The sequence below is a fragment of the Corvus cornix genome, chromosome 13, assembly GCF_000738735.6.
Source record: "Corvus cornix cornix isolate S_Up_H32 chromosome 13, ASM73873v5, whole genome shotgun sequence".
NCBI classification, from domain to species: domain Eukaryota; kingdom Metazoa; phylum Chordata; class Aves; order Passeriformes; family Corvidae; genus Corvus; species Corvus cornix.
The window spans coordinates 824,685-895,323 of NC_046343.1; the positions used below are offsets into that span (position 1 = coordinate 824,685).

General features: G+C 49.3%; 1 long non-coding RNA gene across 9 annotated transcripts; it reads left to right on the forward strand.

The window, feature by feature from the left end:
• Positions 1–8,332: 8,332 nt before the first annotated feature.
• On the forward strand, positions 8,333–36,768 carry LOC109950901. 9 transcript variants are annotated; one of them, XR_002273121.2, is made up of 9 exons: positions 8,333–8,715; positions 16,637–16,866; positions 17,394–17,451; positions 19,707–19,816; positions 21,684–21,912; positions 22,750–22,879; positions 24,076–24,254; positions 29,520–29,711; positions 32,195–36,768. It is a non-coding gene; the product is annotated as an uncharacterized LOC109950901 (long non-coding RNA). The 9 variants fall into 9 exon arrangements; XR_005603082.1 differs by lacking the exon at positions 8,333–8,715 and adding an exon at positions 26,499–26,706 and having other exon boundaries at positions 15,819–16,866; XR_002273124.2 differs by lacking the exon at positions 8,333–8,715 and having other exon boundaries at positions 15,820–16,866; positions 32,195–32,857; positions 32,944–36,768.
• The last annotated feature ends 33,871 nt before the right edge of the window (positions 36,769–70,639 follow it).

The window sequence follows — 70,639 nt, forward strand, 5'->3', positions numbered from 1 at the left end:
GCCCCACATAAAATCTGATGGCTTCAGGCAGGTGATTAGTGTAAGCACAGTGCATAATTAGTGAAGATGTTTATCGTGCAAATTAATGAAAATGAAAGCTTTACTTGTGCACATTAAATTGAAGTGTTTGTGTGGGTATAGATGTGCAATGAATTCTTTCTTATGTATGTGTGCAGTGAATTCCAGTTTTCTTATGTATAGATGTACAATGAATTCAATTTATATATACACACGTGTAATGAATTCCAGTGTTTTTTCCTGCCTGCCCTGGGGTGTGGATATGAATCCTCCCCACAGCACTGTGGGGTGGGATCTGCTTCTTGTTGTGAGGAAGTAGCAGCAGAGCTTGCAGTGTGTGTTTTCTGGTGCCAGTGTAATTGCAGCCCTGCTTTGCACCCCGCCAGGCTCGTGCCCTGTCCTGCCCTGCTCCATCCTCCCCTCGGGACGGTGGATCTCGTGCAGCAGGCAAAGTGCTGTGATAAGGCATCCCAGCAGCACTCCCAGCTCCTCCGCTCCAAGATTAAACTTTTAAGCATGCTCAAAGCTATTTTTGTATTTTATCCTATTTTGTATTAAAAACTGGGTGGAGGAAGGGAATTTGGAGACACTTGTGTGTTTATAATCCATTCAGGGTTGACCCTTCTTATCTTGCACATGCTTTGCCTTGGGAGTCAAGAATATTTTATTAGTTCTTAGGGTTTTGTACACTTCCAAATAAAGTCCCTGTACTGGAAAGCTGCTGTCCAAGCACCCTGCTTATATCATCTCCATGAATGTTGCTCCAGAAAAGGAATGTACTGAAAAAATGAAATTCAGAATGAAATATGAGACGTGGCAATAAACTCTTTGACCAGAAAAGAAGTTATTTTTTTAATTCCTTCATTCCCTGGTGATAAAGTCATACCCAAAATAACTGCTTCAGACAGAATTTTGGCTGTGACTCAGAGAACTGCAGGGAACTCTCTGAAAAGTTGTGAGGATGTAGTTATTTCTGTTGCTTTTAGGGGGGATGGACTTGGAAGATGTCATGGTAGAGTTGGATAAATAACTGAAAAAGCTTTGGGTAGAGTTAGGTACAGAATTCTGGAACTGTGAGTCCAGTCTGTGTCTAACTGATCTTTTCTCTTTCTTCCTCCTCCCAAGAATCCTTAGTGCTCCTCTGTGTGCATCCTTATTTCCTTTAGTTCACCCTTGTTACCCCTCCTGCTCCCCTCTCTAGTAGGGCTGGAGCACTGCAGGTTCAAGCCTGGGTGTTTGGAAGTGGGAAGGTTTTTAGCATGATGCTTTTTAAAGGCGTGTATTACTGAAAACCTGGGGCTGGGCCAGTGCTGCCGGCTCTCAAACCCTTCAGAAAGGCCATCAGAGCTCTGAGATTTCATAGCTCCTCTTGTCCTTTGGTCTGCAGTGTGTCCCTGGCTCTGGACATCAGAAAGAGCCCCAGCTCTGGTTTTGCTCTAAAGACAGTTTTCCATTCCTATACAGAAATAGAAAATGCTTTCTGTACTTTCTGTTTCTGATAATGACCATGATTAAGTATTATCACCAGAGTTCATAAATGTGTGGGTAGACCACAGGAAGTATATGGAAAATCAGTCGTATTTTCTTGTAATTTCCTCCTTTCAGAGGAATAGTTTTTAATTGCTTCTTAATTTTTGGATTTGGGTTGTTTGTCTTCTTTTCTAATTTTTTTTTTTTGCTAGTCTACCTCGAAGCACAGCAGAAAGATGCTTTGGGGTGAAAGAGCATAAAGGTGTCTTGTTGCAGACTTCAAACAAACTCCGCCATGAGTAAATCCATATCAAATTCACATAAAATCGGTTGGCTGGAATGCTTTTGATGTTCTTGAGTTAGGGCACACAAAATGCTCAGTAGAGATTATCTATGAAGATTTAGAGGTCAGTCGGGTGTTCCTTTAAGCAAACCACCACTGTTTCATCTCGGTGTGCCCTGGCTAAGAGCAGCTCCCTCTCCCTTCTGATCTGCCAGGCATCGATTGGTGCCGTTCTTGTGGATAACGCTGAGATCCCTTGCAGCTTTCCAGGAATGCAGCTGTCCTCAGGCATTCCCAGTCCTGTGGGGAACCTGGGGATTTACCAGGGGCACCGCCTCTCGTGGAGCCCAGGACACACAGCTTCAGCAGATGAGGCTGTAAAAGTCACTGAGGTATTTCTTGCTCCCCAGCAGAGCAGCTGGGTGTGCTGTGGGAGAGGAGCCCCTTATGGGGTGAGATGGAGGAGCTACGCAGGTATTTGTGTTCTGAACCCTTTGCTTTATCATTCTGTTGAGGTAAAGAGGAATATGAAAGTGCAATGGTTTTTCTCTTTCTGTATTTTGGAAGGAGAATGAAGGCAATGTTGTTTTTTCATGATTTTTCCTGCATTCTATGGAACTGTGAGGTTCCTGTCCCACTGCCTGCTCCTGGCCCTGCTGATTTTGCTGCTGGTAGCACTGGGGAAGAGCCCAGTGAATCTAACATGGGACTGAGAATCCCTTCATTTTGTGAGCCTTTACGCCCGTATTTCATCCATAATGGCCACCACTGGGCACAGTGTTCCCCCAGGGCACACCAGCACAGAGCTGTGCCGAGCCCTGGGAGTGTCTGACCCTCAGAGAGTGTCAGTAGTGCCCCAGTGATGCTCTGGCACACAAATCACAGATGCAGCCGGCAGGAATTTGGACTCCTGGGTCCTCAGTGTGGTCGGGCAGCCCACCGTGGGTACCCCCATGAGAACAGGAGCTGTGCGTGACCCTGCTGGCTGGCGGCCTCTGTGCTGCGGCTCTGCAGCGCCAGTGACAGCAAACAGTCCCCAGCACCAAAGCTCAGCTGCCGTGTGTGGGAGGTGTCCCCGAGGAGCTGGTGCTGGCCCCACCAGAGTCTCCGGCCCCGTGGGCACTGGGGTGGGTTGTTTTCCACCTGGCTGCACTGCTCTTGCTCTATTACATGGTCCCTTGCCTCTGAGCTTGAGTTATTGCCTACATGCATGGGTAGAGCGTTTGGAAAAAAACTAAGCATGTAATTAAGAGAGTCAGTGTATTTTACGGGGATAGTGACTAAAGGAAACAGCTTTTCACTTTAGGATTTGTGAGCGCCTGTCAAAAGCGATTTGTGGCGGAGGGAGGTCAGTTGGGAGGAGAGCTGCTGCCTGGGGAACGCCAGCTTCCCTCTCAAGTGGTGTAATTGTGTTCATCGCAATGATGACTTTTTCCAGCTGCTGTGCGTGTGGATGAGCCGGGTGTGCCCGGGGCTGCCTGCGCAGCAACCCGGGACCGAGCCCCGACAGCAGCCCCGGACCTGCCCGCGGAGAGGCAGAGAGCGCAGGGCAGCAGAGCCGCAGCTTCGGTACCAGCTCTGACACCCGGTGTGACAGCAGCCGTCCCCGCCTGGGGCAGCGGGGTGTGCCCGTGGGGCAGAGGGATGGGGCGGCGGGGTGTGCCCGTGGGGCAGAGGGATGGGGCGGCGGGGTGTGCCCGTGGGGCAGAGGGATGGGCCCGTGGGGCGGCGGGGTGTGCCCGTGGGGCAGAGGGGTGCCCGTGGGGCAGAGGGATGGGGCGGCGGGGTGTGCCCGTGGGGCAGAGGGGTGCCCGTGGGGCAGCGGGGTGCCCGTGGGGCAGAGGGATGGGGCGGCGGGGTGTGCCCGTGGGGCAGAGGGGTGCCCGTGGGGCAGCGGCGCTGGGGACACGGCGGCGGGGCCCCCCCACCACGGGCAGCAGCGGGAAAGGCAGGAGGGCGTCGCTGGTGCTGTCTGCTCAGTTCGTGGCTGGGAGTAAGCAGCAACACGTGCACGAACTCCGGCACCATTCTCTCGTCTCCTTGGGCAGAGATATCCATCACCGGTCCTGCTCCAGCACCGGCTCTGCCCGCTCCGCTGGTATTTTTCTCTAAAATGCCCCGAGGTGTTTCCATAGGGGAATGTCACACCAGGGGACGGCTGAGAGCAGAGCCTGGTATCGGCCAGCTGCTCCTGGTAGCCTGCTGTGGTTTAAGATGTGGAACAGCTCCTGGGTCTAGAGTTAGTTTTTCAGAGTCTTGCTCTGGTTTTTCTCTCCTTCAGTACATTAACAAGTGCTGTGAGGCGGTCAGGCCTTTGTATTTGCCGTTAAACAAACAAACAAATTGGCCAATTTAGCAGTGAAGGAGGAGAAGGGACTTTCAGGCCCTCTTGTGAAAGCCACGTGGAAAGAAGCAGCAGTGACTGGATTAAATTTTTTAAAAGTGGTTTATTTTTGAGTGGATTTGCTGACAACTATATGCAATGGCAGACACACAGATAAAGATACATAAATAAAGACAAGGTAAAATAAGGAGCTCACTGAATATTTAGGTGGTTGGGCTCTGCAAATACCTAAAGAAGCGGCATATTAATGTATCTTACTTGTTTTCCAGTAAGTCATTAGTCGCTTAAGTGAAGTTGCTCATGCCGTTTTTCCCTTTCATTAAATATTCATGTTTACTAATGGAAATTGTCTTGACAAATTGGTCAAACTGAGCAGCTTATGAATTTATGCCATAGACTAAAAAAAGTTGTTTTGAAAGTCCCAGCGAGCTGAAGTAATTCTTAAAATCATTAACACTTCATTGATTTTATAATTAAAAAAAATCCCTAGAATAAATAGAGCATCTTTTAAATGTAGCATGGCTGTTTATCTCAGTGTTTAGGATTAATATTACATTTTTCCCCAGAAAATATCCATGAACTTCTAAAGATGCTTTTTATTGCCAAGCCTGAGGATTCACCCCCTCCCCAGCAGCTCTGACTGGGGCTGTTACTGTCACTGTCTTCAAGGGGCTCTTCATTTTTGGAGTGTGGCCCACCCCCGTGCCAGGGAGGTGCAGATAATTTGGGTGCAGCCAGGACCTGTCCTGCAGCCGTGATCCCGGGCTGTGGGACGGGGCCCTCGGGTCCCCGGGGGTGAGGGGCGATGCCGCAGCCACGGGGAGAACCTGCCCGGGGACCTGGGTGACAGGGTGGGGTCATCGAGGGGGGGCATGTGACCCCACAAGTTCCTGAGCCTCATCACTGTGTGAGGGGAGGGGGGACAGGGAGGGAAAAGGGCAGAACAAGCCAAACTGGGGATGTGTGACTGGCACGGAGCCCATCTGCAATGGGCAGGGGGGAAATGAAGGATCCTGCCCTAAAATGGCCCAAAGTGACCCTTAGTGACCCTTGGATAACAGCAGAAAATCTACCTGGGGCTTGGGTGTCTCTGGGAGCCCCTGGGTGTGGGGGTGGGAATATTCCATGGGGAATAATTCGCTGTGAATCCAAGTGCCAGAGCTCAGGCGAAAGGAACGCCGCCTGAGGCAGCAATAACGAGCACTAATTAATGGATCTCTATCTCCTCGGAACGTGTGTGGCCAAAGACTTATGATAAAGTCAAATGGGGTAATTTTTCACGGAGGCTAATTTAGCCCATTAACCAATAGCCCGTAACCAGTTTCACAGAGACTAATATTTCAATTCTCTGCCCCAGGCATGGCTCCTGGGGTGTCTCGAGGAGAGGTAAGATCTTTTCAACAGACACCACTGTTCTTTCTCTATTTTTATTTTCAGCTTGCACCCATTTGGTGATAACTGCTGCTTAAACAAAGCACACGAGATGTTCAGACCCAAGCACTGTGGTGCCCTGGTGTCGGTGCACACGCAGCTCTGCCCCTGTGCATGTGGCCAGCGAGGACATCCTGCCCCCGCAGAGGTGCCCCAGGAGAACGGGAAGGAGATGCCGGTGGCTCCTGCTGGGGCTGAGGGAGGATGGAGTTGCCAGCTCAGCTTTGGCAGCAGCAGCTGCTGGTGCTCTTCTTGTATCGAGCCTGGAGTGACAAATAATTTATTTTCCAGTCATCCAGAGCAAAGAGCACTCGTTGGCCTTGCCCTGTGCCTGCCCCAGCTGACTTTTCAAAGCAGGTGGAGAGGCACAAGCGGTGGGAGGGCAGAATGTGTTTAACTCGCCAGCTTCAGGTTTCCTGGGATAACCAGTGCCTTTTGTCACCTTGAGATCAATCCATTTTCTCTTCTAATTAGTTTTCATCTGCCTGCAAGCTGTATTCTAGGGGCAAACTTGGAGCAGCAGTGAAACCCCCTTGCTGCAGGCTGGAACAAACCATCACAGAACGTCCAAGCAGCCCCTTTGCTTTTAGGAACCCAGCAGTTGTTGGCCAATCTGACCCATGTGAAAGCTGCTGTTGTGAGAGGATGTGTAGCTCCAGCTGCCCAAACAGCCGTGAGATTAATATCTCATGGTCAGGAAACTGTTTTTGAAAAACAATTTACTTACATTCTCTGTAACATGTGATTAGGACAAAGCATTCTGCAGTAGACATGGGCAAATCTTGTTTAAAATGTATTCCTGGGTATTTGATGAAACGGAAAACGTGACCTTGTTTTACTGGCATTTGATATTTTCTGGAGTGCTTGGTTTGTTTGTTTTTCCATGTGAATTACTTTTTCCTTCAGACACTTCCATCTAGATTGGTTGATGAAGATCTTATGGAGGTTCACAGCTTTTCCAAGGTTGCTGTCTCTGGTTATTCAGCCTACCTTGGAAAGTTTCCAAGACAAAAGTGTCAAAATTAAGCCCAGAATTAAGCTTTCATTTCCGTTACTTTATATTTGGGTTCATCAGGATTTAGCCAGGAGTCTCGGGATCCCATAAGGCTCGATGTGATCTTACTGACCGAATACCCACCAGTGTTCTATTCCTACACATCATTCATAATCCCATGATTTGTCTTTGCTGCTGTCTTTCTACAGCTTTTGTCGATCTTTAGAGAAAGCACTTTGCTGAGCTTAGTTTAACAATGACAAATATTAAATAAAGCTTGTTCTGGATAGAAATGTGCCTCAATTCAAAATCCAAGATGATTTTATTTGGTTTTTCTCTTTTTCACTTACTTTTTCCTTTCAAAAGAAGGAAATTGTTCCTGGGAAGAGTCTGGATAATCAAACCAGAGATTCCACACCTTGGAGGAGTTTGTGGTGGGAACCTGATGAGGTTGAAGTAGACGGCTCCTTAAAGCTGGATGATGTGACCAAGTCAGTGTGCTCATTGTCTGGGCTCTCCTGGTGAGGTTCTGCAATTTAGGGTGACTTAGGTTACCTAAGTTAGGCATTTGCTCCCTCTCTAGTGACCCTATAGAGGCTCTAATGATGTCAGCCTCCTAAAAGGAGGCCATTTCAGAGGTGGCTGATGGCTTGGTTGGTATTTTTTGGCTAAAATATCTGTCCTTGCCGGTCCCCAGCAGCTCCAGCCTCGTCCTTGGCTCCTGTGACACCCAGCAGCCAGTGCCACTCGCTGTCTCCAGCCCTCCTGGAGCTGCTCCCCTGCCTCAGGCTGAGTCTGGACTGACACGTGGTGATCAGACAGCTCATGTCCTGTTCCCTGGACTGCTTTCCCCTCATCGCTACAAGAGTTAATCTATTTCAACAGTGACATGGTCAACATTTAAATCTTAAAAAAGATGAAAAAAGCGTGAGAGTACAGGACAAAGAAGGGAGAATTTCTCCCTGGATTGAGACACTAAATGTCAGAGTTATATAAGAACTTTATCTGGAGTGAATCAGGACAAAAGTGATATGAAATGCCTCAAATGCCATCTGCTTTCAATTCAGTCAGTGCCTGCTGAGCCTTGAGACGGAGAGTGAGGAGCTGGGGAACAAGGTTGGGCCAGGCACAGGGTGCCCTTGGGGGAGCTCAGCCCTGTGTCCTCGAGCCCAGGGACAGTGGGACTGGCTCTGTGACAGTGGATGTGATTCTCCATGGGTTTTATTCTGTATTGTTTTGTCTGATTTTATTTGGTGTTTTGTCTTTTAAGATGATAAAATGATCTTTTGTTTCCTAAGAGCAACCTGGTCTGGTGAAGGTGTCCCTGCTATGGCACAGGTGAGATTCAAGGTCCCTTCCAACCCAAACCATTCTGGGGTTTTGTGACAGTTAACAGTAGTTATAATTTGGGTGATAGAGTTGCCGGAACCCCCCTGGTCGTTGCCTGACCCTGAATTCTGCGCGTGGCATGAGTGGTTTGCAGTAACACGGAGGTGCCTCTGGGCTGTGGCTGGCAGGGTGGTGATGGTGGCTCCCACACTCGCAGCCCTGGCTAACGCAGCGCTGCTGTCCCATCGCCCCAGCCTGTGGCACAGACACTCCTGGCTGCAGAGAGTGGATTTACGGCCGGGGAGGGGGCACGAGCTCCAGCGCCCCGAGCAGCGGCTGCCTCTCCCTGTGTTTAGGGATCATTATGCGCTGCTCTTTCATCCAGCAGAACTTTCATGTCTCGCAAATTAAATTCCTGGGCAAAATAATTACATGGAAACGCTGCTGGGCTGTTATTCACGAGGGGCCAATTTTGTAGCCATTTGTTGGCATTTGAAAAGTCAAATTTCTTGCACTGTAACATATGCAACATATAATTCAAAAACAGAACATGAAAGGCTCCAATCCAGTCAGCAGATGTAAATTTTGAAGAGAGCTGGACATCAGAGAAAAAATAAATTACCCAAGTTAAGCTGAATGAGCACTCGATTTCAGCTGTGCTTTGTGCCCCCCAGTGTTGCTGGGTTCCTGTTGCTCCACCCTGACAAGTGCTTTTCTGGATGTCTTTTCCAGCTGGAATCCTGCCTGTGCAGCTGGTTTAAGAGCTGGGGCTCTCTTCCCTGCCCTCCCCAGGGGCGCAGCAGGAATGCTCCTTGCCAGCTTCGCGGCCCACTGGTGCTGTGGATGGTAAGCAGCGATTTCATACAGGGGTTTGCATCTGTAAGGATCACAATTAGAAATAATGCTGTGTTAACAGCAGCAGTGCTGCTGTTTGGAGAATTTAAGCCATGTCTCCCTTGCTGTTGGAAGTTTCATGGGCGTAGACTCAATTTTCCAGGTATCTGGACTGGTATTTTGAACAAACACCTCAGGAAAAACAATACCTGTCAGTGAAAACAGTTTGGCCTCTGCTGTTGTTATTGTGGGAATTCCCAGGAAAGGCCAATTGCTGCTCAGTCTGGATGTTGTTTAAACTATTCCACTCTGCTCTATGCAAAGGAAAGCTTCAGAGATACACAGGGAGCTGCCAAAACGTGCTTGTCACTCTTAATGTGATACGATTTTATTAGCACATGTATTGTGTGCGGTATTTCTGCATGGTATTTTTCTCTTTGTTAGTACAGAATGATTCCCCTATGTGTGACCTGCAGAGCCAGCCAGCAGTGGGACCCTGGAGCAATGTTCTGTTCCTGAGGGTGGCCAACTTGGCCTTCACTGTCCCCCTGAGGCTTTTGTGGTGTTTTTCTGAGGAAACTCAGGGGCTTTTTCGCTCCCACGAAACACAGTACAAGCTGGGGTGCTCCCTGATAGTGTAGTGACAGTCACCCCTCTGGTTTTAGCAGCTGTTCCTGCCACTGGGACATGCAGGAGGAGCTTTGGTGTCAGCTGATGTGTGGGATGCACAAGGATCAATGGCTGTGGGATGTCCCTGGTGAGGGGGCACCTGCCTGTGCTCCTGGTCTGGAGGAGTCTCCCATCCTGGTGCCCCAGGGGATCACAGAAACGTCCCCAGGCTGCACCCTGCTCCTCCTTTTTCTGTGTGTAAATGAAGATTAAAGAGCTGTGCCCATCTTTGCACGCCAGCCTCTCACCTGATGCCATCTCCCCATAAAGTTTCCGTTTACAGGGACCCCACACTCTCTTGTTTTCTCTTATGGTGCTCCTGCAAAAACAATCGATCCAAATCCCGTTGTGTCTGTGCATGGCAGAGGATTAATGAGTAGTAATTGCTCCCCAGCCCTACAGGAAGCTAACTTCAGGAGGGGCTGAGGATTATCCAGCTGTATGTCCCTGGGAGGTTGTTATTGTGGGAAATTAATTAGCTTAGAACTATCAGAAATACAGAGGGAGAACTGAGGATTGGTAGTGCAGAGACAGAGCAATGTGTTTGCTAAAAAATGGTAATGACTGAGTGAATGACATAATTTTAAGTTAAAATTGCTTCTCTCTCCTTTGAGACTTTATTATTCAGAATATAAAACTCTATGCTGAATTTTTGAAGGCAAACAGCTTTATTCTCTTCTCCTCCTGAACAGGATGTGTGTAGCTAGAGATGCAGGTGACCCAGGTGCTGTCCTGCTGGCTCCCTCTGGGATGAGCACAGTCCTCTCCCAGGCCCTCCCCAGCAGTGGCTGTGACACAGAGAGAAGCCAGGCAGACCCCTCCATGTCCGCCCAAACAAACACATGTCCACCTCCAGCTGCTTTCAGCACTTTAAACTTGCAGAGCATTTAGGGTCCCAGTGGATTTTCCCTCCATTGTATTTGTCCAATTTCCTTTACTCTTGTTTGATGTAAAATTTGACCATGCTTTTGGGTTAGAAGGGTTAGAATACAGCATTTTGTTGTGGTGTTTGATAACTGAGTGGGGTCCTCAAGGTGTAGCTGAGTGGGATCCAGCCCTGCTGCCTCAGGAGCCTCATTTCACCCTGCATGTTGGAAATTATTTACCTTCAAAGGGGAGGCAAAAGAAGGAGATGGAAGTGAAATCCCTCCATGGTGCCCTGCTGGGAGCAGCATCAGTGAATCCAGCTTGGTTTTGTGCTTTGTGGGGTCAATTTCCATTTTCTTGCTTTAAACTTTGAGGAGAAGAACTTGGGCAAATGTAAAACATGGCTAGAGGGGGTGCTCAGGTCGCTGCTCTGAGAGCAGTTGTGCCAAGAAAATAACAGGCTTTGGGGTTGTTTTTTTTCTGTAGGAGATTTAAGCAGCACGCTCAGGAGGGGTTTATCTCGGCAAGGGGGGAGATAGGACCTGAAATGGATTTTCACGCTCAGAGCTTCCAAACACAAGCACTGTGCAGCTTTCTGTTTGTTTTGCAAATCCTTATCATCCTACAGTTATTGCTTGTGAAGTGGAGCAAAAAATGAAACCCAGTGAGGGCTGGATAGCAGGACTCTTGTTTTTCTCCTGGCTTAGCTGTTGTGTTCTGGAAGAACACACATGTGCCTCCAAAAGCCTCCCAAACAGGTATCTCCACAGAGTAATTAGTTTGCAAGTTGAACTTTCTGGGAGCTTGGTGTGCTGCATTTCTGCTCGGCATGGGTTGTTTATAGGCAGCTTCCTTCTTGGGGTCTTCAAAATGATTTCAAGTCTCGATATTTTATTTATGCAGTAACTGAATTATCATAGAGTCCCAGAATGGGTTGGGTTGGAAGGGACCTTAAAGCCCATCCAGTGCCACCCCCTGCCATGGGCAGGGACACCTCCCACTGTCCCAGGCTGCTCCCAGCCCCAGTGTCCAGCCTGGCCTTGGGCACTGCCAGGGATCCAGGGGCAGCCCCAGCTGCTCTGGGCACCCTGTGCCAGGGCCTGCCCACCCTCTCAGGGAACCAATTCTTCCCAATATCCCATCTAACCCTGCCTTTTTCTGCCTCAGCTGTTGATTTGCTTTGACTTTAAGGCAGAAGAGGAAGAAGCAGAATTCTACTACTTATTAAATGTTACAACAAAGCTCGTCTGGTAAAGCTGAACTGACGGGTGGAAGGAGGTGGGGTTGGTGTGTGAATGACGTGAACTTGCTGTCCAACACCCCTTCTCTAATTGCTGCCAAGCAGCTGCAGTGCTGCAGGCCGGTTTTCAGGTGTAGGCACAAAAGGAGGCTCCAAATCTGCCTTGGCCCAGTGGGTGCTGAGCTGTGGGGTGCAGGGGGTCCTGCCTGGATGGCCACTGCTGCCCTGGCTGAGCTCCTGTGTCCCACCCTGCTGGTGGCTGCTCTGTGCCTCTGCTGCTGCCCTTGGGCACCCGAGTAGGAGAGGTTTGAGTGGTGCCCCTTTCTCTCCCTTCGCACCTGTACAGGCACCAGGAGAGGGCAGGGAAAAGCCTTTGCAGAGCCTGGCCATGGTGCACCAGCTCCCATCCCAAAACTGGGCATCCTACAATTGTAAAGATAAAATAAAAGTGGAAATAGGAATACACGTGTTGAAGGTGAACATTTGATCAGTAAGGTTTTTGGGTTTTGTGTATCCCAGAACCTGTATTTTGCTGTTTCTTAGATGTGTTGAGTAGAACTTTTTTTTTGGGTATTTGAATCATAATACCTAATAATAATACAATTTCACCAGCAGTTTAAGTTTCATCATTACTGTCTGGAAATGTGCCTGAGTGTTTTCTTCCCAGCGCTGTTTATTGCATTCCACCCTGTTAGGTGGTTTCTGCCTGTTACAGTGGCCATGGCCTTCCTTCAGCCTCAGCTGATGCTCTTCTTCATGGCCACGAGGAGACACAGCACCACCAGAGCAGATTCTTCTGATATGGCTTATCAGACAAATTAGGACATTCGAATACCTACACTGCATGGGAGTTTGGGAAAGGATGCATTTAACAAGGGAGAGCAGAGAGATTCTTCTCTCTCAGCTGACAAGGCTGCAGCCCTCATTAGAGAAAGAAGGAAGCCGAAGTTCAGGTGCAATTCCAAAGCTTTGGTGTTTGGGAATGAAAACACCAAACTCCACCAGAAAAGCTCTCCCAGCTCTGCTGATATGGAGTTGAAGGCTGGTTAGGTGCGTGTTTGTAGGAGGCTGTGGGTGGCACAGAGGAGCCTTTGGGCTGTGCCCGTGGGGCTGTGAGGGCATGGGGCACTATTTCCCAGTGGAACAACTCCTTTGCAGGACAAGAGGGATTTCTGGTTTTTCCAATAAAGGTTACATTTGTCTACCAAAGGCAAAATGATATTCTGTTTATAGAGTGACTCAAGGCACCCATGGAGTACATGTAAATTGGCTGGAAAGTAGGTCATTGTGGCTTTGCAGAGCGCAGTTGTAATGTGTTTTTGTGCGAATTCAGCCCCAGAACCGTGAGTGCTTGCAGGGACAGCTGCACGGGCTCCTCGGTGTGATCGCTCTGCTTTAATCTCGCCAAGCCGGTGAGTCTGGGGAGAGCTTAATTAGAGACAGTGGAAGTAATTCTGGAAAACACCAGCCTGGACTGCTGCTCGTGCTCTGGCCTGCCAGCTCACCTCTCCTTGCCATATGCTTGCTGCTGTTTCCTTGCCTGATTGACAACAGAAAGTTACGGAGCTGGGGGACGCTCTGTGTGCACGGTCAGCTGGGCCGGGGCTCTGGCCACACGCTGTGGATGGAGCACAGCCTGGGGCAGGTGGTGAGGGGCTCTCTGGGTCCCCAGGACCCCCCTTGCAGGGCCCCTGGCTGCAGGGGCTGCTGTGCTGGAGCTGGGCACCTCGTCAGCTCCAGTGCCCCACCGGCAGTCCCCAGGACCTGTGTCCGCAGCCCTCTGGCCCTGCTGCTTGCAGGCTCTGCCCACTGTGGTCCTGCAACAGCCGGCTGCAGATGGTCCCGTTCCATGCTCCAGTCCTTTCCCGGTGCCAGGGCCATTGCTATTCCCTGTGTGTTGCACTTGTGGGCAGCAAGGCTGAATGAGGAGCAACCACAGCCCAGAGCTCTCTGGCCTTGGTGGCTGTGGGGCCCCAGGGGACCCTGCTCGGCCCCAGGGGACAGGCTTGGGGTCTCTGCCTGTCCTGGCCTTGGGGTGCCTTTGTGCCCCCAAAACTAGGCTGAGGCTCGTGCTCCCGGCGGGTAGGGCCGGTGCTGGTGCTCTCCGAGGGGAGAACATCCTGCTCCAACGCTTTGCCAGGGCCACCCTCTGATGCAGGATGCTCTTGGTGTCTGGATGGTTGGCGGAGGTCCTTGAGCAAGGCACAAGCTGGACAATGGGTCTGAGTGCAGGAGTGAGACTGAGTGAGGGGATGGGAATGGGGAGGGAACAGCAGCGTGGTAACAAGCAGGAGCTCGTGCACAGAAGGGTTTCTTTCTCTCAGACATGGAAAAGATGAAAAGTGCACAGGGATGAAAGACTGAGAAGAAGTGAGACTTCTCCAGCAGCAGCACTGTTCACACAAAGTGCCTCAGACAGAAAAGCATCTCCACCCGCCCCTTCTCCCCCCTCCTCTGCCAGCACCAGGCAGTAAATTACCCTGCTCTTCCTATCACTGGTTATTGAGTGGTTCGGTAAGATGGAGTCAAATTATTTGCATGTTCAAAGAGAGAAGATAAAACTAGACTGCAGCATATTTATGGCTTTTATAAAATGTTGATGTATGTTGTTGGAGTAGATGGAAAGGCACCACCAGTGCTTGAGGGCAGAGCTCCTCTCTGGGAACCTGCTGCTGAATTAATGCGAGCAGAGTCAGTAGAAAGCAGGAATATGCAGTAAAGTTGGAAAAAATAAATGCTTTATATTTATATTTGGACTGCAGAGTAAGAAAGGTACCTGATAAAAAAACCTGATTCCAGTGCAGCCTTAAGGTTGTATATTTAGCATTTATAACTCAAATTTGGGCAGTTGCTCATTAGAAACCAGGAGGACAGAGTCTCAGGAAAATGGAAAGAGCAGGAAAGGGAAGGAAAACAAACAGTTCAAACAGTGTGGGGGTTTGAGTGTGCGTGTGGATTTTTAAGCTAAAATTTTAAATGTGTTCTTCAAAGGACAGGGTTCTGCTGTGGGACTGACACCTTCTTAGTGTTGTCAGCTGTCAGCTGTAATTATTTCATGTGTCCATCTGCTCCAGGGCTGGTTTGTGTGTGGACTGGGATGGCTGCTCCTGCAGGAGCACGTCAGCACTTCCAGCACAGCTACTTTGGACTCGGGTTTGTTCAAGTGAGGAAAGCCAGGCATTGAGAAAACAAACATCCCAATTTCCTCTGTGTTAAGCGTCCCAAATGAGCTCCAGGCGAGGGTTGAGTGTTTTGCTGTCCTCTCTGCAGCAGGAGTGGGGACTCCTGTCCCTGCAGGCCAGGTCTGTGTTTGTGGGGTTGTGTGTCCTGCTGCTGGTGGGGTCCTCCTGACCCCACTCGGCTCTGAGTGGGCAGCAAGGACCTGCTGACCTATGGGCAGGAGGGCAGCGAGGGCAGGGTGTCCTGGTGGCTCCGTGTCGTCCAGCTGTGCTCTGGCCTGGCCCGAGGGCAGTGGACAGAGAGCTCCCCCTGGGCTGCACACCGAGAGCTCCCGCAGGAGTGAGCTTGGCTCAGTTTAGACCTGGCACTGATCTGTGGGTGTTACCTACACATCTGTGAGATGTGCCATGGCACGGCTCCTTCCACTGAAAACCTACAATCACCTCAAGATAACCTTGGGGTTTTTCCCTTGTTGTTTTATTCATGACTGATGTTTCTGGTTGGTGTGCCTCAAGCTTTACTTGGGTTTTGGGGAAGCAAATTCCCATCTCCATAGTGATTGCCTCATGTTGGATGCTTCCAGGGATCCAGGGGCAGCCACACCTGGATTCAACACCCCTGCCCTGGATTGCAGCTGGGTGTTTGTGATGATGTCAGCTGAGAGCTGCTGGACACCAGCCCGGCAGGAGCTTGTGCTTAGGGCTGGTCTCTGTCTCAAAACCTTCACTCCAAGGCTGCAGTCTGTAATACTGCTCTGTTCTTGGGGGGCAGGGGCCAGCCAGGGCCACAGAGGCCTTCAGAGGGATGGAGCACCTCTCCTAGAGGAAATTGGGATTGTTCAGCCTGAAGAAGAGAAGGCTTTGGAGTGATCTGACTGTGGCTTTCCAATACCTGAAGTGTACAGGGAAGAGAGAGACTCTTTACAAGCGTCTGGAGGGACAGGACCCAGGGAAAGGCTTCCCACTGCCAGAGGGCAGGGATAGGTGGGAGCTTGGGAAGGAATTGTTCCCTGGGAGGGTGGGCAGGCCCTGGCACAGGGTGCCCAGAGCAGCTGGGGCTGCTCCATCCCTGGCAGTGCCCAAGGCCAGGCTGGACATTGGGGCTTGGAGCAGCCTGGGACAGTGGGAGGTGTCCCTGCCATGGCAGGGGGTGGAATGAGATGATCTTCCAGCATAAACCATTCCATGTTTCTGTGACTCCTGGGTCTTGGGGAGCTCATGGAGTCCCAAGTTCTCTGGTTCTATAAACTGCAGCCTGAATGAGTCCCTAATGACTCTCTCATGTGCCTCCTTCTCCAGTGCATCCCAGAGCAAATGTTTTGTACTTAATAAGATACCTACATTCAGTATTTGATATATCTGAATTTCATCATACTTCATCCACTGTAGACATCATGAAAAATAAAACAACATTATTTTGCAGTTTTACTGTAAATGGTTTGAAATATTATACCTAGAAATAAACAGGCTTTATAATTAATATAGCTGTACATTAATATATCAATACAATGTTAATTATAATATAATTTTCATTATACAGGCACTTATACACATGCAGCTGCTTGGCTGCATACACAAATCGTTTGTATGATTATGTGTGCCTACAAATTTGTGACAGCTGCAATGCTGGTTGCAGGATAGAAGAACTGGAATTTAAATGCTGGAGAAAATATGCAAATGCCTGAGAAACAGGAAGAGCTCAAAGTGCTTTGCAGGCTGAAAACAGTTGAAGAGCCCATGGTGCTTCTCTTACCCAGGCTCACACAGGAGCCACCCAACCAGCTCCGCAGGAATTGTTAAGAGAAATCTCTCTCGTTTTGTTTTCAGTTCTAAACTAACAATCTGCCCATTTGCATATCTAAATTCTCCGGTGCTGTAGCAGGAATGTGGCTGCTGCCATGGGAGGCTGGTGTGAATTGCTGAGGATCTGCCACATTGCATTATGCATTTTGTTGTTGTCTTAATGAATAAATTCCAGAGAAGGCAATCAGTAATTAGCTGCAATATGGCACGGTCGGGAGCAGTGAGGAGACACTAACTCGATCTGAAGGACTCATCTGTAGAACTTCCAGAACCGCAGCCCAGTCGTCACCACACACTGGAGGGAATCGTTGGCAGCGTTTCCCTGTGTTATTTGCCAAAAAGGTTCCTTTGGAAGATAGAAATGAATTGGAAACGTGGGGATTCACTGTGATACACCTGTCACAGGTAGGTAGCGTGGGGATGGTCTTGGGTTTGAATAGATGAAAAAAACTCCAAGCATATGTTAAACGGTTCTCCACATGAGGATGTTTCTAATTTGCTCGCCACATCTCTAATAAACCTGGCAGCTTCTCCTTCGTAACTGACATCTTCATTTTGTTGCTTGCTAGAGGTGGAATGTCTGTCCTGGCTTGGAGGACTCAGCCTCTTGGTTTCCGGGGTGGGAAGTGGAGCCCAGCTCAGGGGTGGGAGGATGCTGCAGGGGACCAGGAGAGCATCCTGTGGTGGGAGGAGGCTGCAGGGGACCAGGAGAGCATCCTGTGGTGGGAGGAGGCTGCAGGGGACCAGGAGAGCAGTTGTATGCACAGGCTATCTGCACATGGTCAGCTCTGAGGCATGTGCACACCTACAGGTGTAGGAATGCAAACATGGATTTTGTAAAGCATTTCTTACGTGTATCATGATTATCCCATCCCTGTGAACTAAAATACATGTATTGTTCCTGGGTAATGTGTTTTAAATCTAATTTTCAGAAAGCGAAATATCCTGAGGGGTCTGTTCCTTGTCCCTGGCAGCTTCACCAGTGGGGAGGTGAGCCTGGATCCTGGTGCTGGCCACGTGTGGGTGGTGAGCAGACGCTGCTGGGCTGGACCTGCAGCGCTGCCCTGGGACACCAACCTGCCCCTGATGGCCGGCACCTTCCCAGCCTGGAGGGCGCGCCCGTGCAATTTCCCTCATGACCTAGAGGCCGTTTAATAGATAGGCCAGCACTTAGGAAAGCAACGCCTCGGGTCTGAGGTTTGGGCTGCGGAGCGTTTCTGCCTCCCGGCCGCTCCCTGCCCGCCCGGCCCGGGGCTGCGGGCAGTGATGCTCCGGCCGGAGCCCCAGCAGCGGCTGCTTCTGGCCGGCACAGCCCTGGCCCCCCGTGCCAGAGGCCGCAGCCCCCCGGGGCACAGCTGGAGAGCTCCTGCGTGTGGGGTGCGGCACGGGGGGAATTTCGGGGTGGGAACCCCCATCCCTGGTGCCCATCAGCCTCGGAGGAACCTCCCCGCTCCTGGTCCCAGCCCTGCTGTGCCCCGCAGCAGAGGAACTGGCTGCATGAATTATCCCCAGGATACAGAAGTTATTTTCCTCCCCCGGCTCCTCCTGCCTCCATGACCTAGTTACCGGCTCAGCACATGCAGGAAGCCACGGGAGAGAAAAACACATTTCTATTTGAATGAGAAAAGTTGATTACTATTTTAAGCCCCTTATCGCGTAAAAGCATTTCAAGCTCAAACACCCCACTCATCTCTAACTGTGAGGTAACCATAAAGGCTTCTCCCTCCTCATCCTGCAGTTTGACAGTCCCGGAGTTGCAGGCAATTAAAATCCCTTTGCGTGTCCCTGCTGTACCTGTTGTAGTCGCTGTGTTCTCAGTCTCTGCTCAGACTTGAAGCAGCAACTTACCGTGTTTGGAGCAGGCTCTGTAGGTTGTTATACCCAGCTGGTGCAAGGTGAATATTTCAGATGGATTAATTTAATTAAATGGCACCTGAGTTACTGCCTTGCTTTGGGACAGAGGCAAGGAAAGCCCCAGTGCCAGTAAGCAGTGCAGATAAAATGCTGGTTCTTTTTCCGTCCTTTAGAAGGAAGCTGCAGCCTTTCCCCCCAGTGCTCGCTGGGCAGGTTGCAAATATGCTGGAGATGCCAAGCCTTGGCTTCAGAGGGTTGGGACCTGCATCTCTGGAGTGCTCAGATGTGGGGCAGGTGTGGCACTGCAGTGAGGGTGTGGGGGCTCTGCTGCCGCTCTCTGAGGATGGGCAGCAGCTTTCAGACTGCCCTGAGGAGTGCAGGGAAGGAGCTGAGATGAGGGATGGGGTGCTTTGGGACAGAGGGACTAAACTTTTACAGCTCTTGCCTAGGGAGACCTCTTATACCTGCCCCAGTTCCAGCCATTCCCTGAAGGCTGCTCAGATTGAGGTCAGGTTTCAGTTAAAGGTGAGCATAAAGTTCTTTCTCCCCTGGGACTTCAGCACGTGTAAAATGTGAGCAATGCTTCAATTCTTGATTAAAGGAGATATATTTTATATTCAAGTACTCCCAGATAGCAGGGCCTTTACTGAGTTATGCAGGGGCTCAGGCTGCAGAAAAAAACTTCAGACCCAGGCTAAGCCTAAGCTCTGTGGTCAGCTGCGTGGTGCTCACCAGGGCCACCAGCTCTGGGGACCCCTGAGAACAGCTCTGACACTGTGGCATCAGTCTTGCCTCGGAGCGGCAGGTCACACCTAGAAGGCAGGAACATGCACTTTAAGTTAGATTGTATTGCCTGAGTGCTTAATGAAAGCCCCTCAGCCATGGCTGTGATGCCACGGCACAGCTGCAGCCCGTGGTCACCTGGCTGGAGGCCGGTCCCTCCGAGGGCAGTGAGGGTCAGCACCCCCAGGCTCCAGCCCAGCTCGGCCCCTCTCGGGGTGCAGCCCCGGGCGGGCAGTGCTGACACCCCAGCACAGCGGCACAGCCCCAGCCCCGAGGGGCCCTCGCTCCTCTCCGGAGGACGTCGCTGCCCGCAGGGTCCAGCGGCAGCCGGGTGCCCCGGGGATGCTGTCTCAGGGACAGGCAGCAGCCGTGCTTGGGCACAGGATGCCCCAATGGCAGCTGTGGGGCACTTTGAACAGAGAACCTGTGCAAAGAAAATGGGAAAGGCCCCTCAATCCCACAGCACTGCTCCCATTGCCTTCTGTTGTTCCCAGAGAAGCAAAGCAGTTTCCAGTTGCTGCTGCTTTCTCCAGGGTGCTGCTGGGGATATTTCCAACTGAGTAAACAGGTTCTGCCCTGCAACCTCTGTTTGTGTTTGTTCTCCCCAGCAGCTGCACATCTGTTCCATGGGCAGTGGCTGCCTGTGGAGCCCAGAGCAGCAGCGGTGTCGCTGTGCCCCACCGCAGAGACGGAGAGCAGGACCCTGCGCCAGGACGAGGTACACTGCATTTTTGGCACAGTGTCACTGACAGGGATGGCCTGGGAGCTAGAACACAATCTACAAAACGTGCCAGGGAACGAAATGTTTTTGTTCCTTTTCCAGTGCTCCCACCCATTAGTTGGGGTAAAATCTCTCCAACCCCACTCGGTAGAACCATGTGGGGGGACCCCCTCGCCCCAGCAGCTCTCCCTGCAGGGGCTCTCCTTTGGGAACAGGGTAAGGCAGGAAGCTCTGCCTGGAAAAGAGGGAAGCTCTGTGCACGTGCCAGTGTGTGACACACTCAGCATGTGAGAGCAGGAGCATCCAGGATGCATTTGGTGTTTCTGATGTGCTTTGAAAGCTGTGTACAGATTCAAATCAGCCAAAGCAATAGGCACAGGTGCATGGTACTAATTTTATATTGCAATTTCATTCAGATAAATTACTTCTGTGAGTTCCTAATAAAAGCAGATGTTGGCTCATGTCAGCATTAGTGAACAATTCTGATAACAGGAGCAGCTATTTTTAGTTTGGTGTTATCCTAGTTCAGCCTCCCATCAAGTTGTATTAAATGTGGAAGATACAAATTGGATCCATGCTGGGTATTCATTTGCTTCGAAGCACTCTGAAGGCATCTCTTCTGCTTGGCAGGGTGGGTGGGGTGAGGGGGTGGCTGGGAGCAGGTTATTTGTCAGGTCTCAAGCAGCACTTGTCACTGTGCTCGTAGCTAGTGTGGAACATTAATTAGGGGAGCGAGCTCAAGCCAAGTAAGGAGCGCAGCAAAGGCCACCAGAGACACGGATGGAGGAGCATTCCCTGCAGGAGGCGCTGGGAGTGCAGCGGGGTGGGAGCTGCCCCGGGGCTGTGCGGGGAGAGAGGGGAGTCATTCCCTGTGGGCAGATCCCGCTGGGACACGGCAGGGGCTGGAGGAGGATGGGGGATGGATGGCCAGGGCCACAGCAACGTCTGTCCCCTGTCCTTCCCAGGTGTCACAGAATCCCAGAACGGTTTGGGCTGGAAGGGACCCCAAAGCCCATCTCGTTCCACCCCTTCTGCTGTCCCAGGGTGCTCCAAGCCCCGTCCAGCCTGGCCTGGGACACTTCCAGGAAAGGGGGAAGGCATCGCCCCTTGTCCTTCCAGTATGTTCAGCATATATTTGGATTCATTCCCATGCAATCCAAAGCCTTTCCAAGGGGACTTCTCTGTGGGTGGCAGGATCTGGGGGGCTGTGTGGGAAGCACAGCTTATCTAATGAAGTCCTGAGCTGTTCCAGACTACAGAACCTTTTTGGAAAATTCATTTAATCATCTCAATGGTTACTGTTTGGAATTATATAATATAAAGTTTTGTTTTCTCCCAAAGCAACTTAAGTGAGGGGAAATGCAATGTAAACACAGAAAAACCAATTTTTTCCCTTAGTTTAGAGCACAGAGAATGAGCTTTATAATGATTCTTGAGTTCAGTTTCAGAGTCCCTTTTCAAAAATTTTAGATTTTATTGACTAATAGTTGCTTTGATATTAAGGGTACTGCTACAAACAATTCAATCTATTTCTACCAATTTTTCTTTGTGGAAAATTTTTATTTCAGCTCCTCATTATTTGAAAGCGATTTGCAGAAAAAGTGCTATTAGGAAAATGAGGCTGATGGCACTCGAGGTGAGCTGAACACGCTGTTAAGCAAATCAGAAATTAGTGTAAGTTTCTTTCATTTGGCTTCATTTGCTCTAGATCAAGTTTGATACTAATGGTGAAAAACAGATCAAGCTTTTAAAAATATTGAGGAGTTTCTGTGCAATGAAACTGAAGTGGAGGGAGAAAACTTCGGATATTTTATTTTTCTGGTCTAAACTGGAATAATTTTAATAATTCTATTGTCTATTCAAGCCAAAGCGTGGTCTTGTCTGAGAAGAAATATCAGAAGCTGCTGCTGACCGGCACAATAGCAATAAATATATAATACAGAAGGAGGAGAGGAAAAAATTTAGGAAGATGCTGGACTGCCCGAGAACATTCCCAAAACGCCGCTACTTGGATGCTCCTCAAAGGGGTTTGGCTGCAGCAGGAACATCCATTGGCAGCCTTTTGCCTCAGAAACCAATGCAGTGCTTACAGGGTAAAGAATCATTTTGTATTTTCTCAAAAGCCTTTCAGTTCTGCTGTGCTAAGGCAGGAGTGAGCCCTGAATGGATGTTCGGAGGCTGTGCTGCCCCAGCTCCTCTCTCTTCATGCAAAACCAGCCCAAGGGCAGCAGGTTCACACCGGATCTCATTCCTCTGAGGAGGCCCTGGCTGTCTCGGATGCCCTGGGAGCTGCTGAGGAGCCTGCTGGTCTCAGCAGGAGTGTGAGTACTCAGGACATACCCAGGGGATGGGACTACTGCCCCAACTCCTCCCTGGCATTGGACCGAGACAAAGGGAGCCCCTGAAGGAGCCAGGGCAGGAGTTTGGCTCAGAAAGGGCTGAAAGTGAAGCAGAAGATGAGGTTCATGCTCACTGTCTCCTCGCCCAAGACAGCCATGTGCTGAGGGATTGCTCTGCCTTAGTTTCCTTCCCACCCTTCTGTTGGATGTGATGGAACAGGAATTCTTCCATCTCCTCCCTCAGTGAATAACAAAATGCACTTTGATTTGAGAATGGGATGCAATTTTAACTAGAATAGTGGAAAGCATGTCACTAGTGTAACAGCTGTAAAATTAGAAGGAAAGAAAACCCCTAAGAGACAGGAAAATAGCTGCTATTAAACTGATAGAATAATCTTACCCTGCAATGGTGTTCTGCAGCTTGAAGCAGCTCTCTTCAGCCAGTGTCTGTCAATCCCTAACAGGATGGAAGGTGACATTATGAAGTCTCCAGATATATTTTCATGTCATTCAGCTGATTTGTGTCATTTGATAAATTTCATGTTTGGAAAATCAATGTTCCTCACTGTGTGTACTCTTGTGCTTTGCCAGTACTGAAGTTCTGTGCTGGAGACAACAGCAGAGGCTTGTGAGAGCAGTCGCTTCATGACACCTTCCCCTCCTGGTGAGAAGCCCAGCAGACTTGGTATGAAAATTGATGAGATCCATGAAGGTACACAAGGTTAGTTTTGTTTAATAACATCTCTGTTGTTTCTTAAGACATGGGGTGAGAAGGAGAATGCAATGCCAGTGAGAGGCGAGGGCACAGGTCCCGTTCTCCTGCTCGTGGCAGGGGAGGGCTGTTCGTTCCTGGTGTGACGGGCAGAGCTCAGCCCACAGTGCTTGGGCTGAGCAGGTCCTAGGGCAGGGGGCCCAGCCCCTGCCCTCCAGCCCAGCCCTCACCCCCAGGGCTCCCCATCTCCTCCTGAGGCCGAGCACAGGCGGTGGAGTTGAACCCCTGGGCCCGGGGAATATTCAGCAGCCGTGAGCTGGACCCGCAGCTGTTGGGTGCTGGGGTGAGGTCTGGGCTCTGTCTGTGCCAGGCACTCCAGTGCAGAGGTAGGGGGATATTTAGATGTTGGCAGATGAACGCCATAATTAGTCATGTGAAGGTTTAAATAGGTTTGTACGATAAGCTTGGAGAGGAATTTTTAAGGGTTCTATTTTAGCTCCAGATGCAAAGTTCAGTGGCTTTCCCTTCAATTCTGATGACCCAGCTTAATGCGTGACTTGTTTAGTAAAAAAATCCCCATAAAATACAGCTTAAAAGCGAATTCCTAAATACTTGTATCAGGAATGGTGTTTGATCACAGATAACATGTATTAAGTAATAATAGTGTGCAGCTCTGGGCTGGCTAATTTTCAACGCACCAGTGGTGGGTGGAGGATTTTAACAGCATCACTTGAGCTGCGCTGCACAGTCAAGACCACATCTACTGAAGAAAAAACCCTCCATTTAAATAGTCCAAATGAATAGATTTGGTCCCGTATTGTAATTTAACTCAGGTTTTGAAATGCATCTTTGTTATTCCAAAAAGGGAGAACAGTATCAATAACTCAGAAATGTGACATTGCATAATTAAGCATATTTCTGGCTGTATCCATCTATCTAGCTGTCTATCAAACCCCGCAGCTTTCCTTCCCTGGAACAGCAGAAGGCTGGCAGTGCTTTCCACGCCAACGTGTTGGAAACCTTGGCTGGGCCCCTGCCATCGTAAGCTGGTGGGTGGGAGGGAAGGCACAACAAATTTGGTACCATGGCTTTACTGCCAGAGAACTGAAGATGATGAAGTTTGTCAGGCCATTTGGGGGGAAAATAACCTGGAGATATTTAGAAGAAGTGAATTAAAATTTGTCATCCTGACCTAACTCTTGCAGGGAGGCGTTTCCCATCCCTACAGCCAAGCTCTCCCATCAGCTGTGGGTCCTGGAAGGGGCGGAGAGGGGGAGAGTGCCTCACTGCCATTTCTGGAGCCGGACTACCAAGGATATAAATCAAATCCTTATGATGAGGGAGCATCACGTGGGAAACACAGACTTTGAGAGAGATTTTAGCGGTAGGTTAAATTCTGGTTCTGAGACTGCATGGGATGGAAGTACAGCCTGATTCTGGGTTTAGGTGCTGGGTGCAGAGCAAATGCAGCTGTGTCTCCATGAGCATCCATGTCAGCCTCCACTGGGGCCCTGCTCACCTGCCAGGGCTGCGGAGGTGGAGATGATTCCAAGAGCTGCTAAAACAGTTAAAGCTGGGATGCGATTTGTGAAGAAATAGGAAAGAATTAAGTATGGATTGCCTGGGTGAAGGGTGACTTAAGGGGAAGAAAAACTCTTTCTGAGCATTTCAAGGCCACAGACACCAAGGACTAGAAGATCCATCCAGGACATCTCAGGCAGAATTGCTGAGTAACATGATGATACTCAGGAAAAGGAAAATTCAAATGCTGGTGAGACCACTTGATCAGGGTTAGATATACAGGAAAACCAAACTCCAGGGGCCTGGAGATGACAGGGATGTCTGAGAACTGCGGAGACCCTTTTTTGGTCTTCAGATTTTTGATTCCCCAAGTCCTTGCATGGAAACCCTCCACCCCTCTCAGAAAGGCGGCCAGCTCTCCCTTCTGGGTTAGATGCACCTGCACAAGGACTGAAGCAAATGGAGACCAGGCTGAAAGGTTGTAATGGATTTTGGCTGATTTTTTTTCTGAAGCCAATGGGATTTTTCCGTTGCATTCTAAGGCTCTGGCATTAAACCTGCAGTGGGGCTCTCTCTTAAGCAGTTTGTATTTTTCCCTCTCTCTCTCCTGCCTTGCTGGACTTTTCCCATGGCCCCTTCTCAGTCTCCAGGCCCTCAGTGGTGCAGTGATGCTCCTGGGGGTGCTGGGGTGTGGGCAGTGCCCAGCACCTCCCTGTCCTGGGCAGGAGCAGCATCCTGGCTGCCAGCCTGGGCCAGCGAAAGGGCTGGGCAAGAAAAGCATCTGTGTTCTGACCTATTACCACAGTCCTAGGCCCTAGGGTATATCACTGTGTCCCACAGCCGTAGGGAAGAGGAGGAGAGAAGCTCCAGCAGGCAGGAATTGTGCAGCAAGATTCATTTATTTAATTATTTTACAAACTCTTTTATAGACTTTTTTCCTCATAGCCTAATTGGACAAAGGATCAGCCACCCCTTGGGGTGATTGGCTAAAATCCTAAAACATCCATTGTCAAAATATTTTTCTACTGTACCGTAAACAAGGCTTTTCAAGGCTGCAGGTGTTTGGTTGTTTCCATACTCTGCTGCCTCTTCTGTGAGAGAGAAAAGTCTCTCACAGGCTTAGAAAATAGCAAGAAAATCCTCGCTAGCAGCATTTTTGTATCCACACTGATGGAGGGGGGCAGAAGGAGGTTTCTGCTGGAAACAGCTCTGCACAGCTGATTTTGGATATATTTCTGTTGTCTTTAGAAAAATGAAGCTCCCTGCACCTGAACAGAATTGTCAGCAAATGACTTTGGTTCCGGGGGTTTGGTGCCATTTTTCCTGAGCTGTCCATAAAATGAACAGCGAATCTTTCCGTGCCCAGTCGAGGTGCTGAGATCCAAATCTGTCCTGGAAATAGTGTCTCTGACAGCCCTGTGATTGTGATGGAGCTGTTTAAATGAGAGCCCGTGCAGGAGACGGAGCGGCCGCCCCGCGCCGGGAGCTGATGGATTCTGCACGGCCACCCAGGCGACCCCGCTGCCATCCACCCTCATTACGCTCCTGTCAGATGTTCAATTAGAGTGACAGGGTCCCAAATTCCCCAAGATCTCTGTTTAGTCTTAGAAGATTAAAGGGTGGCAACTATTTTCAATATGATTATCATCATTATCTCTGGGAGATTTTATACTTCAAAAGTCAAAGTCATAATAGCCCAACTCACTGCAATTATTTGCAAATTGCCTTAATGTATTTTCCAGAAGCTCTTTTGGCACTTTGTAATTTATTTATTTGCTAAGCCAATAACACATTAAAATGCTAAAATGTCTCAGAACCTCTGTGAAGCACCAGTCTGCTGGGAGCTTGCCCTGACTTTGCCAGCAGCCCCTCTACCCACCAGTAACCCTGCTCTGTTTTTGTTAAAATACCTCTTCCTGGGGCTCCCTCTGATAACACCTTGAAGGATTCCTCCTTTTTTGGTTGAAACGAAAGGGAATTTGTTAATGTTACAGTAACTCTCCATGCTGATGGAAATGCTTATGAAAACATAGACTTAAACCAACATAAAAAAATATTCAGGCACAAAAAAATGCGCCGTTTCTCAAAAAATGCAATTTTTTTCTAGAGGCGTGTTTTAAAGAGGAACTCTTGATGTGCCAAGGGCTGGAAATACCACGGTGTCAGAAGCAGTGGAGGGGTGACTCTCCAGTGGCTCCAGGGTCTCTCCTGCAGAAGCCGGGAGTCTCAGGAGAGCGACCGCGCTGGCTTTGGGCACAGCTGGTGAACGCGGCTCTTTGGATCCCCATCTGTTCCCTTTCTTCTTGTCCTTAATGGTGAGCAGAGAGCAGCAGCCACCGTGCCCTGTGCATGACATTGAAACCAACCCAAAGAGCTTCTAAAACACGCTCAGCCCATTGTTCCAGAGTAATTTACAGACTGAGAGTTACGGTGCAATAATTGTGAATAATGAGGAAACCACGACAAAAATGGTAAATAGCTTGCAGACATTTTGGGAACAGAAAATGAGGCTAAATTCATTGAATAAATTAATTGCTATGGATTATTCTGCTAGCTTTAATCTGCTGCCTGCTGAAGGAAGTCTGCAAATGGCAAAGCTGGTCCATAGCTTTTATGTAGAAATGGGGCTGCTTCCCACAAGAGAGGCTGGAAGGGAATTTGCTGGGTTATAAAAGTGTGTCTCGCTTGTATTGCAATGTTCACCTTCACAGTTTTACTTGCCCTTTGAGATGGGGCAGTTTTACAATCCCATTTTATTAGTGAGCAGCTGATGGAGGTCCTGCAGGGAGGAGAGGTGGTTTTTCCCAAGGCCACGTTGTCTCTGGCAGAATCCAGGTTGGAGCTTGGGATTTTGCAGTCCCTGGATGATGCTTGTGATATTTTTCTGTTTCCCCTTTCTGCAGAAACATCTGTACTGGAGGCTGAACAAAACAACCCTGAGCAGATTTGAGACTTTACAAGTGAAAATGTAGAGAAAAAGAAGGAATGAGGAGCCACATTCCCCAGCCTGTTTTAGAAGATCAGTTCTAGTAAAGAGGAATTATATTTTAAGAACCAGACAGATTGCCTCAGATTTACTGTCTTAGAGGCCAGCAGTGAAGGTGAAGCGTTTTTCTGTCAGGATTACGATTACCTGACAGGGTCTTACCATTACCAGGAGAAATTACCCTGATTTAGAAAAGATCTGTTCATTTGTAAGCAGCTGTTACTTTTTAATAGCACAGCTCTTTTTTACAGCTATTAGTAGTAATAAAAATAAAACTAAGGCCTGTGTCTTTACTTGCATGAAATTTGTGATTTAAAATGGAACTTGGCAAGCCTTGTAGATCAGTCCTGGGATTTTATAAGCTGCTAGTGGTGATTTATGTGGATGGAGACCACAGGACCCACCCAGGTTCTGTGCACAAGCTGTTTGTCAGGCTTTAGCTTCTGGCAGCCTTTTTGTCCCTCCTCAATCTCGTGCCTGCAGCAGCATCCTGGAGCTGGGAGTGTCTGGCGACAGCTCAGGACAAGCTCTGTGCAATTAGCGGGGCTCAGTGTCCCTGGGCTCAGATTTATGCAGTGAACACATCCCTCCGGGGAAGCTTCAGCTTTGGCTGGGCTGGCTCTGACATCCCCCGGCTCTGTCATTTAGAGCCGGGCGCTCCCGGCACAGTGGCACTAAACAGTTCCAGGAGTTCTTCCCCATTTAGCCCCAGCCCAAAGCGGGCTGCAGTGCAGCTGTGAGGAGCTGTGAGGCCAGGCTGCTGCTGCCCGGGAGTTTTGCTGAGTGGAACACTGTTACCCCATCTGGCTTTATCATATCTGCTCAGTTCATCAAAATAGATCTTTCCCCTCCATTTGATAAAGTTTAACAGAGCAGAACCAACCTCCGAATGTTAACACTGACCGTGGGGTGAGGCGCAGGGAGGTGCAGCTCCTCGGGCACGGGGAGCAGCCCGAGCTCTGGCTGCGCCGTGGTTTCCCCAGACACCCCGAACCCCGGTGTGGGAAGCCTGCTGTGCCAGGGGCACGTCCCATGCTCAGGGCACGTGCAAGGGTTGCGGTTGGTTTGCTCTTACAGGGGGCTCTTCTTTCTCCTTTTCTGTTTCAAACATTGACTGAGAATCAAACTTTCTGCCTTCCCTTGAAACGACACCGACATAAAGAAATCAAAATATGTGTCTCTTCAGGACGTGCCCGAAGCCATAAAACGGGTTGTATACAAAATCAAACTAAATAAATCAGAATCCCTTTCTCCACGTTTGAGAAGGTTAAAGCTCCAGCAGCAATGGCAGCGACACATTGCGCTCCATTTTGCAGACACAATGTCACTATTTTATTTTAGTATACAATGCAGTTCACCCTAAATTACATTTTCTTCTTTTAATTTATTTTCATGAAAACGATAGCATGGCATAAATCATCTTGGGGAGGTTGCTGGGTTATTTGCATTTCAGAGGTTGGTTTTAACTTTGTATTATAAAGGAATTTGCAACCAGGAAGCTCTGGGAGGCATTAACTTGCAGTGATGGTGGTTCTCCAAAGGTGATGAATGACGTTCATTTGGCTTAGGACAAACAGCCTCAAGTTTGTGTCTTTCTAAAAAAACTTGTCAGCAGCAAAGACTGAAAGCCAGTGAGTGATGCTTTCATCTCAGGAATGAATTCCTCCTGGAAAAGCAGGGTGTTTGGGAAAAGCCAGCTGCTCGGCACTGTTCCTGCAGTGAACCTCTGCCCAGTGGAGGGGGGGGGGTCACTCACTCTGTGCCACTCCAGAAAGGGGGAGGTTGGAGAATTCATGGCCTGGGGTGGGGGGGTTGAGGGGCTGCCCCTGCTCCAGACAGGGGGATCCTCATGGGGGTCCTGCCAGTGCTCTGCCAGTGCTTGGTGCTGTCCTTTGTTACAGCACTTGTTTAATGCCACCTGACAGAGGGCAACTGGAAGCCTGGAAGACTTTAATGAGTCTTCAGATGTCTATTTTCTGCTAAGAAATGTGGCAAGAAGCTCTATCTTAAATTCAGTACAGCATGGAATGCTCAGGGAATGAAACAGCGGAGTAAAACGTATTTTATTAGCGATGAACTGAGGCTGCACATGAAAGAACCCTTTAAATATCTGACATGTTAAATGCATTATTTTCCCTTCAGGAGAGAAGGAGTCAAAGGGACGGGGCTGATGAACTGTGCTCATTAACCTGACTGATGGGAATGGTATTGACGCCGGGGCTGTGCAGACTTCAAACGCGGTTGCTGTGGCTGGGCTCGGAGCCCTGCTCTGGAAAAAAGGTGGAATTACTTCAGCCATTGATGCAAGGTCTGCAGCGAGAGGCTCATCTGCAGGTGAGGCAGGAGCTGAAACAGGTCAGGCTGAAAACAGAGCAGTGAAGCACACCCACAACAGTGGGTGAGTATCAAAGCCAGCTCTGCTGCAGGGTACCTGCTGGAGGAATGAGTCCCTCGGCTACTGCACAGGGACACATCCACAGCTCTCTAAAACATGGGGAATTCACTTATTGCCCCATTATCATAAAATCATGGAATGGTTTGGATTGGGAGTGACCTTAAACTCATCTCATCCCACCCCCTGCCATGGCAGGGACACCTTCCACTATCCCAGGGTGCTTCGAGTCCCGTCCAGCCTGGCCTTGGGCACTGCCAGGGCTGGGGCAGCCACAGCTGCTCTGGGCACCCTGTGCCAGGGCTCACCAGGGTTTATTTTGTATCAGAGATTTTCGTGTAGGGGAAGTTTGCTAGAGGGAGTGCTGTTGCCTGCTCTAAGCAAGAGCAGACACATCACCCTCAGGAGAGTATCAAAGCTCAGGAACTCAGCAGTATCTGAATGCACTGCCCATATTTTAGACAAAACCTTAATGTTCTACATGTCTTAACATTCTACATGTCATTGGCTGCCTCTAAAAGTGATTCACAAGGTTGTCACAAAGGAAAGGATTCTGAAATTTGTAGGAAACCAGCCTGTGTATGTCACTGCGGGAAACACAGGCAGTGAGTGCCACTGTCAAACCCAGCTGTCCCTATGGCCAGGGAGGTGCAGGGCAGTTTAGCTCACCCTATAAACCAGTTCTGGCATAGCCATATAGTTCACAGGTTACTTTAGAGCATTCACAGAGATGTAGGTGTTATTTTCCTATTTTTCTAATTTATTTTTAAGGTAGAATTAGTATTCACTGAAGTGATGTAGATGCATTTTTGTACTTTCTACTGCCTGGGGCTACAGCACTTCAGTCTTTGATCTGATCAGCTCTTGCCAACTCAGCTGGTTGGAGGTTGGTCAGTGCTTGGATGAGAGGTTTCACAGGAAATTCATGTTGCTGTGAGGAATTGTTTGTGATGAAGATGGCACTTTCTGCAGTGAGTCAGTGCTGAACAAACCCCCCAGCTCGGAGCCAGGGAAGGGCCCTGCTCCCCCCCAGGGGCTGCACAAAGCACTGCTGGGTTTCCATCAGCCACAGAATGGATTCCTGGCCAACATCAAATGTGGGACCTGCAGTCAGATCTCTCAGAGAATCTGTTATTACTCCTCCCTGACCCTGACCTGTCACTGGGCTTTGCTGTGTGTGGAGGAGGGTGGAGGGGCAGATCACAGGGGCTGTGAGAGCCCCACAGTTACTGCTGTGGATGTCCAGTGTGTGCCCAGAGGAGCTGGTACAAACCAGGGAACCCTGTAAACCTCTGTTAACTCCCACTGAAAAAGCAGCGCAGGGGATCTCAGCTTGCTGGAAAGAGGAATTTTACAATGATTATTTGAAGTATGAATATGAATGTATTTTAATCTAATGGCATTACAAAGGGGTTGTCATCCACCTCGTTTCACCTTTTCTAGTTGAACTAAACCATGAAGATGCTTGAAAGTCACCTGCCTCTGGATTGCACTTAGAAGTGGATTGGAGGATGGAGTTACAGCTTACGAGAGCCAGTATTTCCTAGAGAAGAAATTCTTCCCTGTGAGGGTGGGCAGGCCCTGGCACAGGGTGCCCAGAGCAGCTGGGGCTGCCCCTGGATCCCTGGCAGTGCCCAAGGCCAGGCTGGACATTGGGGCTGGAGCAGCCTGGGACAGTGGGAGGTGTCCCTGTCCATGGCAGGGGGTGGAACAAGAGATGAGCTTTAAGATCACTTCCAACCCAACCCATTCTACAGTTCTAGGATTTCAGTCTCATTCCAGTCAACCTGATGTCCTGAATGGGCTGTGGGACTTGGCCATCACTGTTCAAGTGCAGTGGGACTCCCCCAGCAGCAGTGCCATTGAGTGACCCCACAATCACATCCCCTGGTGATCACTCACGTGGACTGATCCATTGGCGTCAGGAGGACTAAAGCTGCATCACTGTAATTTAACATCCAGTTGTTTAGTGTATAAATGCTTCTAATTGATGTGGAGATGGGAGGCTGTTCTTGGTTCCTCATTTCCCCCAAGGTGATGGAGAGTCCCCAGGAAGGGCAAGTCCTGGTGTGACACCACCTGAGTTACGAAGTGTTGAGCGGATTGGGGGAGCAACAAATGTCTTCTGAGCTGCAAAGAAAAGAAAGTGGTGGAACAATAGCAAAAACCAGCCTGAAATGTTCATCAATACACATGGCACAGCTTCTCTGAAGCCCCTGTTTGTTTTGGTAGCAGTGCTGGAATGTTGCTTTTGTCTGTTTCCCCCTTTATTCCTGTTGTTAAATCCACAGTAAGGGCTTCCTTAATTAGGGAAATAGAAGTTTCAAAGAGAAGAGTGTTTCCTTGCCAAGGCATTCTTTCACACCTGCAGGATGGATCCCTTTTTAGTAGAGTCCTAATTTTTTTTTGAAAAATTGTGTTCCAGCTGCAATTCCTGCATAATCTCCAGAGCAGCGAGGGTAGAGAGTTTAAGAAGAAATCTCTGCAGTAACACGGAGAAACACAACCTGATAACTCCTGACAGATTGATGGCTTCTTCCTTCATCTAAATCTTTATAGATTAGCACGTCTGTTTCCTTTTCATGGATATGTTTGTTAGCACTGTATCATGTAACCTAATCTGTGTGGGAAGTTATTTATCCAGGGGCTGGGGGGCATTTATACCATTCACTTGTCACCAAGAATAATGGAGAGGACAGGTAAGATAATTCCAGCTGTTTTAAGGGCTGAGAGATGACTGTTTATGTTTTGATAATGGGATACTCAGGGTGAAGGATCTGAAATGGTTTTGTAACATATTTGCTGAAAACACACATTTAAAATGTCTTTTGTTCCTTTTATTCCTCTGTTTCATGAGGGCGCCTGGGGTTGCTCTGGGAGAAGGAGACATCAATTGTCACTTTGGGGTGGCCCAAGAGACTTGGGAGGAAAGATGTGAGAGTGCCTGAGAGTCTCCTGTTCCCTGTGGTTTGCTCCAACCCGTGGGTTCCCAGTGCCCTCTGCTGTGATGGGGACACAGCCTTGGGCAGGGGGGATGTCCTTGGGCACGGCTGGCACCGGCACTGTCACAGCGTTCCCAGGAGCAAAGGTGGGTGCCAGCTGAGCAGGGGCTCATTCCAGCCCTTCGAAGTGGCTGATCTCCAGAGCCCTGTCCTGGTCCTTGTCCTCTGGCAGCTTCTTTGCAGGTCAGACTCTGTTTCAGAGCTGCTGTTTCCTATTCAGGCACCGATGGAGCCTTTCCTGCCATCCTGCTGCTTCGCCAGATGTTCTCCATTTTCTGCCTGTGCAGTGATTTCTCCTCTCTAGGCATCCTGTAACTGCCTTCATCTCACTGATTTCACAGCACTCCCACGGCATCAAGAGCACTTTGAATTCTGGTCCTGTCCTCCAGAACTCTCACAATCACTCCCAGCCTCCCATCACCCACAAATGATATCAGCGTCTCCTCTGCTCCAGCCCAGAAGGCAGCAGGAGCTCCCCGAGGGTGTCCATCAGCATCTCATCTTCACAGGGGACACCGGTGACTGTCCTGGGGCTGCTGATGTTCAACGGGCTTCCTTCTGACCTTATGACACTTTATTTAGACTGTGCTTTTTGGGTTTCCCTTGTGAGTGTGTTTGAGGGCCACTTGCTCGCCCTGACACACCGTGTGTCACACGCCCTTGGTGGTGGCCTCTGGGGCCTTCTCTCCCTCCATGCCCTCCACTTCCCTGACCAAGCCCTCCTTAAGTTGCATTTTGTGTTTTGTGATTTATTCTCGAGAAATTTACAAACTTCTGCTGGCTCTGTCTCCTGGGCCGCCATCTAATCTTCCAGGCGATGACAACTTGATTGGTGAATAATAGATTCCAGTCTCTTCCCAGCTGCTGAATGGAGCTATAATTTCAAAACGCATCCTTGAAGATGGAACAGAGCTTGTCCTTCTCCAGGGGTTGGTCTTTAATCAGCCCAGTTGTCTTTTCAGTATTGAAAACTTCTTTTCATTGTAATATGCAAAAGAAATTACCTGGAAATGAGCCATTTACCTTGTATTAGTGTGTAGATTAGGGGCCCAGTGTTTTGGGTGCTGCAGAAAGCCTGTAAGTGATATTACCTGCTCTGGAAAACTTTAATATTAAGCAGGCAAGGTAAGCAACTGAGAGGACTGAAAACAGACACAAGGGGATTAACTGAATTGCTGAGGCATGGATCAGTGTCACAACAGAGATTAAAAGTCAGTCTCTCTGAAATCCAGAACAAAACTTTGCTGTTGCTCTGATGGCATTTTTTGATGGGCTGTGGAAAATACAGAAAAATGAAACTGGTCCCCTGAAAACATTCCAAGTTGAAGAATAACATGAAATGTGATTTTATCATTTAAAAAATGGTGATCTAAAAAATTCACTAAAATCCCAATAAGGACTCTCAGAATGGATTTTTTTTTTTTTTTTGTTATTCTGTATTTGTACTTTCAATGCAGGAAGAACCTACTGATATACTTGTCTCATAATGTTAGCAAAAAAAATACTTGGAGAAAGCTGAATCTTCCTCCATTATTGTGGATACAAACAAAAAGTCGTTATGAATCACTTTTCCTTGATAGAATGAATTTATTTGTCCATTTATTTTACTGGAATGTCTGCTGGAATTGAAGCTGTTGATTAATGACCTGCAGGAGGTAACGCTGGAGAAATTGGCTTTTGCAGCTGTGGGGAACTCTGCAGGGCCGTGGGGGAAGGTGTAACAGGGACCCCGAGCAGGGCTGGGGCACAAACACTCCTGGCCAGGACGTCCTGTGGGGACAAGGATCACTCACTGCCCAGCAAAAGCATTGCCTCTGCCATGGGTGGATATGGAAATGTGTTGGGTAAAGTTATTCCACAACCTGCTTGTCAGAAATAATCATTACAGTGATTCTGCTAAAAATATAAACAGATCCAGTTTAATTGTAGGTTGTCACTACCATCACTTCCCAGAATCTCCTCTCTCTAACAAAATAATGGAGCTGGTACAGTCCAGACTTTCAAATACAGATGGACTAGAAGCCAGGAGGATGGTGGCAGGTGGCACTGAGGTGGCTTTTGAGTGGGCTCACCCCAGGCTGCCATGCCCATCCCCTGGCACTCTGCTGCACTTGGATGCTACCATTTTATTTTATTTCCTTCCTCATTCTTCTTTTTTCCTTGCACAGCTTGTCCTTTGCCACTCAGGGTATAAATTCTCTCTTCTGCTGTTTCCTGACCTGCCCCTTACACCCATAATCGCAAAATACGGCTGCCAGACAGCCGCTTCCCTCCCCTCCACGCGCCTCTCCGCCTGTGGAGCCGGGATACTCCTTAAATAGCACCGTTTTCCTGCCTGAGTGGGTCTTGTGACATTCGCAGCCTTTTCGGGAGTGCTGCTACACTTCATGAAGCACACATCATCGCCGTGTTTGCCGCACACCGCTCCCGACGCCCTCGTTTGTCACCGCGCCGGGGCAGCTCCGGGGCCCAGGGCAGGGGGGATTCGTTCTCGCTTCCTGCCTCACTCCTTCTCTCCCCTCTTTATCAGCTTCAGTGTTACCAGCGTTACAAGGCAGTAACAAATTCTTATCGGTGTGGCTGTTTGACTGACATTGGGGAAGGTGTGTTTCTGTGCGGAAAAGATGTGCAAATAAGGGAAATGTTTGTGCTGCTCTTGCAGAAGCAAGCGGCTGATGAACAGCATCCTTTGAGGTACATGGCTTTGTCTGAAGGCAGATTGCTGCTCACACAGGTGCTTCCCAAACGTGCCCAGACCCAGAGCAGTGTGACCCACCAGCTGGGAGCTGAGGCTCGCTCGGCACGGCCGCGCTCCTCAGCCCTGGGCCGGAGGCGAGCGCTGACCCAGAAAGCGGGGACGGATGGTGGGAAATCTGCATAATGTGCGAAGGATTGGAGGCTGGAATGTCTCCTCTGCAGCCCGAGCTCGTTACCCACGGCGGCTCGGTGGGCAGCGCTCCCTCCTGGGCTCGGGGGCCGGGCCGGGCTGTCCGGGAGGAGCGGCCCCAGCGGCGTTTCTGCCTCTGAGCATCCCTCTCTTCTCAGGCTGCCATCCTCCGGCAGGGAACGAAGTGTTTCCCTGCAGAAGCCCTTTCTGTGGAGAAATGGTATTCACTTGACAAGCCAATTTGCTGTTGAAAAAAAGTCTTGACCTTAAAAAATTAATTAGTTCTGCAGATTTGCTGAAAGTTCTTGCCTAAGTCCTGCACTGGCTGAGTCCACTGGGATCCTTCCTTTGACTTGAGCAGGAGTTCAAGCAAATTTTCTGTCACAAAAATAACTGGAATCAATACTCAGACTTCATCCTAGAGAATGGGAAGTGTGATCATGTGGTAACTGCAATTTTCACTCTTGATCTACTTTTTACATTGTCAGAACTGATGAAGCATTTTATGGGAGAAAAGAGAAAAACCAACAAATCAGGGAGTATTCCCCTAGGCTGATGAGTGCATGTGGTGTGATAAACTGCTGTTATTAATCTCAGTTGGGGGCAAATAATGGCTTCAGAGTAGAAAAAAAAAAAGCCACGAAAACAACCCCCAACCTCTTGGAAAAATTTCTTGAACATAAAAGCAAAATAATGGCAGTTGTTCCATGAGGCTTTGTGTGTAATGGTCCAAAATACTCCCAGGCACTGAATGAGGGTTTGGGTGCAATTACTCCTGTATATTAAAATTAGCACTCCATAGCAAAGCATGACATGACAATATTTATAGTAACAAGTTGCTCGTTGGCATGTCTGGGGCTGGGGAGAGGCTCAGCGAGGCTGTCCAGGACAGAGGGTTCAGGGATGCTGCCGTGGGTTCTGGGCGGACATGTATAATTAATTTAATCTTTAATCAATTTACAGTATCAATAATGAAGCACCTCTTAATGGACTTTCAACTGGTCAAGTGTCAAGGCAGATTGTGCAGCCTGGGGGGAAAGGAGAGGAGCAACTCCCCCCTTTCGTAAGCTCCTTGTAGATCATGAATAAATCATTCTCTCTTGTTGGCAACTCCTTCACACTGCTCTAAGATTTCTGAAGTAACTGCCTTCCAATTTAACTTGTGCCTGAAGTTTCAAAGCAGCCTCATCCTCTAAAGAAAAAGCATCTCATTTATGTGCTGCTCTTAGTTTTTGTTACAAGGGCAGAACAGAACCTAGAATTGTAGAATCCTTTGGGTTGGAAAGGACCTTTGAGATCCTCAAGTCCAAGCATTATCCACTGGGGCCCCTCCATGTGGTCTGTGCACAGACTGGGTGAGGCTTGTGCTGGTGTCTCAGATCTCTCATTCACCTTCCCAGCTGAGTTCCCATTGCATTTCAAGGCCATGGGAAAATGACTTTTGCTGCTCCTTCCATTTCATATTCATTCATCATTTCCATATGGTAACTACGCAGAGTTGTGCCATGTGTTATTCAGCACAGCCACACAGAAAGCTGCTAAGGATAAAAATCGATTTTTTTCTCAGAACCAGAAACTAGGAGCTGTTTCTTGTCACGCTTCAAGAGAGTGAAAAGTAGCACTGTCTCAGACCTGTGGGCTGCAGTTTTCCCATTCCTCATATGTCCTTGAGATATCAGAAAGTTTTCCTGCTCATACTGGATTGAAAGTGGGATCTTTTGAAGATTTTCTTGGGAAAACAAAACAAAAATGATGGTCAGTGCAGAGCAAATGACTCAATGTGAGGTCATGAGCATGTTTTTAAGCAAATTGATTATTTTTTTGGTTTAGTAGCACCAGCCTGGGTGTCAGGAGTTGTGTGACACTGGGTCCATGTGGGGGAGGTCTGGCTTGGGTTCGGCATTTCCCTGCCATGTCTGGAGTGGGGCAGAGCTGGCTGCCAGCAGTGGGTTCCGGGAGGATGAGGGGTGCTGTGGGTTCCAGGAGGATGAGGGAGTGGGGCTGTGCTGGCTGCAGTCAGTGAAGACCCAGATTCATTGATGGATCTGTGCTGTCCTCACCTGTGAGCAGGTGTCCTTCTGCTTAGAGGGAAAGCACTTGTGGCCCCTAAACAGGAGGGTTTGGGATGTTTTTCCTCAGTTAAGAAGTTTGTTTTTTCCCAGCTGCTGGGGTCTCTGCCAGCTAAGCCTGATCCTGGATCCCTCTCAGTGCTTCCCCCAGAGAGACGGAGCCAGGAGCAGAGTCTGGGTGTGGGTGGCGCAGCCTCGTCACTGCCGTGAGTGGCATTTCCAGCTCCCCCTCGCCCTGGTCTGGGGCTGCACACGTGGTGTTCTCCTCATTCCCAGGCAGTCTGCAGGAGCAAGTCTGCATCCAGCTTCTGCATCAGTAGGGAAGGTTATCTGAGCAGGGTGCTGAGCTGCTTTGTCAGAGTGATGCTTTGGAGACCTGCAGCTTAAACTGTGTCTTTTCAGAGCCCGCACTAAACCTGTGGCAATGAATCACCTCAGAGAGCCCGGTGTTCTTTCCCTTCAGGACAGCTTCCAGCAGTCCCTGGCGGCTGATGGATCAGGCAGCTGGAGGGAAGATCTCTTTTGACCTGCAGGAGTGGCAGAGTGGCTGCTGAAGTGGGGCTGGGGCACCAGTGCTGGCACCAGCCCATGCTGGGGGATGGTGGCCTGGCCACCCCGATGGTGCTGGTGTCCCCATCAGCCTGCCAACCTTGGTCCTGGGCACCTGCCAGGAAGGGGCTGGTCCAGAACCAGGCTGGAGGTAAGGCCAGGGAGGGCTGCAGGGTGGACCAGCTGCAGTGGTGTGTTTTCCCATCTCAATATAGTTTGTAGGTTGATAAGGAGTTTTAAAGGCACTTTTTTTCTGAAGAAGAGGCAATGGGAATGAAGGTGGGGAGTAGTGATGACACAAGGTGGGTGGTGAGAGCTGCTCATGGGTTTGCAACACAGCCAATTTCTCCCTGCAGCACCCCGCTCCGGGGTTCCAATCCTGCATGTACGGCTGAGGCTGCTGCTGGGGAGGAGGGTGAGGAGGGGTGGGCTTGGCAGTGCTGCTTTAACGATTGGACTCCATCAGCTTAAAGGTCTTTTCCAGCCTAAAATGGTTCTGTGATTCTCTGGCTGTCCCATGCCCAGAGAGGGGTCTGCCAGCACCAGGCACTCACTTTCCAAAGCAGGAGGTTTCTCACTCTGCCGTGTGGGAGTTCAGCTCTCCCTGAGGGCTGCTTCTGGTGGGTTTTGGGACTGGCACCCTGTGAGAACAGGCTGGATCACACTTACAGATCAGAGCTGCCGTGGGACCCAGCAGGGTGACAAATGCTCTGCAAAACACAGAGAAGCAAAGACAGAAGATGTAGAGGAAAAAAGAACATTTACATTTTTTACTTGGAGGAGTAAAATAAACATGGGAACGTTTCCCAGGAGAAGAGCTTGTTGTGGTGTCGATGTAAAGCTGCAGTTGCTGCCTGTGAGGTATTTGCAGAAACATGTCACTCTTCTCTGGTGCAGATTGCTTGGGCACCCCAGGCTCAGCTGTCCCAAACTGGCCAAGTGCTTAACCTTTTTCTAATGTTTTAGGGTCAAGAAAGATCAAACAGGGGAAAACAGCTTTCAGTTCCTTGATTATTCTTTTGCGGGTATCTCAACCAAAAATAAACCACCCTCGAGTCTGCTGAAGAAGCGCTGTGTGGTGTTTCCAACCGCAGCAGTGCAGCCGCCTTTGCTGCGCAGGATGGCTCCTTATGGTGCCTGCGTTGCCACGGCAACACGGGTGGGCACCACGGGCATCTGGTCCATCCATCCCGGGTGAGCTCCTGTGCTGGAGGACTCGGCACTCAGGGCTGCCTCGCTGTGCTCTACTTTTTAGTTGGTTGTGGCTGTAGTGCTTCAGTGCAGTTATTTAATACAGGTAATTATGGGAATAATAACTTGGGAAAGGTTAAACTTGATGAACTGGGGGATGACTGTGGCTTTTGGCATTGACCTGATGAGCATGGTGCAGATACTTATTGGTAAGAAACTTGCAGATTCTGTACATTTTAATCCAAAGCACATTTCTGTCTCTCACAGCAGTTCTTTGATTAGTGGTGTTCACCTCGGTGTCAGAACGTGGAGAGAAAATCATCAGTCAGAGTTCAGGCAGCTGCTGGGGCTGGGTGTGAGCAGCGCAGGGGCGGAGGAGGGTGATGAGGGAGGCGGGGACTCAAGGCCACTCAGGGCTACCCTTGTGTCACCTCATTTCCCAGGCAATGAATGAGATCCCATAAAGTGCTGAGGTGCCACAGGCTGGGGAAGGTGCTGATTTATTTGCTGCGTTCTGTGAGGCACAAACACAGAGGAGTTGTTGGGTTTGACATCCTTTGGTGGCCACTTGGGGGGTGTTATCAAAAGTGCTGGAACCAGCTGGTGGGAAATGGGGTTCACATGTGGGATGGGAGCTGGGGGGAGCAGGAATTGTCCCAGGGAGGGGTTCTGTTGTAGCCATTGACTGTGCTCACTGCTGGCAGTGAGACAACCCTGCCATGGTCTGATGATTTCCAGAAGCAATAGAAGGAGGTGTTAACACGAGGAAGGACAATGCTCTGCTCTGGGCATTCCTGATCTCTGTAATCAGGCAGACACCACAGAGCAGGAGTTCCCGAGAATTTCATCCTTAGGCCCGAGATGCCATCGTAGACATTTCCTGTGTGTCATGTATTGTCCCCAGTTAAACTCTGTAATTGGGAAGTGGAGCTGGGCTGTAGAGGAATGAGGATTTTATAAGAAGAAATGCCATCATTCCCTGGTCTGCTCTTGGCCATGCCAATTCCATGTGGAATTGAGATTAGTTCTTTAAACTCTGATTTGTAGAGGTGGGACAATAATTCTGATTTTATGGGGATACTGTAAATGGTAATTAATTTCTATTTCCAAAGTATTTTTACATCTTCAGAGGGCTCTTCCTTAAAATAACATATCCTTACTCATTTTTATTGCATAAGCAAAGCAGAGAATAATACCAAATAATATTTATTGATGCATTTTAGTGTTAAAAATGTAAATTCACTTCCATGTTTGCAATATTTTTCGTTTGTTTCCCTCAAACCTTCAGACAGATGTTTTTGATTATAAAATTTTAAAAGCCTAAATGCTTCTGGCCTCAGTAGCGTTAGTGAATTTATCTGCACCTGGGTGCCAAGCAAGTGCTGTGGCAGAGGGAGGAGTTCAGCCAGCAAGTCTCCAGCACCTCTGGAAATCAGATTCTATTGGATACACTGAGTTCGATGGCAAGGAACCAGCAATGCTGGGGAAGGCAGCGCCTCGTGGTGTGGCAGTGGCATATCCCAGTGGCATATCCCTGCCTCCCTCTCCCCGGGGCTCTGCATCCCTCCCGGATCTGCACCCCGCGGGCGGAGCGCCGGGCAGGCACAGCCCATCCCGTCCGTGTCACAGCACCTGGCAGCGTGTGCTGGGCCTGACTCGGGCTGAGCAGGCAGGGAAATGTTTTGGAGTCTTAAGGTAACAGTAAAGTAAGATTTAACATCCAGCTCTGGCTAATGAAAGAGCAGAAAAGGCCAAGTGTACTTAACATCTTTGCTTCAATCGACTCTTTCCTGTCCACTGAAGAAAGCCTCTTATCCAATTGTCCCTGAACTGCTCGGGAGTAAAGGGAGAGGACAGAATTCCTCGCTCTCCATCTGTCATCCTCTAGTTTGTAAGTCCTGTTGGAATCTCCTATCACCACCTGTGGCATGGGAATAGGGCAGGAAATTAACTCCCATCCAGTCTTGCAGGTGACCACAGGTGGCACAGAAGAACCTGGCAGGTGGTTCAGTGCAGGAGCCCCTAAACCCCTCTGTCACACCTGCAGAGGTCTCTGAGGCCCCGAGGTGAGCCAGTCCTGAGGATTTACAGGTAATTGCTGACCCCTCATTTGCATTCTATCGCCCTGTCCTTGTCGGTACCTCTGAGCAGTGTCTGTGTTAGAACCAGTGGCAGGAGATGAATGAAGAGAAGTCAGAAGGTGGGGCTGGCCCAGGCTGGAGTTCCTGCAGACACAGATGAAAACTGCCCAGCCCTGCCCGGCCACAGCGAGTTAACCTGCACTGCTGTCAGGAGGGTCAAGTGTCTGAGATAAAAACTATGCTTTGGACAATTTTTATTGCCTTTGACATTCACTGCTGGCCTATCAATTCTCAGACACAAAATAACGTGCTCTGGCTCTCAAAATCTCTGCTTTTGGAGCCTCTTCTATTTGCCAAAGGACTCGAGGTCCAACTGAAATGAGATCAAATTGAATCATATTAGTGCTGAGGGGTTAAAACCAAAAGGAGGTTGTTTATCACTAAGAAATGTTAAGGAAAACCTACCAGCCTGGGCAGATACCCAGATGGAGCCCCTGTTTGCTGTGCCAGTGCAAGGTGACCCTTTGCACAGTGCGTGTTTCCACAGCCACCCGGTGCAGTGGGGTGGGAGCAGCTCCCACCCAAACTCCTGCCCAAAGCGAGCTGAGCCAAGCCCGTGACCTGTGCCCGGCGTTGCTGCCTGGGGCTGGGGGTCTTTGCTGTAATCTGATTTCTCTGCTTCTCTTTAGGCAGCACAGAGCACGTTGCACTTTGGGAGAAAGAAAAAGCAGCTCCAGGAGCTCTGTTCCTGCAGCCAGGCTGGGCCCTGGGATATTGCAGAGCCACAGGGCTTCTGGCTGGAGAGCAGAGGGGCTGTGTAAGGTCTGTCCCACAGTGGCTGACTCGGAAAATGGGCATTAGGGCACGTCAGAGGGAGAGGATAAAGTGGTTCTTATTCAGCTTCCACGACTCACATCTACACTACTGCATCCATTAGCACAATTTTTGCCAGGAGTTTTCCTACTTGTTTTCTGCACACACTCACACATGGTGTTTTTTTTAAGCATTCTGTGACAATGAGTTCCAAAATCAATTACATCTATTTCTTTTTGGTTTAGAACTGCTGGAGTAATCTATTTTTATGTCCCTTATTCTTGTATTACATGAAGGACTAATTTTTCTTCCTAGTCACCTTTAGTCTGCTATTCTTAATTTTACGAACTTCATCAGTACCTCCCCACTCTACAAACAAAATTATGATCTACAGCTCACATGGCTTTAGCATGTGATAAGCCATCAAATGTTGAAATAAGAAAACCATCCCCATAAGCTATAGCATCAAACAATCCACAGTTGAAAAATGCTGGAGATTTGCACTGACTCCAGCTATTTTGGCCAAACAGCTCAGCCTCTGGGCAGATTTACACCTCCAATTACAGAAATAGATCTCCCTGTGTGCAGGCGGTTTGGAAAAATAAGAGCAGCCCTTGATGTCCCCGGCAGCCAGGCTGTGCCTGTGCCTGTGCTCAGGGCAGGGGCTGAACGCTGGTGCTGGGTGTCCTTTGCCACAGGCACGGGGCTGCACGGCAGGAAATGAGCAGCACTAACCATGATTAATATGAAATACCTAATTGGAGCAAACCTCTGGAGAGAGAGGTAAGGATTAGAGATAAGAGAAGCACAAAGCTTTGTGTTTGTTCTTTTTAAATGAAAGACTCCCGGTGATGAAATTCCTCCCTATTGGTATTCCAGGTGGGGACTTTCCTCTGCTGTGTTGTTCACAGACATTTTAAAGGGTGACCTTTCAAGTCACTTAATGGATGTGCCACATACCTATCAATTGTTTCTTCCAATGAAACGTTGGTTCTGCTCTGTTTTGCCTTATGGGAAGGGGATGTTGCAGCCTGCTGGAGGCAGCCAGCTGTTCCTGCCGTGTGCCCTGGGCAGCACAGCTGGGCTGGGGACACTGCAGCGTTTGGAAGCTGCCACTTTCCGAGGAAAAGGGATCACCATGAAAATGTTTTCTTTGAAAATGAAGGTTATGGACACCAGAGTGTGTGTTTGTCTGTTCAGATTAGATTCAGAGGGGTGGGAAACTGCTTGGCTGCCTGCAGGAGACTGAGCTTTAATTGTTTTCCTTTGGTACAAAACCAAAGACTTTCTCGTGTTTGGGAAGGCGAGGAGGCACAGGCTCACAAAGGTTTATTTCTTGGTGGAGAGGATGGTTGAGCCCGTGGTGGGAGGCCTGTGCTCCCGTCTGTCATGCCAGCTGGGCACAGTGCTGGGTTCTCTGAGTCTCCTCAGTTTGACCAATACTTTCATCCAGCAGCTGGGAAAAAATTCCAGTGAAAACGTAGTTGAAACAGCTTTATTCTCACAAGTGTTTCCACTATAACAAATCAGCCTTTTGAGGCAGGAATAAAGGATCTGCAGTATCTCTGCTGGTGCTGCTCTAAGTTCCCCAGAGCAGGGGCTGGTTTGTGCCCACAGTCCCCGGTGCCAGCTCTGGTCCCTGGGCTCCAGTCCCTCAGCCTCTGCCCAGGGGTCTGCAGGTGACCCCAGGTCTGCTGGGGGGCAAATCAATAAACCACCAAAACTATTTAAATGTGATCTATCTGTATTTTTCCTATTTCTTTTTTTTTAAAATAACCATGACAGTGTAAGCTCCAGCTAGCAGCACACAGCACAGATGTTGAACAGCATTCCCCTTTGGAAGCTGGTATTTTGGAGTGCAATAAAAATAAGAACAAATACACTGAAAATGCCCAGGTTCAGAGCATTCTGGCCAGTCTTCTGAGCAAGGGGAGCTGGTTGCTCCTCAATTATAGATGAGGAAAGAAACAGATTTTTTAGCCCGCTGGAGATTTGAGAATCCTGGTGCTGGAATGCAGAAGCAGTTTTGGAGGACTGTGGTTCAGCAGGTCCTGGCTCTCGGGGTCCTGTGGCAGCCCCAGTCCCCGTTTTGAGCCAGAAGAGCTGGAAGCTCCTGCTTTGGATGCAACACTTTGAGTAATCCTTCCCCCCCAGGGCTGGTCTCAGGAATATCCTGTCATGGGGCTGTTACAGGTCCATGAACTCACCACCCATGCCCTGTAAATGCAGGTAACTTTCTACAGCACTCTGTCAAATGCAGTTTGACAGAAAAAGGGATGTGTTGCAGGGTCTGGGCAGTCTACCCTGAATTACAGCTTAAGCCAAATGAGAAATGCAGAAATGCCCTGATACCCACTGACAGTGCTGGTCACTCCCAGCTCTGTCTGCGAGGAATATTCAGGGATTGCTGAAGCACTTCAGGTTCAGAGGATAAAGAATTTCAGCCTCCCTGATCACAGAGAACATCTCTAGTTACCAGAGAAATATTCTTCAAACAAAACATGTGTTTACTCTGAAGGAAAGAAGCTCAGGTGGTGGGAGAGTAAGAGCTATTTTTTTTTTTTTTCTGGAAAATAAACTGGCTATTTGTACATTGATTTATCAAGCTTATCCCAACTGTCTTCCAGCCAGGATTCACAATCCTGGCTTTTTGTTTCTCTACATGCTCCAGCACACAGATATGGCTTTCAGAGTGGAAATCAATACATCTGCAGGACGCCTCTGGTGCTAGCAGAGTCCACGGCTTCTTTGATTAAGCTCTACTAAAGCATAATTGTCTGGAACGCCTTGCCATTTCCTTGGCACTGCTCACACAGCTCTCCAACCAGGAAGCATTTCATCAGGGCATTAGAGCCCCACACAACACATGCTGGAGAGAGAAAATTACCATCCTCAGGACAAGGAAACGTTTATGTAACATCCAGTTCAGCAGCCAGGGGGAAGCAGCCCTGTGTTTGAGCCTGCCCCTGGTTCTGGGGCAGACCCCGGCTCTCCCTGGGTATTCTACCAGAGACCAGGGTCCTGGGCTTCGCTGCTGGTTCTGGGCAGCCCCAGGGGGTGATGGCAGGGGGGACTTGAACATCCTGGGTTCTGCTCAGGAAGGGATGGATCTTCTGGGATGTGCAGGGGCAGCTGCCCTGGCCTCTGGTGGGGACACCGTGGTCCTGTCCTGGGGCTCAGCACCCCTCCCCCAGGCCCAGCGTGGTCCCCAGGTGGCAGCGGGTGCTCCTGCCCTGGTACCCCAGGCCTGCTCTGCTCCGTCGGTCCCATTCACGCAATATGGTCATAGTAACAAAACAATTGCCAATGTGACATTATCCTCTGGCAATCTAGGCTCAGGCTTGCTCCAACAGGGAACAGAAGGAGAACTGTCATGTTAACATTTCAGCTGACTCCAGCCTCCGCCTTTTCTCCTCTTTTCCAAGGCTGTGTGTAAAATCCGCCTCCTCTCCCCGCGCTGCCAGATGAAGCTGCTGCACAACACTTCTCTGGTTGTGCAAACCCCTGCCTTCTCCCCTTGGGCTTGAGTCACCCAAGGCAGTGCAAAACCCAAGGCAGCAGCTGAGTCAGGATGGTTGCCTGGCCACCGTGGGCTTCAGAGGAGGTGGTTCAGTCCTATGGGGCTGTGCCACCTCAGAATCGTTATTTTGGAAGATTTCTATCTGTGCGGAGTGGGTGATGCTGGCCAGGGGCAAACAGCCATATTTCAGCCCCTTCTTTCCTGTTTGGATGATAGGTATGATCAGGGCTCGAGCCGTGCCTTGTTCTGTGACAAGGGGGTGGAGGCTGACCAGTGGCCACAGGAGGGAAGATTTCCATACAAACAAATTCCTGCGGCCACAGAGCACAGTGCACCTGCTGTGCTCTCGGGACCACAGGTACCCAGCTGTGAGGCTGTGTCCTCTGCTCTCAGATGTGCTGAGGAAAGGCCCTCTGAGAGCCACCCCAGCCCCTGTCCCAGCAGCAGGGCCATGCGCTTGGCTGCTGGCCGGGGGTCACACAGGGCGCGGGCAGCCGCTTCCCTGGGGATGGCACCAGCCCCACGTCCACCTTGTCCCTTCCAGGGAGTGATTCTCCAGGGAGCAGGCTTCTCTCTGCCACAAAGATCTTTGGCTTGTTTGCCTTGGGTGAACAACCCAGCCACTGAGGGCCACTTGAGGAATGCCTGAAGGTCCTGGTGTTCCTGACCACTGGGGTCACTTGGGAGAAAGGGAAATCACTGCTGGCACCTCTCCAGGGGCTCGCCATGCCTTGTGGAAGATGAGATGGGAGGATCTGACAACCAAGCTCCAAACCACTGCTTCCAAGCAATGAAGATGTTCTTAGGCTCCCTCGTATTGCCAGATAAAGAGAGGAAAATAAAAGATCTTGTTCCTTGGCCCAGCCATCAGCCAGCACGGGTCTGGTACAGATAATCCGAGGCAGCTGGCGGCAGAGGATGAGGCTCAGCACCAGGCAGGACCTGTGATTCCCCAGCCTGAGCCCCAGGAACATGCTCTGACCCACATTCCTGCTCCCTCCAGGGAGCCTGCAGTGGTTTTTTCAGATTTTTGGGAAATCATATTACACTACTTTCATTCTGTGAGGCTTTAAAGCAATTCTGCTCTATAGCTCTGTTCATCCGCTGCAGCTTCTGCAGTCTGGACTTCCTGAATATGATTTATGCGAAATCTTGATGGTGAGCCACTCCAGCCTGCTTGGGTTTAAGCTCTACTGAAAAGGGATATAAACAACTCTATAATCAGCAAAATGAACCAGCAGCCTTTTGCAGCTGTACCTCACTGCACAAGGCGCACAGGGACTTCTTTCCTGCTGAGGTTCACTCATTTCTTGTGGACACTCATTAAGTGAGGCATCAAAAACCTGAGTGTCCTGGGGAGAGGGGGACCTACAGCCAAAAGCAAAACAGGGCTCACTCCAGGATGCTGAAGGAGAATTTGTAGTGCTGATTTTGCCTTTGTGGTTCTTTTCCAGATGACCAACACCAATAGAAGTAATATGTAATTAACATATAATGGAAAAGGGGTTACCCAGGACCTGGTTTTTGCAACCTGCAGTGTGCTGATGGTGAGATGCTGACAACAGCTCATGGAATTCGAGGTTTACTTGAGCTACTTCTCTTTCTTTCTGATCACACAGGCAATTACACAAGGACAATTTGGCTGAGGCAGATTTGTTGTCTACCATGGGCACAGCTGACCAGGGGCTGAGCACAGCCTCCTGTGGTGGATTAGACACTCCAGCTGTTTTCCTGCCCAGGTCCATCTGTGTGTGACACCTTCCTCATGGCCCTGCAGCTGCAGAGGGCAGAGCCAGCCAGGAAAGCTCAGGGAGTGCTCTGCATCCCAGCTCCTCCACTGCAGCCCTGTCCATGGCCTTAGTTTGTGTTTGTAAACATTTCTCGGGGGTGGGTGGTTGGCTTCTAAAGTTCCTCACTCAAGGGTTTGGAAAGCCATTTTCTTTGTACCAGGAGCTGTGTTTGTATACAAATGCTGGCGTTGTACCCAAATAAGGCAGCCTCTGACCCCTCTGTTATGAAACTTGCCCTGAAAGCAGCAGACAGGGACTGCTGGGGGGGTCTGTGTGGTGGGCACATCCCCTCGGCTGGGGAGCTCTCTGCCCATGCCCAGCTGCAGATCATGAGAGTCATCACTCACTAATTCCTGTCATCCAGACAGAACCTCCTAAGCCAAGAGGCACCCTTTAAACAGCCTGAGGCAAGGGAGCTTTGTTTGTGTGCTCCCCAGTGTGTGTCCAGTGCCTGGGCATCTCTGGGGTAAAGCTGGCCAAGCAGCAAAGGTCAGCAGTGGGACTGCACTGGGGCTGCTCATCTCAGCTGCTGTGAGCCCACCCAGAAAGAAAGCTGGTCTCTGTGCCAGGTGATCCTTGCACATCCAGAACAGCCAAAGAGGAACACCAGGAATCTGAGAACAAGATCTTCAGCAACCCCTGGTGAAGGTATGTGCAGCCAGACAAGGTAAGACTTCCATAAGGACTGCTCATGAAAAGGGAGAATTTAGTCTGGTGTGTGAGGTTGGAAGATACAACTGGCCCAGTCCAATAGTCCACAACTCCTGTTTGGCGGGATATGTGTCTGTAGCAGGAGAGAACAGGACCTGAGTAGAAGCTGCAGTTAATTAGCCCAGCAGCTGAGCCCATGCAGTGCCTGGGTGCTGATCCCAGGGCCCCCCTCGTCCAGCTGAGGTCAGGGAGCAGGTCCTGCGTGTGTCACCATGTGGTGTGGGTGACCAGGGCCTGGTGGGGATGCTGATGGCATTGCCAGCAGCCTGGTCCTGCTGTCCCCTCAGGAACCCTCCTCTCCAGGACAACCCAGACCCCCTGAAGCTGTTCCTGCCTTTCTTCAGAGCATGCCTTTTAGAAGCTGTTTCTGTCTCTTCCCTTGACTGCAGTGCTTGGCCAAGCATCATTTTAGGGAACATTAGGTAGTGTTTGGGACATTCAGTGCTTTGGCAGTTTCCTTCTTGACCTTCTCCAGACCCTTTTCTTTTGGGTGAGTGTTGTGCAGGGAGAAATTGCCGTTCCCCTTTTCACAATTTCTCTATCTATAAACACAGTAAATGGCAACAAGCTCTGGTAATTCTTGTTAAAAGCCCTCAAGTCCTGAAGTGAGCCCCCAGATAATAATTGAAAAGGCAACAATTAGGGTAGAAGAGAGAGGGACAAAAGGGATGTAAACAAGTCCCTGCTACAAAAGCCAGAGCAGCCAGTGAAAGCATTGGGCACGCAGGCACAGGAGCACTGTGCAAGAGGCTGGAGGTTTTTGGATGTTTTTGAAATATGAGCTTAATAAATATTAGAAATCATCTTTATCCACATGCTAGGTTTCTCCACTCTCAGTGTTATTTTTTGACATTGGATCTTGGCCCAGATCCTTCATTCAAAGCAAGACAAACTCTCCTAATCCTTGTTTATAACTTGGGAGAGACAGTACTTAGTGGTGGTTATATTTGTGAGGGATTATTGGTTTGGTCTGTGTGCTTTCAAATACTGTTCTTTGCTCATTACAGGCAGCCAGGGACGATTACAGCAACGAGAATGCTCACAGCCACTAATTCCAACATCTTTCCGTTTGCCAGTTGTTAACTTTCCTGTGGCCAAGTAAAAATCTTTGAAGGAGAACCAAGAAGTGTTTTACAGTTCCATGCAGTAGGAAGAACTCTGGGTAGCTGAAGCTACAGAGGATGTTTTAGACAGAAATGTTGATTTTCTCAGGGCCCCTGCAGCATCTGCTGACACCTGTGGGTGCCCCTGGGTCTGCTTGGAAATCTGATTTTTTCCACCTGTTTTGGAAGAGGCTTTGAGCATTCAAATGGCTCCTGTGGGCAGTTTTCCAGAGGGCACGAAACCAGCACACAATGTCACACATGGTTCTGGGCACAGGCTTTGTCCACCCAGTGTTTTCTCGGGAGGTTTGAGGGACTGGGCATCCTGGTGGGCACCAAGCTGGACACGAGCCTGCAGTGCAAAGGGCTGGTTAACCAGTTTGTTGTGTCATCCAGCAGGGAGCAGAGGCAGAGCTAGAGCTGAGTCCAGTGGAAATCCTTTCATGCAAGGACTGTGCTTTTGTATTGATTTTGTAAAGCACCAGTTAATATAGGAATAATAGCTGGGTGTTTATTCTTAAAAGGACCAGACTGTTCTGCCAGGAAAACTAGGATTTGTAACAGCCTTGAGATATTTTTCTCATTTTGTTCGCAATATAAATGATACTTGAATTAATATTCATATTAGAATAAAATCTGAGGGGGCCTTGGTAGTAAACCAGTAAACAATGCAAGGAAAAATGGCTTTTTATGGTTGCATAAAGATGCAAAATGACAGGGGGATTGGGAGCTTGTTTTCTTCTGTCACATCTCCCAAGAAACCAGAGCAAGTGTTCTGTGCCTGTGTTTTGTTTTGCCTTTGCCCAGGGACATTAATTATCCTCATGCAGCACATGGGGTGACAGAGCTGCGAGTCCCCACGTGGAACACGGGACACTTGCAGGGTAATGAAACCCATTCCAGGGAAAGCCAGGCATGGAGTGACCAAGGGCTGGGATCAGCTGTGCCAGTGCCTCACCACGTGCCAGAGCACTTGTGGGACTGGCAGAACACGGGCCCTGTGCTGCTGGAAAGTGTGGGATAATTCCCCGGGGAATGGGGACCAGTCACTGCACTGCCTGGGGACACTGGGTGCTGTGGAACCACGGCCTGGCCTTTGCTTTCTCGTGTTTGAGGGTTTCCTCTCTCCTTTCCTCCTGAAGCAGCAATATCACACCCGGAAGTGTCACTGCTTAATTTCGAGCAACCTGGAGAATTCCTGGGAAGTTCCCCCAACCAGCAGGCACTGCTAACATGCTAAATGAACTAAGTTGATGAGTGCCCCCCTCCCATTCCATTGTCCAAAAATAAGGGATGCACCACATTAATTACAACAGAGCTTGTTTGTGCAGAGCAAACAGCTCTGAGAAGCTTTGCATTTGCTGTTGAAGCAAATCCTTACCAAGGAAGGCATTTTACAGCAATTGATGCAAGCTGAACAAGGATTGTTCTTCCAGCTGGCCAGTAACTACCACAAGCTGCAGCAGCTTGTTGATGTTGTTGCAGCTTGTTTATCCCGCTTTCTTCAGGTGGTTGTGATGCACTCGCAGAATCCCGCATTGGTTTGGGGTTGGAAGGGACCTTAAAGCCCATCCAGTGCCACCCCTGCCATGGGCAGGGACACCTCCCACTGTCTCAGGCTGCTCCAAGCCCCAGTGTCCAGCCTGGCCTTGGACGCTGCCAGGGATCCAGGGGCAGCCACAGCTTCTCTGGCAACCTGTTAAACCTGTTATCCCTCCTTCCCGTGACTCCTGACCGCCTTCTGGATGTGCAGTAAGTGAGCAACTGGCCCAAAGCCATCTGTTCCCTCAGCTGCTCAGAGGAGAAATCAGCTCATGAGTTCCAGTGTTACTGTTTGTGCTCTCAGGTTGTACCAATGGAAGCAAGGGCAGGAGACAGAAAAGTGATGGAGGAGGTTTGTTCTGTAGGATATTATCCTGCTTATCCTCTTCACTTTTCTAGGTTAATGAAGATGATCATATGCAATTTTAGATTGGGAAAGATGACCTGGAGGACTGGGAGGAATAGGCAATTCCCTGTTTTCCCATCTCTATTTGTTCACCCTTAAGGGTCTCTATGAGGTGGAACTGGGCTAGGAACAAGAGTCCAGGGTTATGCCATCTGTGCACAGCTCTCATGGGATTCAGATTATTTTTCTCATTCACAAAGTTAAGAACCACCCTAAACCCTGCCTTTTCTTGCTTCTGCACTGAGGTATCGCCCCAGTGCCTTGTTCTTTCTTCCCTGCACTTGGGAGCCAATTAACATACCCCCAGGAAAAAACAGACATAAAAATTGCAGCCTACATTAATCTACCCATAGACCTAATAAAAGATCTTGTTCCTGCTTTTTAATCTGCTTTAAAGAAGAAGAAGACGAAAGAAATTTATGGACACTGAAGGAGTTTGTCATGTGGGGACATGAGAAAGCTCTGGAACCCTTACGAGAGGAAGCAGATGAAGACACTGGTACTTGTGCTGGGCAGTAATGGACACTCAGGCAAGGTGTAGGATGCAGCCAGTTCTGCTCCACAGAAACCTGACAAGAGGTTTCATGGGTGCACTGACAGGCTCAGCCCAAAGCCACGCTTGCCATTAATTCCAGCTCATAAACTCCAGAGCTGCTGCAGACTGTGCTGGAGACACAGCCATGGAACAAAGCTGCTTCCGGGGCTTCAAGAAAAGTAGCAATGGCAAGAAAAGCAGAAAACAGTTGTAACTGCCAGGAAATGATAAAGCATCAACATCAAGATGCATCACAGCACAAAAGTCAGCTGCTCAATAACTTTTTTGGCATATGCAGTGAGTGGCTAAATAGCTGGAGAGGTGCCACCCCAGCGCCGTCCCTGGAAGTGGCTGTCAGCAGCTCAGTGAGCATCAATCTGCTCAGCAAGTTCCTGGGAGCACTCGGGGGCACTGCTGCGGTGGCAGCTCTTGGATGCTGTGCTTTTGGGGTGGGGGCCAGGCTGTGTGGGAGGCTGGGACACCCTGGGGCTCAGGGGCTGTCGATTGGCAATTGCGGGCTGGGGACAGGGGCAGGTGCCTCTCCTGTGATGCTGCTGGGGAGCACCCGGTGCCTGAGCCCGTTTGGGTTATGCACCTTCACTTGGGTCTTCAGCTGCACAGAGGCTGGGGGGGACCTGCAGGTCGGTTTCTGAGAGAGGGGACATTTCCCACTGGCTTTAATGCAGAACATCTGTGCTTCCAGAGCTCCTGAGCTTTGGGGACATTACTGATCCCCTCTGCTGCAGTGTCCCGCTGGGTCACAACCAGTGGGATTACCCCATGTGCCTGAAGGGCTGTGGTGTGTTGGGATGCTTCCATAACCTGGTTCTTGGTTCCCAGGTCTTGGCTTCCAGAGCAGGAGGCGGGAGCTCTGCACTTCAGGGATGGTGCTGCCAGAGTTCTGCAGTACAGGAGCTTAAGCTTCCAATCAAAACTGTGTCATAATGGAGATAATACCGCCAAACCCAAATGCCTCATTCCTGCCTCTGTGGCTGTGATCTCTGGGAGTTTGCTTTAGCAGTGACTCCTTTGTGTAGCTGTGGCAGAATATTCTCACCATCACTGGGGGCCAGGGAGGCAATACCCTTCCCTGCTTCCCTTCAGCACCTCAGTGTAAGGTTTTGTACCTAAACAGGGTGAGGAAAGGCTTCCTTTGGGAAGCTCAAGGAAAGAATCCCTGGGATTTGGGTGAGGGCAAACAAAGCAAATATTTCCTTCATGGCAGATGTTCATATAACTGCTCTGAAATTTGCTTATTTTAATCTTGTGGGATTTCCAATTTCAGAATCAATTCCCCAGCGTGCAGTCTCGGTTGTCAGAAACTGGGGTGGAAGAAAAACACAGGTAGGAGTTCTGATAGGGGAAAAAAACCCTACTGGCTGCTGAAAAACTGACTGCCAGTCCTGCCAGTGCTGTCTAGTCTGCTCAGAGTTAATATTTTTTCAGCTTATTTCCTCAGAAATATGACTGTTATTTTTTCCCCTGGTTTCACGAAACCAATTTGCATCTGAGATGCATTTTCTGGGACCTCGGCAGTGATGGGACTGGCATTGCCTCTCTAAACAGAGCACCATATGCTTCCTTCTGTGTGTGTTTGCTGCCTGAAAAACCCTCCCAGATAATCTCCTCGGCTGAGTACATGACAAAGTACCAGCAAGGCGTTAGCACACAAATGCTGACACTCCTGCAAAAGGGGAGAAGTGATAAATGCTTTCCTGTGTAAAGAAAAAGATAAGGACGTATTTTGGGAACCAAGCTGATGGTTGCAATACCTGTGAGTATTTTTAAATTGAGATCAGGAATGTAAGGAAAGGTAGATAGAGGCTATCATTAAATCTGCATTGGTGTATTTGAAAAACAAACACTGTATGTTACTTTCAAAGTGTCTCTTATCAGAGATGCAAGGAATTGTACTGGGGTTTTCAAATGCATCTGAAGATGAAGGGCCTTATTTCCTTTCACATGAACTTAGCAAGAGCTACTCCCAGATCAAACCTGGGGCTTTTCCTTTTAGAAGTGGAAATTCTTGTTTTTTGGTCAAGCAAATAACAATGCAAATTTCAGAGAATACACATTATTCAGCCTTGCTGGGAAAACCCACCACATCTGAGAAATGGCTTAGTAAGGAAAATGCTGCTTTTCAGACAACCTGCCTGGCTGTGTTGGTCCCAGTTCTTCTGTGGTTTTAGGGCTGTCTGTCCTTTGGGAGTGCTGTGTGGATTTGGTGATGCTTGTCTGGATCTCCTGCCTGCCAGCACCGGCTGGAAATGAGATGTAAGTAAACATTTTGATCAGCTTTGGTTTAAACGGAGCAGCTGCTGCAGGGACACTCTCCCTGCAGTCCCTGGCCAGGACAGGGACAGCTGCTCCATCTGACGCGGGGGGCTCTGCTCCTGGCCCGCAGACTCAGGCACGCTTCTCCCAGAGTCTGGGAAGCGTTTAGCGTGGGTACCAACCCAAGTGCAAGCAGTGTCCCTGGAGGGGGACCCTGCTCTGCCCATCCCCTCACAGCCCCTCCTGCCTCCGCTCCCGGCTGCCCGGGAGGGTGTGGGGGACCGCTGAACGATGGCAACGTTGCTCAATGAATCAACGCTGCAGCAGCAAATGATGATAAATCACCGTTTGTGCCCCCACTGGGAAGGTTTCACAATGATCATTAACCCTCAGAAAGTCTTGTGCTTCCTGTGGAGGTTTAATGATTGCACTCCAAGCTCCCAGATAAGTCACGGGCTGGGCTGTCACCAGCAGCAGGGGGGAAGGATTCCTCACAGGAGGTGTTATTACTTTGTCAAATCTGCAAAAGGAATAAACATCACTTGAATTCTGGCAGACAACCACGATGAACAGGTCGGTGTTAATCTCCACGGGCAGCAGGTAGGGCTGCACAGGTGTTGCTGCTCTTCTGCCTGGCCAGTCCTTTGCTAATTATCAAAGCACAGAGATTTCCCTCCGTCGTTCATTCTGCTCAGCTTCTCCCCATCAGGATCGTTTATCTCTCAGAGACACTCCCTGTGCCTGTTCAGAGCGAGGCCCGCAGTTTTACATTCGTAATCCGTGGGCTCTCGTTTCCAATTTGCCTCCTGCTGCCGTTCATCACCGCGGGCTGTGTTTATAGGAGCAAGCCAAGCTAAAGCTGTCCTCCAGCTCTTCCCTCGGAGCCGGCAGCCTCATTCCTAATAACCTGCTTCTGTAGTGTCCATCATCCCTCCTCCAGGCTGCCCCTGCTTCTGACTTGCTGTGGATTATCTGTGGATAGAGGTGTCGTAGAATCACGGAATTGTTTAGGTGGGAAATCCCTCTAACACTGCTGAGTCCAGCTGCCAAGGCCCCCCCTAACCCATGTCCCCAAGTGCCACATTTACATGTCTATTAAATCCCTCCAGCGATGGGGACTCCATCACTGCCCTGGGCAGCTGTGCCAGGGCTGGACAGCCCTTTCCATGAAGGAAATTCTCCTAAAGTCTGATTGAAACTGTCCATCTGTGCATGCATGGGGGCACTGATGGGATCACCCTGGTAACCTGAACAGCTTTGCCCAGCACAGGCAGCTCCAACAGCCAGGAAGGCAAATGTCTGTGCTGCACTGCGAGTTCTGGTGGGCAGAGGGAACAGCTGCCGTGTAAGAACTGAAAACAAAGTGGGAACATCATTTTGGAATGCTCCCATGGCTCCTGTGCCTTGACAGCAGCGTCTCATTCCTCGCTCCTGCCAGCCCCACGCAGGCAGCGCTGCCCAGCTGCCGGCCCTGGCTCTCTGCAGATCCCCTGGCAGCAACAGGGCCATTCATGGGGTTTGTGTTTCTGTAACAGGACCACCACAGCTGTGAGGAGACCAACAGCAAGGCAAGAACAGTCATGTTCTTAGAAGTAGACAATTACGCGAGATGCTCCTGTTTCCATAAAAGACAGCAGCAGCTTAGCCAGGAGCTGTAAAACTTCTTGAGTTCAAAAGTTGCTTCATTAGTGAATAGCCCCAAAACTTCCTGAGAAGGAAGTAATCTGTGCTTCAGATGAAATGTTCAAGTAATTTGAAATAGTATTTTTGAAAGTAATTTTGAAATTAATTTTATTGTAATTTTGGAAGGGTCAAGATGCACAGAACTATCCAAGTACAATTTTCTTGAAACCAAACACTCTGGAGAGTTTAAACGGGGGTTTTGTGAACAGTCACAACAATCCTGTTGTCTGTAAGCACCAGGCGTATTAATGAGGCAAAAATTCCCTGAAATAATAGCTTGATCTAACGAAAAACTTCCAAATTCTGAGGGTGTGGAGCATCATGTGCCCAGAGTGCAGAGCGTGCAGGTAAGTGGGCTCTGCGTGCAGTGCCAGTGTGGGGAGCAGTGGAGCCTCTGCTGCCCCTGTGCTGTGCAGTGTCCCCTCCAGGGAGCCCTGGGAGCTTCTCCTTGGAGCTGGCCTTGGAAGAGAGCTGGCTGAAAAGCCTCAGGCCACAGCTGGGCGCAGAGGTTTGGGATGCAGGTCCCAGTACTTCTGCTCCCCAGAACATGAGCCTCTAGAAGCCGAAAAGCTGGGAAGGGGAAAGGGTTTTTCTGCTGCCCTAAACCTTTGCAAAGCTTTTCCCCTTCACTTATGCGCTGCAGGGTGATGGGGAGTAAATAGCTCTACAAAGCTGTAAGTGCTGTGTAATGCACTGGCTGCCCAAATGGATCTGTGTCCCCCTGACAGGTCTCTTCCCTGCAGGGAACTGCCAAGTGCCCGGGGAGTGATTGTGGATTCCTGCTACGAGCTGATGGCCCTGGCTCTGCCTTCACGAGCACAGTTCTGTGAGCCCAGCCTGTGGATCCACCCCAAGCCCTCATCCACGGGAAAACAGGCATGCTGCTGGTGTTGGGGTGGGTGGGCTGTGGCAGGAGGATGCTCTGTGTGTCACCCCGCTGTAAAGGGGCAGCAGCAGCACCTGCACTCCTTGTCCCGTCCCAGGTGAGTGCCATTCCTCAGGGAGTGGAGGTGTCCTGCTAACTACGGCCTCTCCATGTGGAGCTGCTCTGAAGCAGTGATGGGGGGGGGGGCAATGAGGACCCCACTGATGGCATTTTCTATCCTAGTTTTGGGTTTCTTACAGCTGCTTTCATGCTCAGCTCCTCCTTAAAGCTGACCTTTCTACCCCAGGCTCCTCCATCCATTTTTATGATGGTGCTTGTCTGACTGAGCTGTTGCTCACTAATGTCAGTGGGAAAAAGAGAAAGCTATTGGAGCCCTTCCATGTCTTGCCTGCTTGAAGCTCCCAGAAGTCCCACTCAGTGCATTTGTTTTATTAGGATGTTACATCAAGTGTTGATTTTTTAGGGACATATTTTGCTCGGTGTCCTCGATTTCACTATTTTGGTCTCTGGGTCACTGTGCTGCTGTTGGGATGCTGTTGGAAGCACAAGGATGCATCTTTGGGAGTGTGCAGGGCTCCGCTGGGATGTGCCTGGGGATGGGGTGTGTTAGATCTGCCCCTTGGCACAGCCTGCACAGGGCTGCAGCCCCTCAGTCCTTGGAGCATTTATCCAAGGACAGACGTGAGTCATGGTTGCTTCCTCTCGGCACAAGGACATTTAGGAAGATAATAGGTGGGAAAAATAACAGTTGATCCTGAGGCTGAAACTGGAAGCCGTTTCTGAATATAAATTAGAATGTGACCTCAAACTGTCCTGGTTCCTGTCTGCTTGGCAGTGTCTCTCCTTGCCCGAGTCCAGCCTTTGTTTTTCCTTTGTCCCTCTGTCGCTTCCATATTGGAACTCTCTTATTTGTCCTGTGACTGGCACAAACCTGTGCCTACACATGCAAGACAATGCAGCCTGTCGGGAAATGGGCGCTCTTCATCCTGCTCTGTGGTGACAGGAGAATCCCATGTTAATTCTGCGGGGTTGGCTGTGGGCCTCCCTCTGTTTCCCATGGGCATGGCCAGTCTGTTTCTGTAATGGAGTCCCTGAAATCTCTCCCAAGGCTTAGAAAATGGAACTTTTCATGATCCAACACTGTCAGAATGGGACCTGTTGTAGCCTCTGTGCCAGCTCCCTGCTGCTGCAGCCATTCCCTGGCGCTGCCCAGCCCGAGGAGGCCGCGGGGCCGGAGCCCGGCTGGGCAGTGGGGTGGGCACGGGGACCTGGCACCACCGGTGTCACCACGTCCTCCACCTGCACACAACAGGAGGGGTTTGCTTATGCACACAGATCACTTGTGGAGGCACTATAGATGTACAGGAGAGCTGCAGGGCTGGCTGAGGATCCCTGGCAAGGCCTGGGCTCAGCTCTGTTTGCTGGGAGGCTGCGGCAGGCGGCGCAAAGGCAGCGTCACCCGGCAGGGTCTGGGCTGGCGTTGTCAATTCCTCGTGTCACGGAGTGTTTGGGAGCAGCAGCCCAGCTCCCCCCTCTCCTGTCACTGGGGATCAGGAGGAATTTCCATGAGCTCGTTGTGCTGCTGTGGTACAAGCAGAGTGTCAGTGCAATCAAACAGTCACCACGGCCCTGCTTAATCAGAGTGTACAGTTTATTTTTTCACATAGTAAATTTGCTATGATCTAGGTCAGTGCTTGCGACACCAAAGTCCCCTTCCAGAGCTGTTTGTTAAGCTTTAAAGCCCCCACAAAACTCAAACGTACAAGGGCTTTCAGACTTCCAGGTTGTAGAGTGGCCCTTGCTGGGTTTTGGCACTTGGCTCTCCAGGGGGAAAAAGTTCGGATTCCTTTTTCTGGCTTACACTCACTGTCCTTTGCTTTGCCAAGCTCAGAGTACCAGATTTGCTTTCCCCTCCCACAATTTCATTAATCATGAACAAGCTTTTGTTTCAAATAAGAGAGATGTGAGGAGAGCTGTGGTCAATAAGCACAGGCCAAAGGAGTAACTAGGAATATTGATTGGGAATGAAGGCCTGGTGTAATAAACTGCTGTCTGGAAGGAAAACTAGATGCACACAGAGGGCCCAGGTTGCTCTTCCCATGGACTTTCAGAAAGGAGTAAGAAATTTTTTTATTTTTAATTGAATCACTTGGTGGTAATAAATTACCAAATTTTCTGTCATTGCAAAGGTCCATCCTCTAAAAGTAGGACTTGGTATTTTTTTTCTTCCCTGGTTCAGAGCACCAGCCTGGTGTGCTCATGTGCTGCCATTTGTCCTCGCCTACTTTCATTTTAATTTGATGTGTCACCATAAAAACGGGGTGACTGAGCAGCTTCAGTTCTTGGCACACTGGATTTCATGGAGTTGGTGAGGAAAGCAAGCAGTAAAATTTGTTTCCTTCAGCAAGACTTGGCGTGGCCCCTGGTTTGTCAGGTTGGATTCCTCAGTGCCGTGTCACATTAAGGGACGCCGTGGGACACTGGGGCAGGGCTGAGCTGTGGCCGCAGGACACTGGAGCTGCTGAGTCCAAGGTACTGCTGCCGAAATTCCCAGTGTGGTGGGCGCCTCTGTGTCACACGGCCGCCCTCGCTGGTGGCTGTACATGCTCCCCTGGGTTCCTCTGCCCTGGGCTCAGCTCTCTGCAAGGACCTCTCTCCTGAGGAGAGTGTGGGAGCTGGGCTGGGTTAGTCTGGAGAAGTCTGAGAGGGGATCCCACCAATCCATACAAACATCTCCAGGGGCTGTCAGAGGACGGTGCGAGCTCTGTTCAGCGGTGCCAGTGACAGGACGAGGAGCAATAAACTCAAACACAAGGAGTTTCACCTCTACATGAGGAAGAACTTCCTTCCATGGAGGGTGGCAGAGACTGGAACAGCTGCCCAGGGAGGGCGTGGAGTTGTCCCTGTGATGCAGTAACAGGTCCTGCAGTCACCAGTGCTGTCTCCACACCCACACCCCGTCCTGAAACAGCTCATGGCCAGTACAGATGGGATGGTTGCTTACTGATATTATTATTCAATTTTCTGAGTATTTGAGCATTGTTTCCTAAAAGGTGTCATGGCAGTGAGATACCACCTCGAATTCCTATGGCTTCCCTACTTTTCTGCAAAACCACACAGCACCTTTTTGCTAATGAGTGTTATGAATAATTAAAACTAAATTGCAGCTCTCAAAAGAGGCAAGCAGACAGAGGGAGTGAGCCTCTCTCCTTGCTTCCTTGGCATGGAAGTGCCAGAGCTTCACTGTCCATCTCACTGCTCTTCTACAGGGAAAGACTTTAAAGGCTCATGAGCAGAGTTCCAGGAGCCATCAGAGTTGGGGCACTGTGGGCCTCCATTACTGTTATGTTCTCAGGGCTGATCTATTATTACAGACTCTTGCACTTTGTGCAAACCAATTAAAATGAATAAGTGTACTCTGATCTAATATCCAAGTCACTTTTTGGCACACAATCATTCATCATAAATGCACATAAAGCTAGAATTCAATTAATCAGCTCATACAAAGAGCCTGTCTCTTGCTATTTTTTCCTAATACATTTTTTTTCTTTGAATAAAAATGTAATTGTCAGTGCAAAATATCAAACTAGAGCCACATAACAAATAACTATGGATTTGTAATTAAGCCAAATAAAGCCTAAGATGGAGTATAAAAGGCAGAGAGCTGAAATCCAATTAAAACTTATTATGAGAAATACAATGCCAGGATTTTTTCAGGCGGAGAGCAGCATACTCTGGTCTGTAAGAGAACACTGTTATTGGATTTGATAATGAAACCCAAGGTCTGCTTCCGTGAGTGCGGAGCAAACAGCAAATGGCAAGAGGAGCCAGGGACACAGGAGGGAGGCTGGAAGGGCCCGTTATCTGCTGCAGTAATCAGAGCCCGGCTCTGGCCATTTCCCCTCCTCCAGGGCTGCACTTGACTCGCAAGGAACAAGTGATTAATTCTGGTTGCCCAGGATGGAGCTGCTCTCGCTGGTGTTTGTGTTCAGGAGAGCAGAAAGTTTTCCACGAGTGTGGCCATTAGTGCAGGACACCCAGAGAGGGACACGAGGGCTGGGCTGGGCAGGAAACGCCGGCAGGGACAAGGAGAAGGTGGCAGCTCCTCGTGATCACGGAGTTTGATCCCCCAGCCCTCACTGCCAGCATCCTCCATCCTCCTGCCGTGCCTGGCCCGGCATCGGGGCTGGAAGGGATCGGCACCATCGCTGCTGCCTCTGGGAAAGGAGGAAAATAACAAACCTTCAACCTTGTCTATGACTGACTTCACACACTGGCCTGACTAATCATTATTTCTCAAACAGAAGTGGTTACAAATATAAATTGGTTGGTGAGGTCATTTTTCTTTCACTTTTTTCCCAGTCAGAAAGCTTCTTAGACATGGAAAATGAATGTGTGAAGTTAGCCTAGTCTGAAAACAACTGGACTTTGCTTAAAATGAAGAAAAAATAGATTAGATTTCTCTTCCCAGAATTCTCATTGTTCCAAAATAACTGTAATTATTCCCTTTTTCTTTTTTGTTATTGAGTTCTTCCATTGTGTATCACATAATTCTCTTAACCAGCAGAATATTCCTGGCCTTGCATTTTATTCTGACCCTACCCTTTCTAAAAGTATTATTATAGGTACAACTCTCGTGTGCCTATTTCATGTCTTTGTAGCATTAACGGTCTCTTGAATAATACCCAGCTGTGTTGTTTACCCCTTCTATTTTTGCTAGTGGCTGTCACTGGTTTTGCAGCTCGGTGTTTCTTCCTCCCTGTGACTTTTGTGTGGATCAGCCTGGGCAAGGCTGAGGATGGAAAACGAGCTGGGGCTGGGAGCCAATACCTTCCCTCCCTATGGTTAATGCTTGTCCTGCCGCTTCCATACCTGGGCATCCTCCATCTCCATGGCTTTATTTTCCAACTGCCTTGACAACCAATGTCCCAGCCCCAGGAGATCCCTGTGCAGCCCCAGGAGCCCTCCAGGACCAGGCACAGCAGTTCCACCAGCACAAGGGAGTCCCCTGGATGCTGGTGGGTGCAACCTGCCCCTTGCTTTCCTCCAAGGGTGGAAACCCAAAGTGGGGTGGAGTGTCCCCAACACAACTGCACCCTCGAAATGTCTGTTGTGGAGCCTGGGGAAAGCCGGGGTGTTTTACAGAAAAGAGATCCTTCTTGTTTTCAGTAAACTGATTTTCAGAAGTGTCCAAGACATTGTGACCCAGCTTTGTCAGGCGAACAGGTTGGAGCCCTGAAGATGCTGTTCCTGCTCCTGCCCACGTGGCTGTGAGCAGCTGGGAGCTCAGGCACAGGGGGTGGGCACAGAACAAACCTGGCCTTTGGCTCTGTTCCTGCAGCCTCAGCTGCAGGGTGCTGCTCCCAGCCGGCTCAGGGACAGATTGAACGGGATGTGCTGCTGCCCTTGGCTTCACCCGCTCTCCTCCGTGCCCTGAGCATCTGACACCCCCGGCCCTCGCTGTTCGGTCCTCAGTTCCACACAGGGAAAACCCTCGACTTGGGCACTGCATGGGGAAGCTGTGTAAGGCAAGAGGCATTCATGGGTTAAATACTGAAATCTTCTGCAGCCAAAATTGGAGACATTTTTTCAAAACAGCTCTTCCGTGCCTCTGAGTGTCTGAAGTGGTTCTGAGCTCTTGGGGAAGTGCAGCCGTTCCCGGTGTGACCTCAGAGCAAACATGAAAGAATGAACAGTCACGGACACAGGGATGGCTCCAGCTGGCCCCAGCTATGAGCAGCTCTTAGGAAATCCTTGATTAGCATTCACTTATAACATAATCTCTTGTTCTTTTTCAGCTTTTATTAACAACACCTGTAGCAAGCAACGGGGGAATGAGGTGACTCTTCTCACCAGATGGAGAGTAAGAGAGAAAAAGCACCTGAAATCAGAGAGGGAACAAGATCCCAGTTTGTGTGGCTGAATTTGAGATGGGAACAAGACACCCTCTTTGAGTAATTTGGTATTTTTTGTATTGAAACAAAGTACTGAGCAGTCAGCCTAGGCACTGTCAAACACAGTTATTAACATAAGAGGTAAATAACAAGTATTAAAGTTGTCTGGTGGAGACAGCAGCAAGCATTAACTCGTGGGTAGAGACTGAATCCCAGCATTCAGCTCCTTGTGCCTCACAGCCACATCCACCCCAAAATGTCTTCTGCCATCTATTAATTCACCTGCCACACATCTCCTGTCTCTGAATTCTGACCCTCATTTAGCAGCCCTAACCTCAGCCCGTTGCCCTGGTAGTTAATAACGTCCCTGTGCAGGTGCTGGTGACGTGTGATCCATCCTGGCTCCGCAGGCTCTTCGTTAACAATTAACAGCATTAACAACACTCTCGATATCATGTCAGCAGCTCGCTCATCACTGTGGGGCTGTGAGGGGCTGTAATTGGAACCATCTGTTTGAAGGTTTCTGTTCTCTTCAGCTTGCTGATGGAGCTGTCTCTCCTGCTCTTGCTCAAGCAGAGCCCATGGAGAAGAATTCCTTCCCAATATCCCATCTATCCTTGCCCTCTGGCAGTGGGAAGCCATTCCCTGCGTCCTGGCACTCCAGACCCTTGTCCCAAGTCCCTCTTCACCTCTTTTGGAGACCCTTTGCACACTGGAAGGGGCTGTGAGGTCTCTCTGGAGCCTCCTCTTTCCCGGGTGAACACCCCCAGCTCTCCCAGGCTGGCTCCAGGGGATGGGTATTTGGTGCTTAGCAGTGACTCCATCGGGCTGAATCCTGGTGACTCCCATGCTGGGAAGTGTGGATTGTCCCCAGCCAGGTCAAGGAGGTTACAGGCAGTGCCTGTCTGAGGGGCTGTTATGGCCATGCAGGTGGCTCCTCCTTCAATTGGTTGCACACTGAAAACAAAAAGTTGGCTCAGGTGGAGTCCTTTTCTCGTGTCTCTTCGGGATGGAGGGAAGCGCTCTCCTCCCTCCTCACAGGTACCAAAGGCTTCCTCGGGGAACTCCAGAGCTGCTCACGGAGTGCCCACGGGTGGGGAATGACTGCTGGGAAGCATTGGTGGCCTTGGCACCTTGGGGGATGCTCTGCCCTCCCTTGGGAGAATCATGGGGAGCCCCAGGCGGGTCCCAGAGCCAGCGCTGCTGGAGCAGCCCCTGAACCCTGCGCAATTATGCATGCGAGCTGCTTCTGAAATTAGCTGCACATGTTTATATTAACATGCAAATAAAGCAGCTTCAAATAAACCAAAATATGAAAATGTCTCTTCATTAGGTTCGGGTTTATGGCATAATTGATTGGGGGGGGGGGGGTGCAAGGCTCTGATTACCTTCCTGACGCTGGAGGGATCCACAACAATCACACTGATAACAAACCATTAAACATATTCTATTAAATTACTGGTAATTCTGAAATAGCTCAATATTGCACATGGGTTCATTTAATTTTTATGTAAATTCTATCCCTGATTTTGCAAAGTCGTAATAGTTTAACAGCAGATTAGGCTAAATTATTTTAATTGAATTTTATGTGATTTTTTTCATTCTCCCTTTAAGGAACCCATTCATAAAGGTTTTTCTTTCAGACGTTGTGCACAGAGAGAACTGGATGCTGGTGCCAGCTCTTCCAGCTTCACTGTGGGCCACCATGCCCACTTGGATTTGAAATCCAAGTAAATCCAAATGTTGCTCATTTCACGTGGGATGTTCAATTAGGAAGGAAATACTGAGTCTGGAAATAGAACTAGAGGAGAGCAAAGGAAGCATCAAATTTGGGAACACTTTTTCCAGAGGGTCAATACCCTGAGGGTTTGGGCCATTTTTTATCTTCATCAGGTGGATTTTTTCATTGCTGAGATTTGGATCAGAATTCCTTACCTATCGTTTAGGTGATGTGCTGGATTTGGACTGTTTCTCACTGACCACTTGCTTAGAAACAGCATCTAAACCGCACCTAATGGCTGGTGCTGCCAGGATCCGTGTCCGTGGGCTCCATTGGATGTTCCCACGTGGCTGCTGGCAGCCCTGGAGTCGGGAGCAGACACCAAATCCACGCCTTCATGAGGCAACACTGGTGGAGCAGCCCCTGCTGTGACACCCTGTGGAGCTCTGGGACAGGGCATCCGTGGGTGGTGATGTGAGTTTTTCTCTTTGGATCTCTGAGCTTTGCTTTCTGCTTTTGTCTCTCTTTTTCTGCAGTTATTCTATTAATACAATATTTTAAATGTCTTAACCAAAATAGTGTCAAAGGATTTCTCCTTGGGTAAGTGTGCCAACAGTAATCACTGCTACGTCTGGAACAATTGGAATAAAGGAAGTGTCTCTCTGCTAACGATCCCTCATTTGTACTGAAGTCATTTCTGCAATTGTTTCAAGGAATGCTTGGCTGTGGTGTTGGGTTCTGGGATCCAAGTACACCTGTGGAAAAGGCCCAGCTGTTCTGCTCCATGGCCACGGTGCTGTCATTCCAGAGCCTGGGAGCACTGGGTACTTGAGGGGTCATTTCAGGAGATTGGAGCTCCCTGTAGTGGGAGGATTACACCTGAAGGTGCCTGAAGCCCCTGCGATGGGTCCTCCCTTTTTTCCCTTTTGCCTTTTTGAGAGGGAATCTGTGCTCAATTCCTGTCCAAAAGGCAGCTGGGATGTCCGCTGGCTGAACTGGGGGCTTTGGAGTGGTGATTTTAAATAATCTCACTTGTCAGCCACGGAATCAGACATTTATGTGGGGCTGCAGCTCTAACAGGGCTTGGGCCGCAACTCTGAGATAGTTTTATAAATGCCTCTGAATTATTCAGTGTAAAAAGGCCCCTAATTATCTTAATTGACCGATGAGTCAGTCCATTGAAGGCACCTGGCTTTGGAGTGAGCCAGCGGGGACCGGGGAGAGCCGGGCCCTGCCGGGAAGGGGATGAAAGGGCTGAGAGGAGGCAGTGCTTCAAAGCCTTGGCCCCAGGAAAGCTTTGTTGTCTGAGGTTTGTTTCTTTTAAACATTTCTATTTTCGAGAGTTGTTTGGATACCAGAAGACGGTTATTTTTAGATCCATTTAGAGCGTGTTTTTGTGCAGCTCCTGTTTCCCAGCTCCATTAAGGAGCTTTCCGGGGAAGCCGCTGTGTCCCAGCGCTCCCTGAGGATGCTCCTGGGAGTGCGCAAAGCTCCGGGAACGAGCGGATGGATGAGCCCGTGAGTCACGGCTGCCGCCCTAATGCACTGCAAAGGCATCCGTGCTGATGGGTAATGGGGCTGCATTCCAGGGCAGAGCCTCCGGAACCTTCGGGAGCTTGGGGCCGAGGGGGCTGTGCAATCCCGGGTACCAGAGTCCTGCTAATTCCTTGGACCTGGCGATTTGTACTTTGGTTGGCTGGTTACAAGGAAAAATCTCTTTGAGGTACATGTAGATAATGTTTTGAATGTGAGATATGTCCTAATGCAATTCTTGTTTTAAAAAGAAAAAATATGACTTTTGAATGAAGTCACAATAAGCAGAATATTTTCAAATGTTCAAGCCAAATCGAGCTAGAATTCGGTCATTTTTCCTCAGGGAAATAAATTCAAATTTAGATGAACTCAAAACATTAGTTGCATACTTTTTAATCACAAAGACTCCTGCAGACTTGAACAGAAGGAATTGTTTCAGGTGTCTCTGTGTCCTGCCTAGCTTAGTGGTAAGGCCTCACATTCTGTGCCTCAGTTTCCCCTCAGGAAGGCGTCTGGCAGCCAAAGGCACCACGTAGGGGATGTGGATGTCCATAAGGATCTTCTGTACCTTTAGGGGTTGGCCTTGCCCTAATTGCTCCTTAATTTCCCTGTCCTTCATTAGGGCCCAGAGCTGCTCCGGGGATGGGTGGCTGGAGCTGCAGCCCAGCCCCCGCGCTCCTGCAGGGGCTGGGGGCTTTGTTCAGCTGGGCATTTCCAAAGGGAATTGGGAGCAAACCCTTGGACACTCGTCCCGAGTCTCCTGCTCTGTGCCCCGCGAGCTTTGGGGCAGGGCAGGGCTCGGGAGGATGAGCCCAGCTGGGCTCTGGCTGGGAACGTCCCCTCCAGCTGGGCAGGTAAAGGTGTTCCACACCCTGCCAGAGGGGAGGTGGCAGACTCAGGGGAGACATGTGAGCAAACACAGCACTTCAGAAGGAATTTTTGGCAGATACATTTTTCAAAATAAATGTGAAAATATATAAACTAACTTGGCAAAATGCAACAAGCTGTGAAGATTATCAGATGGACAGGAGGAACACTGACTTTCTCCAACAATAATTAAAAAGCAAAATGTGAACACCAAAAGAAACAGGGATTTGGGAGCATGATGAATGTGGAACTTAATGGGTTTTGGGCTATGTTTTGCCTTTTCCTGCCTGGGAATATCAGTCTGGAAAGCTGTGAGTCTGTGGAAGCCTATGCTGAGTGCTAAGTCCTGGTGCCTGAGGGGATTGGCAGGGGCTGGATGTACCCCACAATGAGGAGGGGTCACAAAAGTGTGTCGGGAGGGAGTTCAGCTCCTGGTTGGTTTGAAGGTGATATTTAGCTGGCTCTTGCATTTGCTGGGCTTCTTGTTGCAAGCTTCTTTTGTTGGTTTTTTTTTTCTTTGGCTTTTCAGTAATTTTTTAAAGTGCTAATTAGAGAATTAGGAACACTCACCTCCCACTCATCAATTCGTCATGTTCTGCTTTGCCACAGTAATTCCAATAAAGGATTTTGGTAATCTCCCTGCGATGCAGAGTCAGTTTAACACAGACACACCTAAAGCAGAAACATGTTATTTCATTACAAAGACACAACTGGAAATGTGAAAACACAGCAAAGTCGTGCACAAGAGCTTGTTTACAAATGGAAACACCTCCCTACGGCTGTAATGAAATGGGGATTTTTCTTGGAAAGAGTTAATTTTTGTACCTCACAGTCTGTGTGGGTGGGATGAGCAGAGGGGAGCGGTGTCCCCCGGGCTGAGGCTGTGCTGCCTCAGTGTCAGAGGTTTTCTGGTTTCTAAACCTGTAGCAACTCCAGCAGCTCAGTGTAAAGGCATCTTCCCTGGCAATTGTCTATGAAATGATCCCCACAGGTGCCGAGGTGCAGTACAGGCTTGGTGGGAGGGGTGGGAGTGAGGCACCAATGTGGTTCACCATTCGCTCAGTCTCCATGTTTTATGTCAGACTTTTAATATAATTTAATTTTGCCATTAGTTTCTAAAACCTGTCGTGTCTGAAATCCCACATATTAAGAAGGCCTGTTTAATGATGATATATCCAATCTTTTCTCCCGTTGTGATATTAATTCTTGAGAATGAAAATTAAAAAGAAGCAATGAATGTTATTTCAGTAAATTTACTGGAAGCAATTAAACTACAAACACATTTTTTATGACTGCAGAGTGTAGCCAGTATTAGGAAACATAATTTTTTCCTCTGCTGACTATATACTCCCCTTCAAGCAGAAGTTGAAACTATCTATAGAAATTATACTCTTTTTCAGATATTTTTCCTCATCTAATTGAGTGTTGCCTTTGTGCTTGTATCTTGCACAATGTTAAATCCCATCCTCTGAGCATGAAAATCTTATGTAGGTGTGAAGGTCATTAATTTTAATTTAATGGAACTTTTTTACACTTGCTAGAAAATGAGGATTAGTCTGAATGAGTTTCATTAAATAAACAGAGCAAATTAAAATTTATAATACAGCCCAGAAGAGATGAGAATCATCTCATCAAATGCCAGTTAATGGGCAAGCAGGACCAGCGTGGCAGGATGGAGTGAGGGGGGCTCGGTGCAGAGCCAGAGAAGCCTCTTGGTGACAGAGCAGTGCCTCGGGAAGGACGGGGAGCTGCTGGGAGCCCTCCTGGAGCCGGGCTGGGAGAGCTGGGGAGTCCAGCCTGCACAAGAGACGGCTTCTTCCAGGGCCTAAAGGAGCTCCAGGAGAGCTGGAGGGGGACTGGGGACAAGGGATAGAGGGACAGGACGCGGGGAATGGCTTCCCAGTGCCAGAGGGCAGGGCTGGATGGGATATTGGGAAGGAATTCCTGGCTGTGGATGTGGTGAGGCCCCGGCACAGGGTGCCCAGAGAAGCTGAAAAGCTCCAGTGCAAATTTATTCCTAAGGTTTGAATCGTTTCCCTTCAGACCGGCAGCCGCTGCTCTCTTTGCAGATGCCGGGATGTGTTTCACGGATCACGACGCGCTCCCAGAGCCGCTGCTCCGGGGGCGGGGGATGCTCAGCGCTCCCCTCGCCCAGCGCCCCCGCTGCTGCTCCGCGTTCCCTCAGCCGCTCCAAGGCTGATTTCTCTGCCTAATGGATCCTCTTACACCTCCTTTGTCCGCTGAGGGGTTTGATGGCTGTGAAAATCAAAGCAGTTAAATATCCGGGATTGGATTGGCAGCACAGAGGCCGCCTTCCAGTAAAGTCTGCATCTCCATTGCCAACGATCCTTTTACTCCAGACTGGCACGGAGTAGCTCCTCTAAGTAGCTCCTTTGCGCTTTGTCTTTGGCATCTCTGGTTTATTTGATTAATAATACACTGGACTGCATGCAACTTCTTTCCCACTGGTAATTCTTAAATATCCTTCATGTGGAAAGGTCTCCCAGCGCTGTATTTTGGAAGCAGTCACTCTTGCTGCTCCGTGCGGGGACAGGCAGCAAACGCTTTGCCAAAAGGAAAAGATAAAGCCTATTGGTTGCTTGACTTCAGCCTCTTTAGATTGAAAAATGTAGTTCAGTGTTTCTGAGTGAAGTTTGATACTCTCTGCAAAAGAAACAAGCTGGTACGACTGCAACAGCTCAATGTCATCATGGAATTTTTTAGTAATGACGTTGCTATTCCTGGAAAATAAATGGAGCCCTCAGCACCTTTGCTGTGGGTGACATCGGAGCAACATCTGTAATTCTGCACCTCCTCTGGTGTCGTTTTGGAACTGCTGAACCAGCTCCCGGCCAAAGCAGCCTTGGATCAGCAGCTTGATATTTATATCTTGGCTGGGAGCGTGTGTTTGCTGGGATCATTTGTCTCTGCAGAACAATAGCTGTAGTACATGAAAATACATTTTCTGCCCTTCTCCTTCGCCCCCGGTGCTGATGTCACCTGAGCCACTCGTCCTGTTGCCATCTCCCTTTGCAGAGCACTGTCTATTTCTGCAATTTATTTTCCTTTTTCTTCGTTAAGATTGGGAAAAAAAAATGATTGTGGGGTTTCAGCTGAGCCAAAGGCTGGGCCAGTCCTTTGCAGCCTGAGAACAAAGCTGCGTGGGTTCCCCCCAGGTCAGGGGGATGAGCTCGCAAGGAGGGGCACTGCTCCCCCAGGGACAGGAGGAGGTGTGGGAAATGCCCATTTCTCAATCGCCCACAAAAGCAAACGCTGCCCGCTGAGCCCGGGCCTCCCATGCCAGGGACACCGAGGCTGGAAAATACTCCAAGATCGAGTCCAGCCTTTGACCCCTCACCACCTCGTCCACTCTACCAGACCCTAACCCTTGGCTTTTGTCTGGCTTCAAAGAGTCTGAATTCACTTTTTCAATAGAATGAGATTTAAAAATAATTAAACAGTAAGTTTGGTGAATCAAAACAATCATCTGAAAATGCCAAAGCAAACTGGTTTGAGTTTGTGAAAGATTTTTAATGTTAATTTAGTAAATATTTTGATCAACTTGAATTTGATTGATTTGATTTATTAGTCCTGGTTTTTTTGACATAGAAAGTTTTAGCTCAGTTATTCACTGAGCTCCAGTTAGGCTTTAACAGTTTAATGCTGGAGATCTATAAGCATGCCCAAACGTTTCATTTGCAACTGGTAAATTTTAGAATTTATTCTCATAGTCATAAAATAGTTGGTTGACTGGAATCCAATTGTTATGTTAGTTTATTTTTTGTCTGGCTTTAAACTGACCCACTGAACAATC